Source organism: Miscanthus floridulus, chromosome 5, assembly GCF_019320115.1.
Source record: "Miscanthus floridulus cultivar M001 chromosome 5, ASM1932011v1, whole genome shotgun sequence".
NCBI lineage: Eukaryota > Viridiplantae > Streptophyta > Magnoliopsida > Poales > Poaceae > Miscanthus > Miscanthus floridulus.
The window spans coordinates 116562199-116634287 of NC_089584.1; the positions used below are offsets into that span (position 1 = coordinate 116562199).

At 48.6% G+C, this 72089-nt stretch overlaps 2 protein-coding genes across 4 annotated transcripts; one reads left to right on the top strand and one right to left on the bottom strand.

Annotated features, from left to right (window-relative positions):
• Positions 1–6499: 6499 nt before the first annotated feature.
• LOC136450547 (wall-associated receptor kinase-like 21) lies at positions 6500–21499 on the bottom strand. 3 transcript variants are annotated; one of them, XM_066451036.1, is made up of 3 exons: positions 20568–21499; positions 8535–8576; positions 6500–7977 (listed from the first exon to the last, which is right to left on the bottom strand). In XM_066451036.1, exons 1-3 carry the CDS (start codon positions 21412–21414, stop codon positions 6692–6694), a joined length of 2175 nt encoding a protein of 724 aa, XP_066307133.1. In that variant the 5' UTR covers positions 21415–21499; the 3' UTR covers positions 6500–6691. The 3 variants fall into 3 exon arrangements, with proteins under 3 accessions (XP_066307133.1, XP_066307131.1, XP_066307132.1); XM_066451034.1 differs by lacking the exon at positions 20568–21499 and adding an exon at positions 17072–17967 and having other exon boundaries at positions 6501–7977; XM_066451035.1 differs by lacking the exons at positions 8535–8576; positions 20568–21499 and adding an exon at positions 17072–17967 and having other exon boundaries at positions 6501–7977.
• Positions 21500–27606: 6107 nt separating this feature from the next.
• Positions 27607–28062, top strand: LOC136455181 (carboxylesterase 15-like). Its single transcript, XM_066455315.1, has 2 exons — positions 27607–27678; positions 27772–28062. Exons 1-2 carry the CDS (start codon positions 27607–27609, stop codon positions 28060–28062), a joined length of 363 nt encoding a protein of 120 aa, XP_066311412.1.
• Positions 28063–72089: the final 44027 nt, after the last annotated feature.

Here is a 72089-nt window from a genome sequence, read left to right on the forward strand (position 1 = left end):
GGAAGATGAAAATCTAGATGATGTGAAAGGAACTCAATTGGTCAAGGCAATGAGAAACATGGACATTGGTGAGTTAAGGCCTAGAGAGGTGATTGATGTTGAAGATAACAAGAATCAAGTGCTCTCTAACTCAAATATGCAAGCTAGTGGTTCTCATAATCAAATCCAAGTAAGCACCATTGATGGTAATGTGCAAGATCAACAAGTGGCTAGTTCATCATCTCAATCAAGTGATAAATCAAATGCTAGCAATCAAGTGCAAGTGCTTCAACCAATCAATGTTGTAAGAGATCATCCATTGGACACTATCATTGGTGATATTTCAAGAGGTGTGCAAACTAGATCAAGATTGGCTTCATTTTATGAGCATTTCTCATTTATGTCATCCATAGAACCTAATAAGATAGATGAAGCTTTGAAGGATGTTGATTAGGTCAATGCTATGCATGAAGAGCTAAACAACTTCACAAGAAACCAAGTATGGGATTTAGTAGAGAGGCCTAAGAATCATAATGTGATTAGAACCAAGTGGGTCTTTCGGAACAAGCAAGATCAAGATGGGATAGTAATAAGGAACAAAGCAAGATTAGTGGCTCAAGGTTACACTCAAGTTGAAGGTCTTGACTTTAGAGAAACATATGCCCCAGTTGCAAGATTAGAAGCAATTAGGATCTTGTTGGCCTATGCTTGTGCCCACAACATCAAGTTGTATCAAATGGATGTGAAGAGTATATTTCTCAATGGGTACATCAATGAGCTTGTGTATATTGAGCAACCTCCCAGTTTTGAAGATGAAAAGAAACCCAACCATGTTTATAAGTTAAGAAAGGCTTTGTATGGATTGAAACAAGCACCAAGAGCATGGTATGAGAGATTGAGGGATTTCCTACTCTCTAAGGGATTCAAGATGGAAAAGGTTGACACCACTCTATTCACAAAGAAGCTTGGAAATGACTTGTTTGTAATGCAAATCTATGTTTATGATATCATATTTGGATCAACAAATCAAGATTTTTGTGAGTTTGGCAAGATGATGGCAAGTGAGTTTGAGATATCCATGATTGGATAACTTAGCTACTTCCTTTGTCTTCAAATCAAGCAAATGAAGAATGGCACATTTGTGAGTCAAGGCAAGTATATCAAGGACATGCTCAAGAAGTTTGGAATGGATGATAGTAAAGCTATTAGTACACCAATGGGGACAAGTGGAAGCTTGGATAGTGATGCAAGTGGCAATATGGTGGATCAAAAGATGTATCGGTCTATGATTGAAAGCCTACTCTATGTGACCGCATCAAGACCGGATGTGATGTTTAGTGTATGCATGTGTGCTAGATTTCAAGCCTCACCAAGAGAGAGTCATTTGAAAGCAACAAAGAGAATATTGGGGTACTTGAAGCATACACAAAATGTTAGATTGTGGTATCCCAAAGGAGCAAAATTTGAGTTGATTGGATATTCGGACTCTGATTATGCGGGATGTAAAGTTGAGAGAAAGAGCACATCGGGCATATGTCAACTATTGGGAAGATCACTTGTATCTTGGTCATCAAAAAAGCAAAATAGTGTAGCACTTTCAACCGCCGAAGCGGAGTACATTTTGACCGGTAGTTGTTGTGCTCAATTACTTTGGATGAATGCTACTTTGAGTGATTTTGGAATTAGGATCAAGCAAGTGCCATTGCTATATGACAATGAGAGTGCCGTCAAACTCACAAACAACCCGGTTCAACACTCAAGAACAAAGCATATAGATGTCCGTCATTACTTCATAAGAGATCACCAATAAAAAGGGGACATTTGCATAGAGAGTGTGGGCACCGAAGATCAACTTGCCAACATATTCACCAAGCCACTTGATGAGAAGAGGTTTTGCAAGCTAAGGAATGAATTGAACATACTTGACTTCACCAATATATGTTGATGCACCCCCGTTATATGATATGCATCTCCTTCGAGCAATACAAGGTATAAATTGATTGGCATGACATTCATCCTTGCCAAGGACATGATTAGTGCATCTAGACATATTTCACATTTGAATAGGCTCATTCATGAAAATCAAATGAATTTGATGCTTGTATGGTACCACTATTACTTGTATGATTGAAATGATCTAGTGGTAGCATATGACATGTTTGTGGGCTTGTAAACCTAGTGTTTGATCTATAAAATGAGTTATAAGTGTTTAACTCAACATGGTACAAGATAACCCTTATTTGGAGGTGTGAAGAAGCTTGTCCTTGGATCAAACCGAGTTAAATATCTTTTGCAAGTAATCTAGATTGAACCAAAATAAAAAATGATCCTCATTTCACATGGTTTCACCCAAACCTATCTATAATTTGAACCTATCTATAATTTAAGCCTTTGTGGTCATTGATGACAAAGGGGGAGAGAAATAAAGATAAGTGATAGGGGGAGTGTAGTGTAGAGAGATAAGAAATGATAAAGGAAGGGGGTCAATTATAAAATCTTGAGCACACAAGTAGGGGGGCAAGCTCATGAACTTATATGGTGCATTTGAATGAGCATCTCATATGTTTGCTTGCATGGCACTAGTTTTCAATTTCAATATCCATGCTTGTGTGGTGTATGCTAGTGTAAGTTTGAATGATGAAATGAAAAACTAGCATGCATAGGATATCTAATGATTTCATTTCCAAGTATATACAAGTGGTATCTAGCTATCAAGTGGTATCTAGCTAAAGTAACTAGACTTATGTTCATCATATGGAAACTAAACCCTTACTTGTAATATTGATCTCATGAGGTGTTCTAGTTTTTATGTATGTCTAGTTACAAATGGTGCTAAGGATGGTATAATAGTGCACTCCGATTGGTATCACGCTTTAAAGGTCTATCTCTTATACCTTAGCATCATTTGGTAGAAATTGTCTCCTATATTTCCTATCTAAGCATATGTGCAAAGCTACAATCCAAACTCTTAGCACATATGTAGGGGGGGCAATTGCTACCATATGGAGTTCATGAAACTTGTCCATATCCTTTACACATGGTAAATATGCTTGGGCAAGCAACCTGAACTCAATTGAATCTTATTTCATATCTTTGTATAAGGGTTATCATCAATTACCAAAAAGGGAGAGATTGAAAGCTCTAGTTTGGTTTTGGTTAATTGATGAAACCCTAAGTGCTAACCTAGTTTATCAAAGTGATCATGAGATAGGTAGCACTACTCCAAGTGATGAAGCAATGACGAAGATCATGACAAATGGTGATGGCATGGTTATGATCAAAGGCTTGAACTTGGAAAAGAAGAAAGAGAAAAACAAAAGGCTCAAGGCAAAGGTATAAAATATAGGAGCCATTTTGTTTTAGTGATCAAGACACTTAATGAGTGTGATCACATTTAGGATAGATAGCCGTACTATTAAGAGGAGTGAAACTCGTATCGAAATGCGGTTATCAAAGTGCTACTAGATGCTCTAATTTATTGCATATGCATTTAGGATCTAGTGGAGTGCTAACACCCTTGGAAATATTTGTGAAAATATGCTAACACATGTACACAAGGTGATACACTTGGTGGTTGGCACATTTGAGCAAGGGTGAAGAAGATAGAGATGATAGAGGGTCAGTCTTGTTGTTTTACAACTGACCAGACGCTGGTCTCAGGGAGACCGGCACGTCCGGTCAGGCATGGCAGTGATACCCTGCGTCGGTCATGTGACCGGACGCTGGGCCTCTGACTGACCAGACGTTGGAAGGCAGTGTCCGGTCAGAGATGACGGAGCTGCACAGTAATTAGGATGACTGACCGGACGCTGGTTGTGTCCAGTCAAGTGCCACCGGACGTGTCCGGTCGAAGAAAACTGGTTTTGGAACCTTACTATAAACGACCAGACGCTGGGGGTTCAGCGTCCGGTCACTTGTGCTGGAGCGTCCGGTCAACTGTCGACCGTTGAGATCAGACGACTCCTATTGAACGTAGGATGACACGTGACCGCCATCGGGTGACCGGAGCGTCCGGTCACCCCGATCAGTGCCCAGTGAAGGGGTACAATGGCTCTATTTCATGGGGGCTTCTATTTAAGCCCCATGGCCGGCTCAAGCTCACTCTCTTGCACATTTTCATTAACATAACAACCTTGTGAGCTTAGCCAAAGCACTCCCACTCATCTTCATCATTGATCCATCATCTTTGTGAGATTGGAAGAGAATCCAAGTGCATTGCTTGAGTGATTGCATCTAGAGGCACTTGGTATTCGTGTTGCGCTGCGGTTTTTGCTTGTTACTCTTGGTGGTTGTCACCACCTAGACGGTTTGGTGCAGCGGTGGAGGATCGGCACGAGTTGGTGATTGTTTGTGGCCGCCTTCGGTGATTGTGAGGAGAGTTGTACCTTTCCCGGTGGAGTGCCGAAAGGTAACTCTAATAAATTGCTCATGTCATTGAGTTACCTCACTTGTGGGTAGGTTCTTGTGGTGTCCAATCGTGTGGACGAGGTTTGTGAAACACCTCTTAGCCGCCGAACCACCAAGTGTGGGTCGACACAATGGGGACGTAGCGTGTTGGCAAGCACGTGAACCTCGGGAGAAAAACGGTTGTCTCTTGTCATTTGTATTCTCCCGGTGATTAGCATAATCTTCATCTTGTGATTGGTTCATTCCTCTACACGGCGGTATAATCACCCTACTCACTCATTTACATTCTTGTAAACTAGTTGTGGCAAGCTCTTTAGTGTAATTAGAATTGAGAGCTTGCTTTGTTTTATTAAGTTTATCTAGTGGAGCTCTTTAGAGTAGGAAGATTGAGAGCTCTTAGTGAGTAGTAACTTTGCAAGTTGTGTGCCTAATAATCATTACAACTAGAATTGTTGGATAGGTGGCTTGCAACCTTTGTAGAGCTAGAGCAAGTTTGCATTTCGCTATTTGTCATACTAATCAAATTGCTCTAGTTGATTTGTAGATTTTTAAATAGGCTATTCACCCCCCCCCCTCTAGCCATATTATGACCTTTCACCAAAGTCGCGCTCCATCTGATAGTACCACTCGGCTGCGATGCCATCCAGATGCAATGACGCCATCCACACCTTCTCGTCCTCTGGCACGCGATGCCCACGAAAATAGTTGTCACACTTATTGAGCCAATTCAACTGATCTGCCTCGCCATTGAAGCTGAGAAACGGAATTTTGGGTGGGCGGTGAGGCTCCCGGCGGCCTTCGATGTTGCCTTGATGACGGTCGCCGCGGTCGAAGAGACGGTAGTCGTGGCCTCCACGATCGAACTCCCGGCCGCCCCTGTCCCAGTCGAAGTCACGCTCGAACTCCCGACCGCCCCTGTCTTGGTCGGAGCCACAGAAATCACGGACGAAATCTCGACCGCAGTCACGGTCGTAGCCGCCGCAGTCACGCGCATAGGGGCCACGCTCGAAGTCCCTATCGTGCCCGTAATCGCGTCCGTCGCGCCCATAGTCGTGTCCGTAGCTAGCCACAGAGTCGCGATCGATGCGACCCGGCTCGCGACGACCGAAACGATCGCGTGGGTCCAGGAACCGCTCGTGGTCACACAGAGTCCGCGCACGAAACTCGTCCTAGGCGCGGTCCTGATCCAAGTCGTCGTCGTGAGCAGCACCGTCGTCGCGGGTGTTGTCTCTGTCGGCGCGGATGTCATCCCCACCACCCGCAGCATCATCCGTGATAGCGCCCTTGCCGGCCAAATAGCATCATCCGTGACAGCGCCCTTGCCGACATCGGTCTTGCCTGACTCGATGCGCGCCAGCCGCTGGTCATGGGAGTTGAGGCGATTGGTGATGGTGGAGCTGACCCAAGATGCGATCCAATTTGGCATCCATGGCCACAGGATCGTAGGTGCCGGACATGGTGATCGATGCACCCGTGAAGGGCTCCGATACCAAATTGTTATGGTGTGGACGAGTACGATGGGGAGGTCGCAGGGGAGAGTGGAGTAGAAGGCTGGAATGAGAATTGGAGCGCAAGGGATAGCGAGGAAGTGGTGCAACGGGAGGTTCGCCGGCGGCAGCGGCAGAAGCGCTAGCAGCCAAAGGTAACCCGCCCACCTTGGGAGGGTTTATTCCTTCTTCGATAAGTCCTATTACAATCTCTAAGTGCCCTTTATATAATAGGTGCACTCCTAACAACCCAAAATAGATTTCCTAAATTTCCTCCCTTTCCTCTTCTAACTTAATCAACCGAGCCCCTTAGCCACGGCTGGGCCGGCGCCTATACTGACGCCCTACAAAGATGTATATAACAAGTACATATATATGGCCTGCTGGTTCCTTGTGAAAATCAGTCTATTCCCCAATGATTTCATGTGGCCTAGTGCAATTGGTGAAGGAAACAAAGTGTGGATATTGTTCTTGTGTAAGTAGTTTGTGTTCTGATAAAACTATGGAGTTCAGTTTTGAGGTATCTTGTGGCCAAACTAATGTTTTCTTGCTTGCGTGGTAAAGTACGACGAAGGAAACCAAAGATGTCTTTCTCCTGACACTGTTAGCAATACCATGGGCAGTTTTTGTACTAACTAATGCCAGTGAGATTTTAAGATAATGCTGCACAGTACATTATGTTTTTTTTTAAAAAAAATCGTAGCTATACAACAATGGATGGCATCTTGGACACTGAATTTTACTAGAGAAAATCAGGGACAAAATTTTTGTTAAATCACATTGGTTTCCTCATCAGTGTACAAGAGCTATAGCTTACGCTATGCAGCAAAGCGCGGCATGGAGCCGTTGGTCGACGGCGAGCTCTTGTCGCTGACCCACACCTCCTGCATGGACACCGGCGAAGCCGCTGCCTTCTTCGCCATTGCGTCCGGGCCGTCTAAGCTCACGTCGATCTGGATGTCCATCATAGTCATAGGCCGGAGCCTTGACCCGGGTTCCTCCGAGTCGCCGTCGTCCGGGTCCGGGGCGGCGAACCTGATCCGGTACAGCTCGGCGGCCACCTCGCTCATGGACGGCCGGACGTCCTTCTGGAACGCGAGGCACCGGAACGCCAGCTCGCTGACGTGGCGGACCGAGCCCATGACCCACTCCTCGCCGCCGCCGCCGCCGAGGAGCGCCGGGTCGACGATCTCGCCCACCCTGCCCTTGCCGATGCGGTCGAGCGCGAGGGAGGCGAGGTTGACCTCGGCGGGCGGGCGGTCGAAGTCGACGACCTTCATGGCGGTGATGAGCTCCAGCAGCACGACGCCGAAGCTGTACACGTCGCTTTTGTCGGAGAGGTAGAAGTTCTGGTGGTACTCCGGGTCCACGTACCCGGGCGTGCCCTGCGGCGCCGTGGAGACGTGCGAGCGCGCCGCCTCCAGGTGGTCCACGGCGCGGGACAGGCCGAAGTCGGCCAGCTTGGGGCGGAGCGCCCCGTCGAGGAGGATGTTGCTGGACTTGACGTCGCGGTGGAAGATGGGCGGCCGCATGCCGTGCAGGTAGGCGATGGCGGCCGCCGTCTCCGCCGCCACGCCCAGCCGCGCGCGCCACGTCAGCCGGCTGCGTCCGCCGCTGCTGGCGGAGAGGAGGTGCTGGGAGAGCGTGCCGTTGGGCACGTACTCGTAGACGAGCACCTGCTCGCCGCGGTCGAGGGAGCAGCCGAGGAGGCGGACCAGGTTGGGGTGGCTCACGGAGGAGATGAGCTTGATCTCGTTCAGCAGCAGCGCCGCCTCCGCCGCCGCGTCGTCGTCATCGTGGTGGAGGCGGCAGCGCAGGCGCTTGATGGCCACCAGCGCCGCCGGCGCGCTGCTGCTGCTGCTGCCCGGGAGCTTGCCGACGTACACGGTGCCGTACGCGCCCGTGCCCAGGCGGTGCGTGTGCGAGAAGGAGTTGGTCGCGCGCGCGATCTCGGCGTACGAGTACACCGGCACGCCGCTCGACGTCGCCGCCTCCGACAGCAGCCGCATCGCCGCCAGCCGCTCCGACGCGGACCGCCCGGCCTTGTAACGCCGGCATTGCAGCCGAAGCGCGCCGGCGGCCGCCGCCACGCCCGCCAGAACACCTGACGTTGGAATTGATAAAATAAAATCATTTTCTTGGTCAAAAAATGCAACAAAAATCTGACTTTCACTGGGGCCTTGTTTAGATACCATCCAAATTCAAAGTTTTTTCACTCTCTCTTCATCACATCAATTTTTAACCGCTTGCATAGAGTATTAAATGTAGATAAAAAAATAACTAATTACACAGTTTAGTTGAAAATCACGAGATGAATCTTTTGAGCCTAGTTGGTCCACGATTGGACAATATTTACCAAATAAGACGAAAGTGGTACTATTTATTGGGTTCACTTTTTTTCACGATCTAAACGAGGCCTAGATAAAAGACTTTATTTTTCCATTTTTTTTCCATTTGTGTTTGCAGAATTTTATTCCAGGTCGACGCGGTCAGCAATCAACGTGCTTGAAACTGCACGTAACCGGCAGCGAAAGAGTAGACGAGACAAGCTGACTTGACTAGACTCATCTCGTTGTTCTCACCATGACGTACACAGCAGGATTACTGCCGTGTGGTACTGACAAACAGTAATAAAAGTCAGAAGAGTCTGTTTTTTTTTACCTGCAACTATGACTATGAGGAAAACCTTGTTCTTGGAACTCCCTGCAAATAAAAAAGTACAGAAAAAAAGTGAGCATTGACTTGGTAAGATCATAAATTGGGACAGATTCTGGTGGCAGTTGGTAGGTTTTCTGTTGAGGAATGAGTAGTATTAAGCGCGTGTTTAGTTTCTCAATTTGGGAATTTGGGCTACTATAGCACTTTCGTTTTTATTTGACAAATAGTGTTCAATCATGGACTAATTAGGCTCAAAACGTTCGTCTCGCAATTTCCAACCAAACTGTGTAATTAGTTTTTTTTCGTCTATATTTAATGCTTCATGCACGTATCGCAAGATTCGATGTGATGGCTACTGTAGCACTTTTTTGAATTTTGGGTGGAAACTAAACACGCGCTAAAAAGTGCTTCATTTATATGACCTGTGTGTGTGTGACTCAATGATTCTGACAGATTCATACTACTCAGATCATAATTTGAATTCATTAGGGTTTTGTTCAGATACTGTAGATGGGATCTTGCACACCATAATTATTCCCTTCATCATATACTCATATCATATCCCCCTAGTAGCATATGATAATATTTTATATTTGGACATTTGGTGTCCATACAAAAACATTTATTTTTTTCAAACAGTAACTAGAAAAAAATTTACTAGTGCCGCAGAGTTTTCCAGGCTATGGAATTACACTCCCGGTCTCTGTTGACAGCTCGATTCTGGCTAAGATACGGTTGCCACTTGAGAAAATTCAACCGGAAAATCTTCCAGACACAATTTGTTGGACCCGGAAGAGTCACCGTGGAAACATATATAGAAAATACAAATCCCGTTTCGTAGCTTATGTCGGCGGGTTGAATTCAAGAAAGAATATGAAATTACAAAATGTGGTGTATTTTTAACTGTGAAAAGGTCAAGCAAGGCCTCAAGGGTTCCATGCGGCCATTTATCAGCTGGCTGCCTTAAGGATCAAGGTGTGGCAGTTTCAAACACGTGGCAGACACTGCTATCCTATTTGTCAAACCCAGTCTCCATCTTTGGCACCTGCCTTATTTAAAGCACGGCAAAGTCTAAATGATGTGAAATTAGTAGTATCACTACTGGAGACGGCTTCTTTGTCGAATGTCCCAGACTTTGCCGAGTGCTTTTTATCGGGCACTCGGTAAAGAGGCTGTTTGCCGAGTGCCAGAGAAAAAACACTCGGCAAACAACTGGCACTCGACAAAAAGGTGGTTTGCCGAGTGCCGAACACTCGGCAAAGACCAGGTTTGCCGAGTGTCAAACAATAACACTCGGCAAAGGGCCGCCGTCGTTAATGGCCGGTAGCCGCCGTTAATCCTTTGCCGAGTGTCTTCTCCTGACACTCGGCAAAGAGGCTCCTTTGCCGAGTGTCTTCTCCTAACACTCGACAAAGTGGCTCCTTTGTCGAGTGTCATTTTTTGACACTCGACAAATCATTTTTTTTTCACTTTTGACCTCCAAACTTTTTCTGTAGTCCTCAGACAATACCTGGTACTCCATGTTCCAATGTGGCACATTTCTCAAACTTTTTCTATATTTCTTTAATTTATTTCATTTAATTGAATTTTCTTGGATAATTCAAATTATAACTGCTAGTCATTCGAATAATGGAAAAAAAATGAATGGAAAAATGATATTCATGTTATTTAGTATAATGTGAGGCCGTATCCAGGAACAGACCACAAATTTCGAACATCTTGTTCACGAAACATGACCACGAACTTGCGGTCGAGTTGTTTTTAAATTCTATAAAAAGCAAACGAAGTCCAAAATTCATAAAACTTGTCAAGATGTCAAGATATCATATGTGGAGGCTGTGATAAAAAATTGAGGAGGTTTTGCACAAGTTGCCAGCGCCGGCCGCTCCCGCGCCGCCCCCGCCCCCGCCCCCGCCCACGCCCGCGTCGTCCCTGGCGCTTCCCCAACCGTCGCCTTGTCCATCGGCGCCCTGACCCCTTCACCACCGCCGCCCTACGACGCCCACTAGGTATGCCCTACGTCGTCGTCGTCGTAGTATTACTAGTAGTTGCGGTAGTAGTAGTGGTAGAGTAGCAGTGGTCGTAGTCGTAGGAGTGGTTGTGACATTGTTATATATATGTGGTTGGATATAATCTTGTGCATGACGGCCATCGTGCCGTTCATATATATGTGCATGTCGGCCATCATGCCGTTGATTTTCTTACAGGTTTTGGAAACCTCACCATGCAGGGGAGGTGCTGCCGAAATTTTGTATTGACAGTTTTATGTTTCTTTTTTTTGTAGAGAAGAGCCCGTCGGAGCGGAGCCGGAGTACCTCGGCGACCCCGATCGCCTTCCTCGCCGCCGCGGGTCTGCCTGCACCGCGTCGCCTCGCCACTGCACCGACCCGCCATGGCCCCGCTAGCCTGACTCCACCGCCACCCTAGGTATAACCCCTCTTTCCGTATCATGGTCGTAGATCACGTAACCCAGTTAGGCGTCTCCCGTTCGAAAGAGATGCGGTTGGAAATATGCAGATATTTCTATATCTAAAACCGTATCTGTTTCGAATTGTCCATGTTTTTTGGACAGCCCGCGGATGCGTAGGTGGGGTTAGTTTCCATGGTCTGCTCCGATCCGAGACAGAGTTTCGGCATCATCTCCCTGTTGTTCTCTGGATACACACTCTCCCTGGCAGGACGTGTATTTGGAGAACAGCGGGGAGGTGCTGCCGAAATTCTGTCTTGGATAGGAGTAGAGCATGGAAACTAACCCCACCTACTCATCCTCATGTGGGATTAGGACCTATCCTCACCTATTAGATAGTAGGAACATCATGTAGATGCAATTGATGTTTATATTACTCGCTGCTATATATGTTAGAGGATGGAGGACCGTGAGTGGATGTACACGGACCGCGCAAGTCAGGGTCAGGTCAACAATGAATGGATCGACAAGACCGATGCTTTCTTGGAATGGGCATTTGGTGTGGCTGCTAAAGGAGCGAGTAAAATTTGTTGTCCCTGCAGTAAATGTGTAAACAGGAAAAGACAAACGAAAAAGGTCATGGGAGAACATCTTTGGAAGAATGAATTTACGGTAGACTATACTAGGTGGGTCTACCATGATGAAGCCGATCGTATGAGAGAGGAGGTGGTGAGACCACGCGTCGAGGATTATGATGCTGATACGAGGGTAGCAGACATGTTAAATGACTATCACAAGGCACAGTTCGCTGAAGGACATACGGAGGAGGAGCCAGAGGCAACCACAAAGGCGTTCTATGACATGTTTGTCGTGGCATAGAAACCCCTTCACGGCCAGACAAAGGTTTTCTCAACTGGATGCCATTGGACGCATAATGGCGTTAAAGTCCTAGTATAGCCTGAGTCGAGACGCCTTCGATGGTATGTTGACAGTTATTGGCAGCCTGCTTCCGGAGGGTCACCTTCTGCCAAAGAGCATGTACGAGTCACAGAAACTCCTTCGTGCACTTAAGATGCCGTATAAGCAGATATATGCTTGCCCGAAGGGGTGCATCCTATTTAGGAAAGAATACGTGGAAGCAAAGTACCGTCCAAAGTGTAAATCCTCTAGGTTCCTGGAGGTAGATTCTGGTGATGGCCAGAAGAGGCAGCTTGACATTCCCGTGACAATCCTACGGCACCTTCTGTTCATACCGAGGATCCAACGGCTATACATGACCAAGGAATCCGCAAAACAGATGATATGGCACAAAAATGGCAAATGATACAATCCTGACAGGATGGTACATGCATCCGATGGTGAAGCATGGACCCACTTTGATGGCATTCATCATGAGAAAGCTAAAGAGGCTCGTAATGTACGTGTTGCGCTGGCAATAGATGAGTTCAATCCTTATGGAATGATGGCTGCCCCATACACATGTTGGCCCATGTTCGTTATCCCCCTCAATCTCCCCCCCGACGTATGCTTTCAACGATAGAACGTATTCTTGTCGTTGATAATTCCTGGACACTCGGGGAATAATATGGGTGTGTTCATGGAGCCTGTGATTGATGAATTGGTCCATGCTTGGGAGGAAGGGGTATGGACATACGACCGAGGTACAAAGAAAAACTTCAAAATGCATGTTTGGTACCACTACTCCCTGCATGACTTCCTAGCGTATGGGATATTCTGCGCCTGGTGTGTTCACGGGAAGTTTCCATGTCCAGTATGCAAGGAAGGTCTGAGGTTCATTTGGTTGCAGACGGGTGGTAAGTATTCATCGTTCGACAAACATCGGCAATTCCTCCCTCTTCACCATGCATTCAGACGAGACATCAAGAACTTTACGAAATGTGTCGTAGTGACAGACCCTACACCACCGATAATTACGTTGTGTTTATTTTGCATCTATTTCTAAGTACTTCTTATTTATCTATGCTTATTGGTTTACTCTTTTTAATTGCAGGTGATTGAACAAAGATTGTGGGCGGTGGGATGAGGAAGCTAACGTCCTTGTACCGAAGGACAAGGACCGCTGCACCGGGGGAGAGTAGGAGGAGGAGCAGCCGCAGGAGGGAGTCATCACCTACCGCCCCATCACGTGAGGAGGAGGAGGAGCAGGTGCCCCAAGAGGACACTGAGGAGGCGCGGAGGATGATGAGGAGGCGTAGGAGGACGCGTAGGAGGACGACGAGGACGAGGCGACAGCGGGGGGTTCCGCTTCCTCTAGTTCGTCGAGCGTCTACTTGCGAGGTCCCACGAGCCTCCCTCAGTGACCGATACCTCGTGAGAGACGCCCGCTGATTCAAGCTGAGGGGGAAAAGTAAGTAACTTTAGATGTTATCACTACTTTATATGATATGTTGAAAATCAAAATAGAAATTAATAATTTTTCTTAATCACTTGGGTAGGAACTGGACAATTGTGGCGAGTGGAGGTGGTCACACACGCCAAGTCAATGGCATCCTCGGTCTTCTATGCAAGGAGCACTTCCCTGGCCTGGTTGAGTACGCCAGAGTGACGGGACCGACCTACTCGTTTGACCACTATGCCGCCGCCCCCGATGCTGCAGATCGAGCTCGTAGGGTATTCAATAATAAGGCGGAGCAGGTGAAGCAAGAGCTGTGGGTAAGTCTTCCTCGCACTACATTGCTCAATACATTCTTGAAATAATGAATAGATACATCGTGTTTGTATGCAGGATTTCTTTAGATGCTAGGACAGACATGAGGCCAGGGCGGATGCGGTGGCTGCCAAATGCTGCAAAAAACTCGTCGTGGACATGCATTATGAGGCGCGCATCTAGGCCGTCGTAACTTACCACGAGACCGTCCTTGGAACGAAGGTCACCAAAAGGGACGCAAGATCCATGACGCTGACCTAGGACCAGTACCTGCAGGTAAATACAGAACATTAATACTGATTCCTTTTGAGATTAAGTAGGCTTAATTTCATCTTCTGATATGTCATGTACTTGATGGCCTGTAGATAATTCCTTATTGGTGCGCCGCGCATCCCCAGTGCTAGGAACAGATGGTGGACAGGTGGTGCTCACGCGAGTGGGAGGAGACGCACAACTTGTGCCGGGAGCGGCGTTTGATGATGCTAGGTGTAGCACACCATCAAGGCAGTCGTAGCCTTAGCGGATACGCAGAAACATGGGTACGCAAATTCATTTATTTATTCTAACGCTCAATTCTGCATGATTTCTAATCATCTTGCATTTTTTCTTGTAGTCGGTGTCACATGGTGGCCAGCCTTGCACCATCTTCAAGGCATTTGCTATGGCCCACAAGGGCAAGGCGACGTCCGACATCGACTACAACCCGGAGGATGGGCCCGAGGCGTACAGCAATGCGACCGTCCACAACCGCCTTAGTGAGTACACATCGATGGCAAGGGAGGTCCATGGGTTAGAGTACGATCCGAGCACCGAGGACCTTGATGGAGAAGTTGTCATGAGGGTGGGAGGAGGCAAAAAGCATGGGCGGTACTGGATTGGCGATGGCGCAATCAACTCGTCCGCTACTCCCAGTCTCTCTTAGATTCGAGCAAGCAGCACGAGCAGGAGCCTAGCCATATGACCTCGGCAGGACACTTCACACCACTGGGTGGAGGCACTCGAGGTTATTCCTGGTTTATTCGTCGTTCATTGATTTTTTCATACCTTTCCTTTGCATTATTGTAACATTGGGGTGAATATATTGTAGGCCCAGTTGGAACAAGAGAGGAGGATACGGGAGCAGATGCAGGCGAAGATAGAGAGGGTGGAGGCCGAGCGGGAGGCCGAGCAGCGGAGGATGGCGGAGATTCTTCAGTACATGCAAAGTCTTGGCGCCGCTACAGGTGTAGCTTCGCCACCTTTGCTATTCGCTCCACCTCCACCTCCACCTCCTCACTATTCTACTCCTGTGAGTATAAATGTTTTAGTTTGTATGTTCATGTTTACGATCAAACCTAGTAGAGTATTAAAGTTTTATTCATGTATGGTATATATTTATCTTGTTTCACACATGTAATCTCTTCTCCTTTGTGCAGAATCAATCGGCGACATCGAACGATCCTCATGCTTCAGCGAATCCTTCACCAAATCAGTGATGATACTTGTGGTTGTTAATGATACTTCTATTTGCAATTGTGGTTGAAGATGATGGAGCACTTGGATTACTTGTGAACTTATTTGTGATATGGGGCCTGTTTGGTAGGGCTCTGGCTCCTCTGAAAATGGCTCCGGCTCTGGCTCCTCTGTAGAAGTGGCTTCTCTGTAGGAGCCGAAGCTTTTTGAAAAAACGTTTGGCAAAACGGCTCCTCCTGTTCTTCTAGAATTGATGAAAAGTAAAAATATCCAAAGTGCCCCTACTTATTATTTGACTGTACAAAATCTTGCATCAATTAATTATAATATCGGTTATAATTTAGGTAAATCATTTTTTGAGCAAAGGTAAATCATATTTAAAATAATTTCTAATGAAGAAATGAGGAAGGCACCCCTTTGGGCCTAGGCCCATACGACCTGCACCAACCCACTGCTGGTCTTCCCTTCCAAGGAACCAACCGCTCGCATCTTCTCGTAAAAAAAGATTGCAGTGCCGCCACCGCCACCGCTCTTGGCTCCGCTTGCTCAGGCCACCGCTGCCAGCAGCAGGATCGCACCCAGTGCCTGCGCCGCCGCTCTCCTACGCCGTGCTTGCTCTCTCCCATGCCGCCACCGCCGCCGCTCCCACACGGCACTTGCTCACGCCGCCGCTCACCGTACAGCGCCGCCGAAGCCTACTGCCATCCTGCGTAGCCGAGCGAGACAAGGAAGGGCGTCAACGTCTTTGCATTCTAGACAGCAGGAGGAGCCACACGGAGCTACGTTTCTTGGCTCCTCCTCGTGCTATACAAAACGGCTCCGACTCCCAAAGTGCTCCGCCGGAGGAGCTGTTCTATGAAGAGGTGTTTGGTGGAGCTCCTGCAAGAGCCGAAGCCGGAGCCCTTGCAGGAGCCCTGCCAAACAGGTTCATATTGTGAGACATGAGACGTTTGTGATATATATGTGGCGTTTGTGATATATATGTGGTGTTGGTGATATATATGTGGTGTTGATGATATATATGTGATGTTGGTGATATTTGTTATATATATCTTCTGTTTGTTTGGATGTGATGTAAAAAACAAATAAAAAGGCTATTTTCAGTCACTTTGCTGAGTGCAATGGCCATGACACTCGACAAAGTGACTACCTAGGAACTATCTGGGAACATGCTTTGTCGAGTGCAAAGGCCGTTGCACTCGGCAAACATCAGAGATTTGCCGAGTGCCATGGGACAGGCACTCGGCAGACATTACATACTTTGCCGAGTGTCTTTCCGGCGGCACTCGGCAAAGTGACCACCTTTGTCGAGTATCTAAGTCGACGACACTCGGCAAAGCGAGGACCTTTGCCGAGTGCTTGACCTTGGCACTCGGCAAAGCCGCCATCACGGTGGCGTTCGCCGTCACGGCCACTTTTCTTCGCCGAGTGTCGGATTGGCACTCGACAAAGTCTTTGCCGAGTGCCCGATAAAGTGCACTCGGCAAAGAGGTCTTTGCCGATAAACTGTTTACCGAGCGCCCTTTGCCGAGTATAACACTCGGCAAAGGATATGCCGAGTGTATATCGGCCTTTGCCGAGTGCCTGAGGCACTCAGCAAAGATGCTGTCTCCGGTAGTGTATCTATGGGGTTTTTTTGTTCGGTTGTTGTGAGAGAAAAATACTATACCGTGGCTGCGCAAAACACAAAATCAGATTTCTTGAAGTATGAAATTGCTTGGCAGTTGTAGCGTTGGAGATGGGCATGCAAAAACCTAGCAGTGCTCCTCTCCTTTAGAAAGTGATATGCCACTGTTGCCACATTAAGGCTACGTAACATAACTTGGTGGGTTAGTGATGAGTGTGAACTATGATTAGCTAGCTCGCGCGTGATTGACCGCAGGGAAGACTTCCGGGCCCCGCTCACCAACACCCCACCCACACGGGATCCTCTGTGGCACGCGTGGATCCGTCCGTCGGACTGCGAGACTCCGACTGGATCGGAGCAACAAATAATGATCAGGAAGAACTCACCCACGCCGAAGTGGCATCCATCGCCGGCGGCGAACCCGTCGCCGGACATCCCGTCCACGCACGCGCACCGGTGGCCCCACGCCCCGCTCGGTGTCTCGACGTCGTGGCACGTCGCGTTCTGCGCGCAGCGAACCACGGTAGCGTTGGCGTTGGCGGAGGTGCTATTGCACCTCCCGTCGAGCCACCATCCCAGCTCCGCGACGCCGAACTCCACCGAGGCCACCCCCTCCGGCGGCGTGTACGCATACACCGCAGACGTCACGTCCTCGCACCCAGCGTGGTCCACCTTCTTCCATTGCAGGAACAGGAACCGGCCCTCCTCCTCGGCCGTCGCCGCAGCTGTGCTGTTCGGCGGCGAGGCCACGCACGTCGAGGCGGAATCGTTGCCACGGCCGCCGCACTGCGCCGTGGGGAACAGGCTCGACAGAACGTCGTCCCTGACGCTGCAGCTGGAGTTCGCAGCCGGTAAGCGGCAGCGACCCCCGCGGAGGAACAGCCCGGTGTGGGAGGAGACGCCGTAGCAGGCGCCGGTGAGCGACCCCTGTGCCTCGCGGACGGTGCGGCTGCACGAGGGCGCGACGGAGACGACGAAGGTGGAGGCGCTGGAGTTGAACGAGGTGATCGGGTACGGCGCGTCCGCGGTGCTGTTCGTCAGGAGGAGCGGCGTGGACGAGGTGGCGTTGCAGTCCAGGAGGATGGGGCAATCGCCGGAGAAGCCGAAAGGGTACGGCACTGAGGTGTTGCCGCACCGCCGATAGCTACAACTGCCACCGCCGGCGGCGGCGGCGGAGGAGGTTTCATACAAGAGGGAGAGGAGGAAGAGCAGGCGGCGCATGTAGGCAGACAGTTCACGCTGCCGGTGGGTCGGTCTCCGCTGTGTGCTTGCGATGAGCATGTGTTTTGATTGCTTGCTTAGCTAGTCATATACGCCTGCGGCCTGCCTAATATTGCAGCCATGCCAATGGAGAAAGGGACGGCAGCCGTCACCGTGATTGCTTTGCTTGTTTAGTCAGTCAGTCAGAGAGCCGCGTGTTTTTTTTTTTTTTTTTTTGGTGCTGCAGCTGCGTCTGGGCCCTCTAAAGGACTCCTTTGAACAGCCCAATCCTCACCGGATCCCGACCCAATCCGTGGGTGGATTGAGGCCCGTGGGGGCGCTGCCCTTACCAGCCCAGCCTAGGTTTTGCTCAAAAAAGAAAAAAAAGCTCAGCCCAGGTTAGCATTTGGATGTTGCTCGAGCCGAAATAGGCACGCGTCTGTTTGCTCCCATCCCGCGGCCAGTCGCCCGCTCTCGCAAACACACAACCTTACACTACATCCGGTCAAACTCGGGTCGATTTCAGGTTCGATCGAAAAAGAAAAAGAAAATGATTGGATCAAAAGATCAATGCACTGGCAGATCGAGTCAGGCTATTTTTTGGATCGGGTCAAACCACGGGTCAAAAATCATTGCTCAAACTCGGTCCGACGCACTGGCCGGTCGTATCGGTTAAGTTTTTTTTTGGACGGATCAGGTCGGGTTGGTCATGTCAAGTGACCCATGAATAGGTCTACCCTACAACATTGGTCGTCAGTCGCTACATCTCCATCGGAGTTAGGGCTTGTTTCCTCCTTAATATGCTGAATATAAGTTAATTACGCTAACTCCTAGAATGAAATCGGAGTAGATACAGACGGATATTACAGATACCAAATACATGTAGTTGTTTGTTTTTGGTGTATTCAGAGTCAAATATAGCTAGTTTTGGATGCACCAGATATTGATATGTAGCTCGTATACTCCCTCTGTCCCAAACAGAAGGCACGCACATGCACATATATGAAAAATTCAAACTTCATAATCATTGACTAATAATAAGTCTAGTCGTATAAAAACTTTATGCTATAACAATATTTGCATTATATTTGTATATAGAAATACTCTCTAACGACCAAACTTTTGTTGCCTCATATGGCATTTTATAAGAGGAAACTTAGCGTTTAAATGTGGAGACCGAACTAAGTTAAATTACACTTTATATATTATATAGAAAGTAGGGAGTGCGTTTTATATATCCGACTTTGAGTGTTCAGATTGAGATATATTCCATCCATAGCTTTCTACATAGAACTATTCATGTTGCCCGTTTGGCTCGATAGATTGGACGAGCTATTTTTTTGTTGGATCGGATGAAAATAGTTGAATAATTATATCTTTGAACTAAAAATAATAACAAATAATTATACACTAATAAATATACACTGTCATTTAATATTTTCATGCTAATTACTACTTCAAAATAAAATATGTTACTGCTACCCTAATTGGCACACAAATCATGCACTAATCAACATAGTAGCACTAATCAAAAGTAATCTTGGCATTATAATTTCTAAGTACTAACATAACATACTAATCATCATGATTTTTTTTACTAATGACCAACATTAGAAAATGTGGATAAGTTCACACGATCATTTTTTATTGATAAACTTATTGAGCAAATAAAGATAATATTCTTTCCTGTTTGGAATGCGGTAAAATTTTCCTATTCCTGTGTTTTTCTCGTGAAATTAAACTGATTTCTATGAAACTCCTGTACAATTCCTGCATAAGTGATTGTCCAGTCTAGCTTGCCTATGAACCAAATGTTTATAAAACATGGACCGCCATCCTCTATGTTCCATCTATAGATATCTATCAAACTAAACATGTTGGAGGGTTATAGACTTATATAGATTATCCATGTTTTCTTCCCCCACTAAGACCCCCTTTGGAACAAAGGATTTATGAAGAAATTTTGGAGGGTTATAGACTTATATGGATTTTTTCCCCTATGTGTTCCGTTGGAACAAAGGTTGGCTATCCTCAAATCCTACAAAATTCTTATGGAATGGCTCAATTCATATGAATTTGAAAGGAGATCTAACATGTTGGAAACTTTCCTTTGTAACTAACTCTCTTCTAATCCCTATGTTATATCCAAATGCTTTATAGAAAATTTCTCACTTTTCCAATTTAAGTAGGATTACATGTGACATGTAATATTAATTCTATGTTTGACATGTAACTTTAATTCTATGTTTTAATTTCCTACTCCTATGTTTTGAATATCTTGTGTTTGCATGAGGTCCTAATAACTCCTTGTTCCGAGCTGTTCTTGTAGCCTGTTTGAAGCATGCACGCGGTGAGTGGTGACGTGGACGGTGGACATACGCGTTTGCAAGGCCCAATGGCCACGACTTCTCTATTATAACGAAAACGAAGGTAAACTCGAGAGCAATATTCTAGGGCTCTAGTCTTATCTATGTAAATTGTATGTACCCGTAGAATTTATTGAGCTAGGTCGCGTATGATTGAGCAGGGAAGACTTCCGGGCCGGGTTGACGTGTCAGTGTCACGCCTGGCCCCGCTCGAGACGAGAGAACCACGGCGGCACACGCAATGACGCGAGCACAGTTCACCGTGACGAGAGCAACGATAATGACTGACAACGAAGCACGAGCACTGTGCACTCACCGCTCGTCGCGCCGTCGTAGTGGCAGCCATCGCCGGCGGCGAACCCGTCGCCGGACATCCCGTCCGCGCACGCGCACCGGTGCCCCCACGCCCCGCTCGGCGTCTGCACGTCCTGGCACGTCGCGTTCATCGCGCACTGCCCGCCGGTGCCGTTGCCGCCGCCGCTGTTGCAACTCCCGTTGAGCCACCAGCCCATCTCCGCGATGCCGAACTCGATCGACGGCACGCCCTGCGCCGTGTACGCGTACACGGCCGAGGTGAGTGCGTCCTGGCACCCGGCGGCGTCCACCGTGTCCCAGCGCAAGAACTGGCCCTCGCCCGTCGTCGCGGCGGGGCTGCCGGGGGCCGTCGGTACGGAGAGCACGCACGTCCAGGACGTGTCGTTGCCGCCGCCGCCGCACTGCGCCGTGCGCAGGATGGCCGACATGACGCCCGACGGCACGTTGCAGCTGCTCGCGTTCGAATTCGAACTCGAACCGCAGCCGCCGCGGAGGAAGAGCCCCGTGCGCGAGGAGACGCCGTACCCGGCGCCGTCGAGCGCCGCCCTGGACTCGGCGACGCCGCGGCCGCACGACGGCGCGAGGGAGACCAGGAAGGTGGAGGCCGTGGCGTTGAACGAGAGCACCGGGTACGGCGCCGCCGCGGTGCTGCGCGGGAGCAGCGCCGTTGACGTGGTGGCGTTGCAGGACAGGAGGATCGGGCAGTCGCTGCCGCCACCGCCGCCGGAGAAGCCGAAAGGGTACGGCACCGTGGTGGTGCTGCACTGCCAGTTGCACGACCCGACGGGTGCGGAGAAGGTTGCATCGGGAAGGAAGAGGAAGAGGAGCAAGAAGACGAGCTGGTGCATGTAGGCAGCTGCCAGTTCACTGTGCTGGTCGTCGTCTCCGATAGCTCTTTACTTGCGACAGGCAGTAGTAGTGCTTTGATTGCTTGCTTAGCTAGTGATATACACCTGCAACCTGCCAATGGAGAGAGAGACGAGAGCGATGGCATCCGTGTGCACGATGTGACCAGAGAGGAGAGTGAGGAAGAAGAGACCGGGACAGGATGATTGGAATTGAAAGCAAAGCTTGTTTAGGCAGTCATGAGAGGACGTATAGTAAATAGTCAAGAAACTAATCCTGCAAAAAAACATATCTTTTGGAGCCATCATTCTGAATTCGGATTCCCCGAGTCGTTTTTGCTGCTATCTTTGACTTGAGGACGCGGAGCCGGGCACTGCATTGCAATGCACTGCATGTATGGCCGTGTGAATCACTGAATTGAGAGTGCACCTGCGTCTGACCGTGGGCACTCTACTACTCCTACCTTCTGTCTTTCTGGCGTGCAGTGTAATCCGGCTCCTGGTCCTGGCGGCTAGCAGCCTTTTTTAAAATGGTTATTTTAGGGTTCGTGGCACTGAACTATTCAACTTGTTGGTGCATGTCAACGGTGAAGAAGGCTGGCCGTTTCCAGCCATGCAGCGAGGAATATGTAGTCAGTTTTTTTTTAATGTCAACCCTCCTAATCACGTCGTATAGTTTTAAGCCAACCTCTTAGGTCTTGTTTGGCCAATAATCCACGTATATTAGGGTTGATTCGGGAAAAAATACGTTGGTTGAGGTAGATACGGACACTGGTACAGAGACGGCTTTTACTCCCGGTGGGGAACCCCCTCTAGTCCCGGTTCCCCACCCGGGAGCAAGCATCCGGGACTAAAGGGGGATCTTTGAGTCCCGGGTCAGGAACCGGGACTAAAGGGGACCTTTAGTTCCGGTGGGTAACACCAACTGGGACTAAAGGTGCCTCCTGACATGCCACGAGGCCGGCACCCTTTAGTCCCGGTTGGTAATACCAACCGAGACTAAAGGTTATTTTTTTTCTTTTTTCTTTTCTTTTTATTTTTTTGTTTTCTTTTCAAAATATGTTTTCGAAGTCGTATTAGTATGTTTCGGTTCAAGCACAATGAACGTATTAAATGACACAATTCAAGCATAGAACTATATATATATATATATATATATATATATATATATATATATATATATATATATATATATATATATATGCATGCATGCATCATATATATATTTACATGCATGCATGCATATGTGTATTTTACAGTTGTTGTGATATAACAATTTTCCTCTCATCCTCTAGCTTGGTTTCCATGGTAGTGTTGGGTCGAAGTAGAACTCGCCCTTGGAATCGATGACCTGGTCATTAAAAAATCCGGCTATAGACTCTTGAATTGCTTTGATCTAGTCTTGTCGTATGACCTTTTCCTCCAACCATCGAGCCTACAGGTTTGAATTAAAGGAAAATAAATTAATATATGTACATATATATATATATATATATATATATATATATATATATATATATATATATATATATATATATATAAAGACATAGTAACACAATCAATAATAATAATTAAATAAATATATAGTGTATTTTTAACGTACTTTGAGTCTCTCTGTAGGAGTTCTTTGGGAGAGCTCCTTGATAAACTTGCAAACATAGTAACCACAGTAGTTATTTCTCTGTTCCTGCCTCAGACACCACTTTACGAGAAAAAGATTTGTCATCCAATCTGGTGATCCGGTGAAAACTATATGTTTAATTAATAAAGATGATGCGATTTAGGGGACTTACTTTCAAAGGGATTACATTCAGTGGCACTTTGCATTTTCCCATGTGTTGCTTCTCAATAAAGGTTTTCCAAACACTGCCCAATAAAAATTTGCCATATCATCAGATATAGTTAATCATCATGTTTGTGTGTATATATAGTTGCTAGAGATACCGAAATTACCTCTGGATAATATCTATCATATCTTAGTAGTCTTGTTGTGGTTTTCTCATCGAGTCATAGATTATCAAGTGACTTTTCACCAGATCGATGTTCATCAATATCCAGTGATTGCTGCATGTGTTTATAGGATATAACGCATAACACTCATTAATTAACTAGAATCAACATATGAGCCATTAAGGATGATCGACATTATTAACACTCACTTGAAGTTGTAGGAAAAGAGTATATCCTTCTTGTGGCGTTGGTTCACTAAGAAGTTCATGAGGTTACTCTCTGACTCAGACTTCCAATTAGGCTTTGGAGTAACTGGGTCTTTGAATACTATATGGAGATCAATAAAACTAATTTCATTGCAGCCTTTCTTTCTACACTCTGTCATTGTAAATCTGCATATATATAGTACTTGTTAGTATAATTTATATGCATATACACACATATGATGAGTTTAATAATAGATCGAAAGAATTATTACTTATAGGCAATAGCAGCTAATGATAACTTTGTCCAGAGAGGTCAGGTGGCATAGTTGATGAAATTCTGCAAAGTCAACATACATAACATCATCGCCACGGAACCAATGTTCATCTCTAATTCTGACACCAACGCAGAAGTATCCACCGGTAGACGCCTGCATGTACCACTTATTTAGCAGGTACATTTGCGTCCCCAGATCACCTAAGGCTTGAGGGTTGTATAGACTCTGGCCTAGTACAAATTTTTTCTTCCAAATATCAACCTCCGCCGTACTCTCAATGTTTCCATCACCAAACATATGGTAAAGGTCGAGACCAGTCTCTTCAATAAATTTACCAAGGTGATCCAAATCGATATCCAGAGGTATGTTTGTCTGATGCATTAATCCTAAATTCGAACCATATTCATTACCAACAACTAGCGGGGGGATTGGTGCGATTGTTGTCCGAGTTGCGCAACTCCTTTCCCTGCCCGCTTCTTTTTCTGTGCCGCCTCAATTGACTTGGTGAGAGTGCAGTCATAGTCCGTTAACGTTGCTTTGGACGGCTTACGAGATTCCCGCTGTTGTTGCTGGTAAGAAGCCACCTTTTTTCTTATAATATCTGGAGCTATGAAGAAGTACGGTTTCTTTGGGTTACTCCTTGCTTCTTGATCCTTTTTAAGTTTGTCATAAAATCTAGACATATCTTTTTTATATGCATCAGTTACTTCTTTCTTCTCTTCAGATATTATTTTGGGAATAGCCCTTGATTCACGGTGGCTTTCTTTGCCGGCGGGGGCTGGTTCTTCATTTGCGGGGCTAGCCTCTTGCTAGTACTTGGCTTCTTGGTAGGTGGGGGCGGGGGAGGCGTTGGAGACCTCCTTGGAGGTGGTGGCAGCGGCGTTGGAGACCTCCTTGGAGGTGGCGGCTACGGCGTTGGAGACCTCCTTGGAGATGGTGTGGATGCAGCCTCGCCTTCCAACATATTATCATCGTACAGAGCACTATGATGATCTGGTAATTGAACAATTGGACTTAGGTTGGGGGAGGATCTGCTACAAAAAAGGAATGACATATTATTATGAGCAGATTGTTAATTATTTAAGCCAATATAAATTAATGATGTAGTGTTTTCATCCGCACCTATGGTGAGGTAGTTCAGGAGGAGGTGGAGGCGACATCCCGGGAATGATGATGTAGCGCTTGCGCCATAGAATGAATGTCTTCTCTGCTTCTCCGAGAGTCTTCTCACCATCACCTCCAGGAATGTCAAGAGGCAAATCACTAAAACCTTTTTCAGCTTTATCTACCGAGATGGTAGCATATCCTTCTTCGATTATATTCCCATGAATCCTTGGTGTCTTGGTTCGGTCGATAGGATTAACAAGACCGATAGCCACCTTGATTGTGGAATTCCCCTTCGGAATGTGTAGCTCACACGATGTACAAGGTTTAGTGATGTCATCCACAGGGAAGCGCAGTCCTGTGTCCCCTTGATTTGGTATCTCCGTGGAAGCGCAGCTGCTTTTCAAATAAATAGATTGGCTAATGTTGATTCCTAGCTCTGATGCCTGCTTGCTTGCACTCACTGCTATTTGCACTTGCCTTCTGATTTCCTCCTGCATTCTCGCTTCAAGGTTTTTTTCCCGCTCCTGTGCTTCACGCACCGCTTCCTCCAACCTCTAGAGCCGCTGTGCCTCTTCTTCCTTCTTTCTCTGGCGGCTTCTGTAGGAAGGTCTGTCCTGAGGGAATCCATGCTCCCACGAGACACTTCCTTTGCCTCTAGTTCGGCCACCGTGTTCAATAGTCCCGATGGCGTATGTCAGTTCATCCTTCTATCTGTTGGGCCTGAACGCACCACTAGCAGTAGCTCTCTGAGCATAAAATAATCTTTCTGCTGCTTCTTGTAGTCTTGCGCCATAAATGCACTTCCCTGTCTCCTGGTCCAGTGTTCCCCCATGAGCGAAAAACCAATTCTTTGCACGCTCTCTCCACTCGAGTGATTCTGGTGTGATACCCTTGGCAAGAAGGTCTGCTTCCATTTTGTTCCACTTCTTAATGGCAGTCGGGTAGCCACCTGATCCCAAGTTATGGTGGTATGTCTTCTGTTGGGCATTACGTTGGTTCTTTATCACCCGACTCACACCCTCTTCCGACGTCTTGTACTGTACAAACTTATCCCAATAGGGCCTCTACTTTGAGATTGGGCCTGGGACAGTGAAATCTAGTGCTATGTTCTTCTTGACATACGTCGTGTATAGGTGTTTCTTCCAAGTCTGAAACTGGGTGGCCATCTTCTTCATTGTCCAATCCCTAACTCGCTCCTTCAATTTATCACCATCTATTATATCATCGTAACCATCTGTTTGGAGCGTGAAATGTTCCAAGACATCATTCCAAATTAACGTCTTGTCACGATCGGAGACAAAACTGATATGAGGAGCATTGGTCTTCTTCTTCCATTCGCGGGTACTGATCGGGAGCCGGTCCCGTACAAGGTAACCACAGTGGTGCACGAATTTCATTTTATTTGGCCCCCCTAGTTCGCCTGTATCCACATTGAACTCCGAGATGATGAAGCGGCCCTCCAATGGCTTTTTGGGACCTCGAACATTTTCACTCTTCGTTGTAGTTGTTGATGTCGATCCAGAGGGCTACAAAACATAAACATTATTTTTAATGTCATGAGCACACATAAGACATATGATAATATAAATAGCTAATAATAAAAAATATATACTTGGCCAATATGTTGTTGCTCATTTTGTTCAAGAGCTAAGTACTGACTCCAGTCATCTGCATCCTCTTGCACGTTATTTTTAGCACCATCATCGCCGGCAACTTGAGTGCCAGTGTTGATCAAATTCATCATCAACTCCTCCTCATCCATGTTTCTTGGGTCGGCCATCTAGCTTTAAAAAACAAAACTAATATATAGTACGCCAAATCTTTGCTTATATGCGTAAAATCTACGAACAATATGCATTATTAAATCTTGCCCCTCGGTCACGGACGCAATTCGCCACACTAGGGCGAACTGCATCGGTACTAGGGCGAATTAGGGCTATACATAAACGGCCGAGGGCGAATTGCGTTGGTGACTAGGGCGAACCACGTCGGTGACATTAACAACGCGGTTCGCCCTAGTCACCGACGCAATTTGCCCTAGTGTGATTGTTTAGCGTTAACGATAACGATAATAGGAATGTTGATCGACTAGGCCGCGAGAGAGGGCGGTGTGATGAGAGTGGCGATGCTTCGCTCTGTCGTATATATGTTTGTACACATAGGTGAACGAGGGTGGCGGTGCTCTGCCATATAAACCCTAAACCCTAGGGCGAACGAGGGCGGCGGTGCTCCACCGTATAAACCCTAGGGCGAACGAGGGCGGCGGTGCTCCGCCGTATAAACCCTAACGAGGGTGGCGGTGCTCCATCGTATAAACCCTAAACCCTAGGGTGAACGAGGGCGGCGGTGCTCCGCCGTATAAACCCTAACGAGGCGTAGGGGTACGCGGCCGGCGTGAAGCGGGTCCGTCCCATCTGGACAGACGTCCTCAAGCTTATCATCCATTCATCCCTCTACACTACACTGAGGGGAGCTTGTCGCCTTGTCGTCGTCCTCGTTCTCGTCACTCGCACAGTCACTGGCCCCAGCCCTGTTATCTAAATAATAAATCACTAATTAAATTAAGGATCCGCAATTGCTTGAGAGAGCTACTGCTAGTGCGTTAGCTCTTGAGCTACTGCCTCTCTGACAAGTCCCCAACTAAGCCTGCTACTGCTATGTCGTCGTCCTCGCCCGTATCGGCGGTTTCAGCCACCGCGCCGCACGTCGTGGACGACTGCCTCGGCATCGTGCAGCTTCTTAGCGATGGCACCATGATGCGCTCCGTGGAGTACTCCACGCTCCCTCTCTAGGGCGAGGTGCCGTCCAACCTACCTGTCTAGTGGAAGGACGTCGTCTACGACGCCACGCACACGCTCCGCCTCCGCATGTACAGGCCCACCGACGGCAACACGACGACGGCCAATAATAAGCTGTCGGTGCTCGTCTACTTCCACGATGGTGGCTTCTGCCTGTGCAGCTTCGAGCTACCCCACTTCCACACCGGCGCGCTCAGGCTCGCCGCGGAGCTCTCGGCGCTCGTGCTCTCTGCTGACTACCGCCTGGCGCCCGAGCACCGCCTCCCCGCGATGCACTGTGATGCCGAGGCCGTCCTGTCGTGGCTCCGCGCCTAGGCCGAGGCCGACCCGTGGCTGGCCGATGACTCTGAGGTCACTGAGGGACTGCGGTCGCTGCTTGGGAACACGACGACGATGCAGGAGCGCGGGACAGTCACCAGCCGTAGCTGTACATGTAAACGAGGTGTGCAGAGAGTCATGGTGAATGTACGTCCGAGGACTCACCTGGCTGTTTGCCGTCCGCCGCGGAGATCGTTGGCGTGGCCAGGGATCGGCGTGGGACGAGCAGCGGCGCGCGCTGGAGGAGAGAGAAAGCCGAGAGAACTCACCTCATGAATGCGGAGGCGTGCGCGGTGGAGGGCCGCACGAGGTTGTCGGCGCGAGGTGGGGTGGCGACCGGCGGCGGCGCGAGGAATAAGAGGAGAAAGGGTGGCTGTTCGACAAGGAAGAAGAGGAGGGGATCGATCTGCGCCAGGCACTGGCGCTTATATACCAGGGAGATTTACTTTTGGTGCCAGCCACCAGCCGGGAGTAAAGGTCCTTTACTCCCGGTGCATGTTACCAACCGGAAGTAAAGGTCCTTTACTCCCGGTGCATGTTACCAACCGGGAGTAAAGGTACCTTTACTCCCGGTTGGTAACACGCACCGGGAGTAAAGGTTTTTTTTGGCGGGCCACGAAACGGCAGCCCACCTTTATTCCCGGGTGGGCTTCCCACCCGGGAGTAAAGGTGGACTGCAATTTCGTTTCCCGCATGTTTTGAGCAAATTTTTTTAATAAAATGCAATAGTCTTGTTAAATACATAGTAAATTAAATAAAAGGCATAAAATTATTTTGTTAAAAATATAGATTTTTTTCTTTATTGCACATAGGAAAAATATATAACCTAACTTTTTTATTTTTTGTTATAATTATAAAACATAATGTAACTAATATTTATTATTTCGTTAATGCAAAAATGTAGTGTTTAATTAAAATTATTAAAACTATTGGTTTTGGACAGGAAATTTGTTTTCACATCATTTTAACGTTAATATTTTAATTTTTCATCACTCAATATCCTAATTTAACTTTTCGAGAGAGAAATCCCACCAAATCAAACATTGATTTGATTTGAAACACGACATAATAAACATCTGAATTCACAATTATTACATAATATCTCAAACACACACTACATTAAATCACTATATCATCAAGTGGGCACAACAGTGAACTTCTTCTTTACGTATGTTCCTTGGTTATGATCGCGTCATAACCATGGAGTGTCCTCATCATTTACCAAGATGCTAGGGTCTTTGTTCACTTTGAAGGGCGGAATTCGGTCATCCTTTTCATAATCTTCTGACATGTCCGACTTGTCCTCAATTCGCACGATGACTCTTTTCCCTGAAAAAACTATGTGGCGCTTTGGCTCTTTGGTTGAGTCATTATCGTTTTCCCTCTTTTTGGTTTGGTAGACATATCATTGACATAGAACACTTGATTCACATCCTTGGCAAGGACGAATGGTTCGTCTTTGTACCCAATATTACTAAGGTCTACTGTTGTCATTCCATACTCGTTGTCTACTGTTACCCTGCCTCCGGTCACCTTGACCCATTGGCACTTGAACAATGGGATCTTCAAAGTAGGTGCATATTCTAGTTCCCATATTTCATCTATGCGGCCATAATATGTCTGCTTATTCCCATTCGGGTCTGTGGCATCTATGCGGACACCACTGTTTTGGTTGGTACTCCTTTTATCTTGGGCTACTATGTAGAATATGTTCCCATTTATCTCGTACCCTTTGTATGTGACGATATGCCATGATGGTTGCATAGCCAATAAATACAGTTGCTCATGGATGCTCTCATCACCTTGACATTTTTTTCACAACCAACTGCCGAAAGTTTCTATGTGCTTATGCGTAATCCAAACTTCAGTCTTCCCTGGAAACTCGGATCGTAAGAGATCCTTATGTCTCAATATACGAATCTACCAAAGAGGAGTTCTGTAGAACTGTGTAGTGCGCTTTATTGAAATAATCATCCTCCATACCAATATATGTTTTCCTCCCTAGTGTCCCCTTTCCACTTAGTCTCCCATCATGTCTCGATTCAGGAACACCAATCGAGTCAAGGTCGGGAATAAAGTCAACATAGAACTCAATGACCTCTTCTATTCCATAGCCCTTGGCGATGCTTCCTTCTGGGCGAGCATGGTTGTGAACATATTTCTTTAGGACTCCCATGAATCTCTCTAAGGGGAACATGTTGTGTAGGAACACAGGACCGAGAATGAAAATCTCCTTAACTAGGTGAACTAGGAGGTGTGTCATGATATCAAAGAAGGAAGGAGGGAACATGATGAGGACATGGCACCTTCGGATACGAACAATGATTATAAGGTGCGCTCGTTCCTACATTTGCATTGTGGCTTTGATTATAATTCACTTGGTTCCACATGTACATATCACTATTTGATTGTAGGTTCAAATGTGTTTCATAATGGAAGTTCATCAAAGTTAAACTTTCGGTTCGTCGGCAGCCCGACAGTGCCTCATTGGGAAGGCCATAACTCATCCATCCGGAGTGCGATCGAGGCCAATGAGCACTTGATGGAAAGCTTGTTTGATAAGCTTTCAAATAGATCTAGTTCCATCTCAATATCACGTTAGCAAGGCCTCTAAATCACCAATATATTCTGTCGCTATTTCTGGTGGGAGCTACACTGTTGTCATGGGTTTGTTAGACATCCTTGGGACCCAGGCCCAAGTTGGAGCACGCCCCAAGGAGATGAAGAACACCTAAGAGATGGCCTTGGATGTCCTCCTCCTTGGCCACCACCTTAGGAGGCCAGCAAGGACATCCAAGCCAAGCCAGAGGCCCAGTCCAATCCGAGTTCGAGTCTGCCTCGGCCGTCAGGACCAGTCTGCAATAAAATGGACACCTAGGACGCATCCGAACTCCGTTTTCGATGATCCACATATGGATGGAAAGCTGATTTGATAAGGAAGCCAATCCAAGTGATTTCACGTCAAAAGCTGTTAGGAATCAATGGGAATCGTCGAAACAAGTCAGCATCCAGAATCTACCAGGGTGCTGCGACACCGTATTTTGGTCCGTTGGACCATGTATCGAGTTTGGGCCCATTAGGGGTGCGTCCAAGGGTCTTGCATGACCCTAGAGTCTTCATAAACAGCCTCTTCCCCTCCTTTAGGGTTCAGGTTTTGTTTTAGATCAATCGGTCATTGAACAGTCGCCATTGTCGGTTTGCAAGACCCCAACTTCGAGTGCTTAATCATTTATCTTGTTCTTGCTTGTGTTCTTCGATTCGCAGCAGGGATTAGCCTTCTTGGCGAGATCAATTGGATTGTGACACGGTTGATAACCAGAGGAGATGTGGTGCTAAGGTTATAGGGTTTGGGTCTTTGTGATTTGAAGCTGGATCGGTGTGTCGCTCTCCGAACAAATCGTTGTTTATCTTGAACCTGACGGAAGATCGGGATCCTCGTCTACATTAAGTGGTAATCAGAGCTTCAGGTATACCATCAAGTTCGCATCTTACCCTTAGTTCGAGTGTTTTTGCTTTTATCCTATAGTCCAATGCCATATTTGTTTCCTATCCTATAACCATCCGCGCCATAGCCTTTGCATGATTCAGTTTCAGAGTCCGCTTTGTTGAGTTTGTGTCCTAGGTCAAAGTCTTGTTGCTGGTTTAGATTGTGTTCTTTTCTAGTTTGTGTTGATACCTCCACCCGCCGCTATTCCGTATCACCATCGGTTTGAATCTTGTGTCCACTAAATCCTTGATTCGAGCAGCTTCCTTAAAACAGTCATAACTTTTGCATCCGAACTCGAAATGGGAAAAATTTTATATCTACGAAGAATGCCAGAAAATTTTAGATCTATTTCATCCCAGCGATGCTGGGTTCACAAAAATTAGATTTGCGAAATTTGATTAGGAAAATTGAGTTTTTGGGCCCATAAGTTTTGGTATGCTTTTTAGAGCACAGTCCTAATTTTCTATAGGCCACATCTTTTATTCAATTGAGCTCAAATTTTTTATGGTTTATTCTTGTGTGCTCCTTGTTGAGAAAAAATATCAAAAGAGCAAAAGCAAGAAAAAAAGATTGGACAAAAAAATAAAAGAAAAAAATAGTAAAAGGGAATAGAAGATATCGAAAAGGAGCACATAAGGAACACTCAATAACTCTATTGTTTGTGGTATCTTTTGCCTTGTTTATATCCGTTGCTACCTTTAATACTTATTTCCTTTCATCCTTGTTTCCTCTCTTGTTTATCACAACTGGTGATAGGAACACGTATAGGCCAGCAACTAGGACAAGTGCTCTGGACATTTATTTAATATTGCTGTCTGTCACTGACTTGTGTGCCACATATATATATTTGTTCTTTTTCGTGCCTCCCAAGCTCCACATATACTTCAGATCGGTACAGAAAAAGATCCTTGCAATCTTAGTGTCACACCCTCATAGGTATCATGAACCAGCCACCGGTTGTACCATCCACTGCTTTGCGTTGGTAAAAACCGTGTAAAAACTTGGTAAGACGTGTGAGAGTGCGATTCCACTGACCAATAAATACTTGATAGGGCATTTATTTTGATTGCTAACAATGCCAAACAACGAGTTTCTTTTTAAGTGTGAAATGCAGGACATCATGGATCGACTGACTACAAGGATGGATGAAATAATTGCAAAAGCGGTCACTAGAGCGTGCACACAACCTTCCTCCTCCGCTGCTACAACAACGTCATCACCGTCACCTCCCGCATGTACTACAGAGTTTGCACAGCGCGTGCTCAGTTCTCAAATGGAGAAGGCAAAGCAAAACCAGTTCAACAACTTGTTCCAAACATACTTTGTTATGAAGGAACGACGTTGTCGTGTTATGATTGATGGTGAGACTTGCAACAACCTTGCAAGCTTAGAGATGGTTGAGAAGCTTGGTCTGACCACACAGCCACATCCACATCCATATTACATGCAATGGGTAAATTCTTGGGATAAGATAAAGGTAACTGAAATTGCTCGTATTGAGTTTTCAATTGGTCTTTATAAGGACAGCGCAGAATTTGACATAGTACCTATGCAAGCATGTCAATTATTGCTAGGCAAGCCATGGATATCTGAAAATAATGTTTTGCACAACACAACTACTAATAAATATTTGCTCAGATATAATGGTAGAAAAATTACTTTTATACCTATGACTACTACTAAAATTTTAAGAGAAGATCTCATGAGAGCAGAGAGAAGAAAAAATGAGCCTTTTAGAAAAGAATGGGCTATTTCAGATGTTACAATACTGTCATCTAAATCTGAATTTTTACAAAATGGAGATAGTGCTTTGCCTCTTGTTGGAACTAATATTTTGCAGCATGTATCCCAAAAAGAGGACAAGGTGACTGAGAAAGAATAGGTAAATGTATCAGGTAAGAGCTCTCTTGATGTGCTGATTTTTTCCACCAATGATGCTAATAATTCTATACTAAAATCTTCTATTGATTTACCTTTGACACATGGCAAATGTTCTACTGATCTTTGCAATAGAGAAGAGTTGTGTGATAGTGATATGATTATTAATGTGCCGCAACCAGTGAATGAGAATGATTCTTTTATTTTGGAACAAAAAACTTGTGCTAAAAATAAACAATTGCTTCCAGTTGCCACTGAACAAGATGAACTAAAATTGTTGTCTTCTCTAAATACTTTGGGGTATATTGAGTTTGAGACACTATGTGCTCTGAGTAGTTTGGAGGAGAAATTTAATTGTGCAGGATTGCCATGGTTATCTAGATGTACATGTCACTTTATTGGCAAATATAATTGTAAAGGAGAGTATATGGTGCATCGTGTCTATATTTGTTCAACTCTAAAATCTCCTTTCATTGAGCAAAAATATGATCAACTAGAGGGCACCAATAGCGATAATGTTGTCATGTCGAAATCCCCAAGTTTTGTAATGAGGCAACAGGTTAAATTTCAAGAAGGGGAGCAATGTTGGCTACTACCGACAACTTGTCCACCAGCTAAGCTCAAACCGAGGACGGTTTGTTGTCAAGAAGGGGAGGATGATGAGGACATGGCACCTTCGGATACGAACAATGATTATAAGGTGCGCTCGTTCCTACATTTGCATAGTGGCTTTGGTTATAATTCACTTGGTTCCACATGTACATGTCACTATTTGATTGTAGGTTCAAATGTGTTTCATAATGGAAGTTCATCAAAGTTGAACTTTTGGTTCGTCGGCAGCCCGACAGTGCCTCATTGGGAAGGCCATAACTCATCCATCCGAAGTGTGATCAAGGTTAATGAGCACTTGATGGAAAGCTTGTTTGATAAGCTTTCAAATAGATTTGGTTCCATCTCAATATCACGTCGGCAAGGCCTCAAAATCACCAATATATTCTGTCGCTATTTCTGGCGGGAGCTACACTGTCGTCATGGGCTTGTTAGACATCCTTGGGACCCAGGCCCAAGTTGGAGCACATCCCAAGAAGATGGAGAATGCCTAAGAGATGGCCTTGGACGTCCTCCTCCTTGGCCACCACCTTAGGAGGCTAGCAAGGACGTCCAAGCCAAGCCAGAGGCCCAGTCCAATCCGAGTTCGAGTCTGCCTCGTTCGTCAGGACCAGTTTGCAATAAAACGGACGCCCAGGACGTATCCGAACTCTGTTTTCGATGATCCATATATGGATGGAAAGATAATTTGATAAGGAAGCCAATCCAAGTGGTTTCACATCAAAAGCTATTCGGAATCAACGGGAATCATCGAAACAAGTCAGCATCCAGAATCTGCCAGGGTGCTGCGACACCGTCTTTTGGTCCGTTGGACCATGTATCGAGTTTGGGCCTATTAGGGGCGCGTCCAGGGGTCTTGTATGACCCTAAAGTCTTCATAAACAGCCTCCGCCCCTCCTTTAGGGTTCAGGTTTTGTTTTAGATCAATCTTTCATTGAACAGTCGCCGTTATCGGTTTGCAAGACCCCAACTTCGAGTGCTTAATCATTCATCTACAATTGTCACTTCAATTGAGTTGCTTTTTATCTTGTTCTTGCTTGTGTTCTTCGATTCGCAGCAGGGATTAGCCTTCTTGGTGAGGTCAACCGGATTGTGATATGGTTGATAACCAGAGGAGACGTGGTGCTAAGGTTGCAGGGTTTGGGTCTTTGTGATTTGAAGCCGGATCGGTGTGTCGCTCTCCGAACAAATCGTTGTTTATCTTGAACTTGACGGAAGATCAGGATCCTCGTCTACATTAGAACACCAACTCAAAGCTAACGAGACATTGAACTACATCATTCTATAGTTTAGCTAGATCAGTTGGATCAATTGCCTTCTGAGAAATTGCATTGAGGAATGCACATAGCTTCACGGTGGCTAGACGTACATTTGGAGGTAGAATTTCTCTTAATGCAACTGGAAGTAATTGCGTCATGAGAACGTGATAGTCATGGGACTTTAAGTTACAGAATTTCTTCTCTAGCACATTTATAATACCCTTTATATTCGAGGAGAATCCAGATGGTACCTTGATGTTGTTTAAGCATTCAAACATGATTTCCTTCTCCTCTTTGCTTAGAGTGTAGCTGGCAGGACGTAAGTAATGGCGTCCATCATCGTCTTCTCTGGATGCAGGTTGTCTCTTTCTCTCAAACAACATAGGTCCTGTCATGCTTCAAATGTGTCCTTAGGCTTTTCATACACACCCATGAAGCCTAGCAGGTTCATACAAAGATTCTTTGTTAGGTGCATCACGTTGATCGAGCTGCGGACCTCTAGGACTTGCCAATAGGGTAGGTCCCAAAATATGGACTTCTTCTTCCACATGGGTGTGTGACCGTCAGCGTCGTTTAGAACAGGTTGACTGCCATGTCCTTTTCCAAAGACGACTTTCACATCATTGACCATATCGAGTACATCCTCACCGGTTCGGTTGCGAGGCTTGGTCAGGTGGTCTGCCTTCCCTTTAAAATGCTTGCCTTTCTTTCTTACGGGGTGATTTGCAGGAAGAAATCGATGATGGCCAAGGTACACGACCTTTCGACATTTTTTCAAGAATACACCTCTAATATCACCGAAGCAGTGTGTGCATGCATTATATCCCTTGTTTGACTATACTAAAAGATTACTTAGAGCAGACCAATCATTGATTGTTACGAACAATAATGCTCGCAGATCAAAGTGTTCCTGTTTGTACTCATCCCACACACGTACACCTTCTTTATTCCACAAAATGAGAAGTTCATCAATAAGTGGTCTCAGGTACACATCGATGTCATTGCTAGGTTGCTTCGGGCCTTGGATGAGCACAGGCATCATAATAAACTTCCGCTTCATGCATAACCAAGGAGGAAGATTGTAGATACTTAGAGTAATAGGCCAAGTGCTATGACTACTGTTTTGCTCTCCAAAAGGATTGATACCATCTGTACTTAAAGCAAACCTTAAGTTTCTTGCGTCATTTGCAAACTCCAGGAATTCTCTGTCAATTGCTCTCCACTGGGAACCATCAGCAGGGTGTCTCAACATATTGTCTACCTTACGGTCTTCTTTGTGCCATCGCAACAATTTTGCATGTTCTTTGTGTCTGAACAGACGTTTCAAGCGTGGTATTATAGGAGCATACCACATAACCTTGGCAGGGATTTTCTTCCGCGGACGTTCGCCCTCAACATCACCAGGGTCATCTCGCCTGATCTTATACCGCGACGCATGGCATACTGGGCATGCATCCAATTTCTCGTACTCTTTGCCATGGTATAGGATGCAGTCATTAGGACATGCATGTATCTTCTCGATTTCTAGCCCCATAGGACAGACAACTTGTTTTGCTTCGTAGGTAGTGGCGGGTAATTCATTGTCCTTCAGAAGCATCTTCTTTTGGATTTTTAGTAACTCTCCAAATCCCTTGTCAGATACACCATTCTTTGCCTTCCATTGCAGCAATTCTAGTGTGGTTCCTAACTTTTTCTGCCCTGCATCACAAGTTGGGTACAACAATTTCTTGTGATCTTCTAGCATCCACTCGAACTTGATCTTCTCCTTTTCACTTTCACATTCTCTTTGTACGTCACGAATGACCTGACAAAGATCATCAGCAGGCTCATCTTCTGTGGCTACCTCTTCTTCAGCTTCTCCCATTGTAGTATCATTGAAGCATGCACCATCGGGAATAATATCATTGTCGTCCCATTGTTCTTCTTCACCTTCTTCCATTACAACGTCGGTTTCTCCATGCTTCGTCCAACAAATATAGTTTGGCATGAAACCTGACTTGAACAAGTGTGAATGAAGAGTCCTTGAGCAAGGATATTCCACCGTATTCTTACATATGGCACATGGGCAGCACATGAAACCGTCGCGTTTGTTTGCCTCGGCCGCACGTAACAAAGAATGTACGCCGTCAATAAACTCTTGGGAGCGGCAATCAGCATTGTACATCCAATGCTGGCTCATCTGCATTACATGATATAAATACCATATTAAAACCTAGATCATAATTAATTATTTATACAACATGCGTGCCACCACAAAAGGTACAAATTTATGAAAGCATCGCTACAATGTAGACAATCCCAACTACCACTAAAAGAACTAAAGCTAAAATACATTTTAGGAGCACAAGGATTTCGCGACCAATCTCAACTAAAACAGACAGATCCCCCGATTATGCAACATCTTTGGGCTTCTTCGGCTGGATCACTGCCTCATTAGCCGTCGTATCTGCCTGTTGTGAAAGATATTTTTGCATGAGTTCAACATACTCTTCCTCCTAGTAGAAGCCTGAACATCGTCCACTGCCATCCCACTGAAATTAAAACAAAAAATTAGAACTTTAATCACAACCATCATGAAAATAGGTATAAACTAACCATAATCATAAAATATGATAAAATAACTCACATTGCGATCCAGACACTTGTAGAAGATATGACCATTGTTGGGACCCTCCTTCTTCACTCGGTACTCCATCACAATCTTCGTCTCATCACGACACTTGCCGCATGGAATGAGAGGGAGGCCCAACCTAAGTCGCTTTGGAAACCCATGAGAGGCCGAGGACCCGGAAGCAGTTGCCATCTACTCTCTATACTCATTTTTTAATACACTATAAATTTCTCATTTTATAAACAAATAAAATTAAAAAACTATAAAATTATCTATATCTCTAAACAATGAAGTGTGCTATGCATGCTAGAAATAAAAAGTGAATACTAGTTTTAAATACCTACTTTAACCTTTCTTCATCCAAATATGCAAACTATAAGTTATTTTGAGCTCAAATTGTTTACAAATAAAAAAACACCATAAAAAGAATATATATATAGTGAACAATATGAGATAAGCCAATGATGAAAAATGAGAGTATGAGATTGGTAACCTTTACAACTGAAGAATCGATGGAGGAATCGAAGAAATCGACGGAGAAATCGAAGAATGGATGGAGGAACAATAGAGGGAGGAAGCAAGAATACTAGTGCAGTGAGCTTGAAAATGTGCTGAGCTCGGGCTCGGGGAGGAAGAAGGAGATGGCCAGGATATAAAGGGGGGACCTTTAGTCCCGGTTGGTGGCTCCAACTAGGACTAAAGGTAACTTTCCAACCCCCGACGCAGCCACGACCCGGGAGTAGACCTTTACTCCTGGTTGGAGGCACCAACCAGGAGTAAAAGTCTACCTTTAGTCCCGGTTGGTGGTTCCAACCGGGACTAAAGGTCCCTGCCACCTCTATCTGGCGCAGTAGCCGTTGGGCACGGACCTTTAGTCCCGGTTGGTGGCTCCAACCGAGACTAAAGGTCTCTCTAGTCCCAGGCGCAAAAAATGTCGGGACTAGAGCCCATTTTGGTCGAGGATCAAAGGTCTGTTCTCTACTAGTGGGATACAGCTAAACAAGCCTTTTAACGGAGGGATTTATTAAATTGTGAAATAAAATGTTTACTCGATCATACCATTATGCCCCACATGTAGGTTGGCCCGATGTTTTTATGACGAGGGGCGGAAAGGACGGTCGATGAACAATGAGAGTCATTTGTGTGCGGGGCAACGGTTCTTATTTACCTGTGTGGTCGGATTCAACATCAATTTGAATGAATCTAAAAAAATTTGGAGTCTTTGTTCAAATTCGGAAAGAGGCTTCGAGAACGTAAACGTGTATTTGGGGACAACATGGATGATGTGGAGTATAACCAAGGCCCCAACATCCACTCTATACATGCTATAGTACTGCAGGGGCTGACCCACTCTTTAGGTGAGGTGGGGTGGCCGCCCTAGCTACCTTTCAGCAAACCTCATAAACTCTATTTGACTGTAGCTGTGACCGCTATTGCTATAGTATTTTGTGAGTGCAGAAACAACAGCTGTCGATGTCGCTGTCACAACCATTTTGCTCTTCTCACATATTAGTGTAGAAAAAGCGGCTCTCTCTTCCCCTTGTCTCCATCACCATGTTTGGCAGAGCTCGGTCACTTGGCAGGAAGAGGTAGTTTTTTGTCCTCAAGAGCATGTGCCCCGGTACACATTACCATTGGATGTCCCATGCACATCACTAGTGTAGCATGCACTCGACCGCACTTCTCGATTTGTAAGCATGGAGTCTCCTGTGAGATATCAGATATGCATGACAGGTGAGTGGCAAACCATAGCCTCTAGGACGGGTGCTTGGTGTGCTAGGCAAAGGGACTGCACCACGCGGAGATGTTCTACGAAAACAGTCGTCTCATATACCACTCCAATGGGGCAGTTGTAGGTCGATGGCGGCGAAGAAGGCGGCAGCGGCCATGGCTCCCATAGTCCACAGTTCACCATTGCGGAGACATGCATGTCTCTCTTTTTTGTTGCTCATTAGTCCTCTATGCGACTAGGGATGGATCTAGATGTCGGGCGTTGGCGCTATGGAGCCAGCCCCCATCGTCCCTTCTAGAAATTGTAGCCATGGATGTGTTGTTTCGTGTGTATAGGAGGGGCTGGAGAAATTTTAGCCCCTCACGGTTCCCCCCGCCGACGCTTCTGACTCGCGACCCACCGCCATGCGTCTCGCGTCAAAATTACTACTAGTCAATACTGGGGGTGGGGTTATAATGCAATAGTCAAATTCAGAGGTACTACAACATAGGAGTAGAGGAGTAGCAGTAATATCATCAATCATCTGGAAGACCGTGTCGAATCCGCGAGTCCTAGGATGCTAGCTAGCGTCTAGCGAGCCGCCTCCTAGCTGTGAAATTTGAATTTGTCAGTTCAGCTGTGAGCCTGTGACGGTAGTGCTGGCCTTTTCCAGTCATTGAGCGAGGAATAATGTTGTATATGTCAAACATAATTTATATCTCAATGCTAACCAGCTAGCTGATGTCATCGCTTAATGAAGTTTTGTTATTTCACCTTGTGATAAAAGTCGATCTTGTATGGTAGGCATAGGCATGTTTGCTTGTCTCTTAGGCTGGCCTGGCGCGGGCAGAACCCTAAGGCCTAAGCATCCAATTTTGAGTGCCTAGTGCCTGGGACGGTACGTCTAAGTGAAACGCTAGCCTGCAGCTCTTGTTTGTTAGCTGCTACCTTGTGTAAACATGGGAGGACGGCGCCGAAAAAGGCTCCCTGCTATGATACTATAGCTGCTATAGGTGCGGGCACCGCACGGCTCACCTGTAGCACTGTAGACACATGCAGAGGCCGGTGTAGAGTCAGCCCTGTATGTTATCTAGTTCCTGCAGCAGTATGACAGCTGTACTAGGACTAGAAGGATAGAGTTGTATAAATCGGTTGCCATGACAACTCAGTAAAGAGAGTTTAAATTTGCCATCTCCTCATGTAGGGCTTCGGCCAACGCTGATGTCTTGTACTGTGTGTGTATGCTCTGTTCTCCCTTCTTCTTCTAGTTCTAGCTATAGTGTGTGGGGACGAACAACGCTTGTTTGTGGTCGGCATGGCTAGTGGGTGCTTGGCAATACTAGTGGGTGCTCGACAAGACTGATGAGTGGTTCACTCACCTGAGCCGGTGATCCTATGGGCGACAAGTGGTATCGGAGCCGTTCGAGTGACATCGCTGGACTAACCGCTGGCGACGACAAATGGTTCGGAGATGGGCGACAGCAGTGGCACTGCTGTGGCCGCCCAGCCACGACCGGAGATCATTGTTCGCACGGTGTGGGAGGTCAGTGGCACTAGTTGGCTAACACTGACTCGCACCAACTATGGGGAGTGGTCGGTGACCATGAAGGTCAAGCTCAGAGCCCGACGGCTCTGGAATGTTGTTGACAAGGGCACCGACAATGAGAAAGATGATATGTCAGTGTTGGAGGCTATCCTCACCGCTATACCGATGGAGTACAGGGAGCCGTTGGGGGAGAAAAGCTCTGCTAAGGAGACGTGGGAGGCTACTGCGATGATGCGCGTCGGTTTCGACCGCGCAAAGAAGGCGACGACCTAGCTTCTGAAGGAGGAGTACGCCAACCTCAAGTTCAAGGATGGTGAAATGGTGGAGGACTTCTCCCTCTGCCTGTAGACGCTCATCAGCAAGCTGAAGAGCCACGGCGTCACCATTGATGAAGAGGAGGCGGTCTCTAAGAACCTCCACTCCGTGCCGGCAAAGTACATCCAGATCGCTCTCTCCATAAAGACGATGTTGGACTTTTCCACCCTCACTATTGAGGATGTGACAGGCCATCTACAGGCAGTGGACGAGCGCCTAGAGTAGGCAACAACAATGAAGGACAGCGGCAAACTGCTGCTAACAGAGGAGGAGTGGGCTGCTCAGAGGAGCTTCGAGAAGGTAGCCTGCTCCAGCCATGGTAGCGATGGCTAGCGCCGCGATAGGGCTTCTTTGGAGAAGAAGAAGCAGGTCGACCCCAATGCCTGTCGATGCTGTGGGAAGATGGGCATTGGACACGGGAGTGCCCAAACTACAAGCAGGAGAAGAAGGTTGAGGCTCATCTGGCACAAGCCGATGATGAGGATGAGGCCACTATCCTGATGATGACATTCTGTGCACTGCACGACATCGAGGCAGAGGAGAAGGTGGAGGTGATGGTGGTGGAAGGGTCTGGGAAGGCCTTGAAGGCTGTCAACATCGACGAACCATGCTCCCAAGTTCACCTTGGACATGGGGGCCCCGACCTGGAGCAGCGGTGGTATCTGCACTCCGGTGCCAGCAACCACATGACGGGCTCCAAGGAAGCCTTCTCCGAGCTCGACGATGATGTTTCTGGTACAATGAAGTTTGGTGATGGCTCATAGGAGGTAATCCAAGAGCGCGACACCATCATCTTCAGGTGCTAGAATGAGGAGCACCATGTGCTAACGGATGTATATTACATCCCGTAGCTATGCTCGAGCATCATCAGCATTGGCCAGCTGGATGAGCGCGGTAGCGAGGTACTGATCAAGGATGGTATCCTGAGGATTAGGGACCAGGAGCAGAGACTTCTTGCCAAGGTGAAGAGGTCCTAGATCTAGTTGTACCTGCTCGACCTAAAGGTGGAGCAGCCGGTGTGCCTAGCGACAAGGCACACCGAGGAGCCGTGGCTGTGGCATGCCCGGTTCAGACATCTTAGCTTCAACATGCTTGGTCGGTTGGAGAAGATGGTCTGAGGGCTACCCCACATCGTGCATGGAGGTGAGCTATGTGATAGCTGCCTGGCCAAGAAGCAGAGAAGGTTGTCATGCCCAAAGGTGGCCAAGTATCGCGTGTTGGATGCTCTGGAGCTCGTCCATGGCGATCTCTGCGGGCCGATCACGTCTACTTTAGGCAGTGGTCGGTGGTACTTCCTCCCACTCATAGATGATTGCAATCGCTACATGTGGCTACAACTCCTGATGAGCAAGGACGAAGCGGCAGCGGTGATCAAGAAGTTCAAGACACGCGTGGAGGCCAAGAGCAGCAAGAAGTTCCGCACGCTGAGGACTGATCGCGGTGGTGAATTCACATCGGTGGAGTTCGCTGCATACTATGCAGAATAGGGTGTGGTGCAACACCACACCGCGCTGTATTCGCCACAACAGAATGGCATGGTGGAGCGACGGAACCAGACGGTGGTCGACATGGCTCGTTCCATGATGAAGGCCAAAGGAATATTGGCAAGGTTCTAGGGTGAGGTGGTGACCACTGTGGTGTTCATCCTCAACCGTGCTCCCACCATGGCCCTAGTGGGCAAGACGCTGTTCGAGGCTTGGTATGGGTAGAAGCCAAGCGTGTCTTTCCTCTAGACATTCGGCTGCATTGGCCCCGTCAGGAAGACAAAGCTGAACCTCACCAAGCTAGAGGACAAGAGCACACCCATGGTGTTCCTAGGCTACACGGAGGGTACCAAGGCATACCGGCTCTACTACCCATGAGGAGACAATGTGCTTGTCTCATGTGACGTCGTGTTCGACGAGAAGGCAGCTTAGGACTAGAGCAGTCCAAGCATGAGGGAAGCTGGCGGCTTCACCAACACTTTCATCGTCAAGCACTTGGTCATCCACGGTGGTGGAGATGCTAGGGAAGAGGTGTTGACCCCTCTAGGAGGAGCACCGAGCACTCCAGCGATAGAGCCAAGCACTCCTAGGGTAGTGCCGAGCACTTCGGGAGGGATGCCGAGCACTCCTGGAGGGATGTCGAGCACGCCAGGAGTGGTGCTAGGAGGTTCTACATTGGCGGTGACCACTATAGGATGGGTGCTGAGCACTCCCATGGTGGAGCCAAGATGTCTTGCAGTGGTGCCGACCACTCCAAGACTGAGGCTGGGCACTCCTACAGTGTTCCTGAACACTACAGGAGTTATGACAAGAAGTCTAGAAGTAGTGCCGAGCACTGTAACTAGGGTGCCGAGCACTCCAGGTGCTGCGCCGAGCACTCTAGTGGAACAGGGAACTCCATCAACACCGATCAAGTTCGCCTCACCTACAAGTGACATCACTAAGTTCGTGGATGCCTTCCACGAAGGTGAGGAGGTGTGGTTCCACAGGCTGGACGACATCGTCGGTGGCACAGGTCCCTCAGGCTTGGCGGGTAGGCTGCTCAATGACCTAGAGCTACTACTTGTCAGTGCTGAGGAACCACCCACATTCGCGCTAGCCGAGCGTGATGGAAACTGGCGACGGGCGATGCTGGAGGAGATGAAGACGATCGAGGAAAACAAGACTTGGAAACTCGTCGATCCACCTCCAGGATGCCATCTAATCAGCCTAAAGTGGGTGTATAAGGTAAAGCAAGACGAGCACGATGCCGTTGTCAAGTACAAGGCGTGCCTCGTGGCTCGAGGCTTTATACAACATGAGTGCATCAACTTCAAGGAAGTCTTTGCATTGGTAGCGTGCATGGAGCCGGTCCATTTGCTACTTGCTTTGGCAGCAGCAAAGGACTGGCACGTCCATCACTTGGATGTTAAATCAACCTTCCTCAATGACGAGCTAGCAAAAATGGTCTTCGTTAGGCAACCTCCAGGCTTCGCCATCAAGGGAGAGAAGCACAGGGTGCTCCGACTACGCAAGGCGCTCTATGGGCTGCGGCAGGCCCCTCGAGCATGGAACGCCAAGCTTGACACCACACTAGGCGAGCTTGGGTTTTAGCGGTGCGCAACCGAGCACGTGCTCTACACATGGCGATGGGGGAAGGAGGAGCTCATCGTCGGCGTGTATGTGGATGACTTGATTGTCACCGGCGTGCATGCAGAGGAAATCGATAGCTTCAAGCATGAGATGGCAGCTCATTTTTGAATGAGTGATCTCGGGGTGCTCACCTACTACCTTGGCATCGAGGTGAGATTGGGGAGGGAGGCATTCACGCTCGGTCAGAGCACATACGCCTCGAAGCTATTGCAGCGGAGTTGCATGGCTGAGTGCAAGCCATGTGTGACTCCAATGGAGGAGCGGCTGAAGCTGACGATGGCCAGTACCGTGGCGAAGGTGGATGCAACACTCTACTAGAGCATCATTGGTGGTCTACGCTACCTAGTCTACACGAGGCCGAACATTACGTTTGCCGTGGGCTACGTCAGTCGCTTCACGGAGGATGCTTGAAAGGATCACTGGGCTGTAGTAAAGCGGCTACTACGCTACATTAAGGGGACGATGGATCATGGGGTCATCTTCCCCAAGACCAATGGGAGTAGGCTGTAGCTCACTATGTTCAGTGATGTAGACATGGCGGGGGACATCGATGGAGGATGGAGCACCTTTGGCGTGCTCGTCTTCCTCAGGTCGGCTCTAATATCATGGCTGTCGCTAAAATGGAAGGTGGTGGCGCTTTCTATGTGCGAGGCAGAGTACGTAGCGGCGGCCACAACGACGTGCCAAGTTGTGTGGCTGTGCTGGCTACTGGGCGAGCTGACCGGCATGGAAGCTCACCTACCAGCACTGATAGTGGACAACCAGCCCACCATCGCCCTAGCGAAGAATCTAGTTCTGCATGATCGGAGCAACCACATCGACGTGAAGTTCCACTTCCTCAGGGACTGTGTCGATGGAGGGCAGATTGTCATCGAGTTCGTCGAAACTGGTTGGCAACTCGTGGACGTCCTCACCAAGTCGCTCGGACGTCTTCGACTCACAGAGCTAAAGGAGATGATCGGCATGGAGGCGGTACAAGGGTTATGTCGGTGCAGAAAGTGACCAACTAGTGAATATTTGTAGTTTTGTCGTACGTTGTGATCGGAGGTGGCCTAGCACTCAATGACACAGGATTTATACTGGTTCAGGTAACGTGCCCTACGTCTAGTTTGGGCCGGTTAATGACTTTGTTCTTGAGCCTAGGTGCTCGAAGCTTGTAGTGGGGTTACAAATGAGAAGGAGGAAGAAGGGGTGTACAAGAGGTCCGGTCGGCTCCGGTCGGAAGGGCCGAGAGCGATGGGAGCTGCACTATGAGTAAGTGTTCAAGCATGTGCTTGGAGTCTAAACCTGATGGTTCTATGGTTGTGAGCTAGTGAACTTGATCGGTGCTTGTTATCTTCAAGAAGGGCTCTCCTTTTGTTGGAAGGGGCGCGTCCCCTTTTATAGATAAAGGGGATGGCTTTACAAGTGAGAGGGTGAGGGTACGTATGATACCGAGCCTTGTTGCCCATGCCTACTAAGCCTTGTTGCCCAAGCCGACGGGTACAAGATAATGGTAGGTGCCTACAACACTATTGATGTCACTATAGAATGTCAGATGCATGCGGGAGGTCGTGTTGCCTTTTTCAGGGATGGTAGATGTCGGTACCTGCAAATACTGTTTGATGCCTAAAGGCATGTGAGGAGTCTCACTATGTTCACCCGGGGCCTTACCGTATGGGAGTTTTTAGCGGTGCCTACAATATTGTTTGTGTTAGGGTGGCTGCAGAGTACTATTCTGTGCAGGGTATGGTCCTTGGTACAGTGGTGTTGACTTGTGAGCCTTGTCTTGCTTTTCTCCGCACGTCTCCTGGTTCCTACCGAGCGGGCATCCTCGGTCAGATGGCTCTAGTCGGCTCTGAGTGCGCCGGTCAGAGAAGAGCGGTGAGCAGGGTTCCTACGAACCCGGGTTGGAGACGCGGGGTTAGAGTCAGAAGTAGTGTTTTGGGCCAGGCCTTCCGATAGGAGAGGCCGTTCGAAGGCGGCTGGAGTCGAAGTGAACGCTCTGGTCAGAGAGGTGGGCCGAAGTAGTCGACGAGCGGGCGTTGTTCCTCTTTGGCCAGACCTTCCGGTCAGTGACTAGGCCACCCTTCCGGCCTATCGTTTTAGACTCTTGGGCCAACCCTTAGTGTGGAAGCCAGTCCTCGAGGGACCCCGGGTCTTATGAACCCGACAGGAGCCCCCGAGCCCCCGGGTGATTCGGGTAGAATCATCCGGGGGATTTTTGTCTTATCGGCGAGTGCACACGAGCACACCTACGGGTGTAGCCCTCGAGCCCTCGGGCGGTATGGGCAGAACCGTCTAGGGTTTCCTATGTTGTCAGTGGGGGAGTTTTTTTCATTTGAGACAGAGTTTTGTCGACCAAGGCGTCGTTGTGCAGCCAAGGCGGTTTTTAGTCATTTTGAGAGATTGGGTGAGAGGGAGATCGTGGATCCTAGCATCGGTGCACGTCGTGGATCGAGCGAGGGAGTTAGTCAAGGGTTTTGGATGAGATAGAGCTCACTGATCCTGGCGTTGATGCGCACCGTGGGATTGGGTGAGGCAGTTAGATTTTGACGAGACAAAGCTCACTGATCCTCGCGTCGATGCGCACTGTGGGATTGGGTGAGGCAGTTAGTTTTGGACGAGACAGAGCTCACTGATCCTAGCGTCGATGCGCGCTGTGGGATCGGGTGAGTTTTGTCGCTTGTCCTGATCACTCAAGCTCGAGTGACGCACTCGATGAGTTCGCTAACGGGTGTGATCGAGTGGAATCCAGGTCCATCGTTCATGATAGGGTCGGCATAGCCCCCTTGTGACATTCCACTACTCCTTTACCTGCAACCCGACAGATGCCTAGGTCATTCTAGAGACCGACCTGGGTGGCCTAACGGCCTCCCCTCGATGGAGATTCTGTGGATTTGGCGAGAGGTTTAGGATCGAACGAGAAGGTTGAGATGACTCGATCTACCAGACCGAGCGAGGGTTGCACGGGGCTCATCTATGTTTTTCTCCCCTAGCTCTGTTGGTTGCTCATGTCGAATGAGGCAACCGCCGCTTCGTGACGCAACACAGAACATTGTGATGCATTTCGCTGCACGTGTGATGCTTAGTTCCCAAGCCCCCGGGCGGTTTAGGGCTCGAATCATCTAGGAGGTTTGGGCGTATGGAATGAGTGCGCGCATGGATGTATGAAATGATTGTAAGGAAATAGAGGGGGTTGGTAGTGCTCACCTTGATAGCTTGAGTGATGGGGTTCAGAGAGCTTCAGTCAGAAATGTCCGATAGGACCCGTGCTCGTCGTTCATGATGGAGTCGGCGTGGCCTATATGGGGTGTCCCTTTGCTCCTTACCTATCTCTTGGTGTCTATCCTGAGTGATTCGATCGACTCAGGGGGCCCGATGGTTTTTCCCGGCGGAGATCTCGCTTTGGGTCTTTCCACGTCTAGCCTAGGGAAGCCAGGGGTTGCCCGCGTGCGGTGGTGCTTTGGTTCCTGCGCCTGGCGTGCGGTAGTGGTTGGTCATGTGGTAGTGGTGGGCCATGCCTAGGCCATGTCCCGTCTGATCAAGAGCCATTCCATCGGGCAGGGCACGTCTCATCGGTCAAGATGCATCTCATCTACATTAAATGGGAAAGAGAGAGAGTTCCTCGCTCCGCCATTCTGCCTTCTCCTGATCGGCGTGCCCTTCCCTAACTACCGTTCCCTTTTCCTTAAGTAGGAGAGGGGAAAGGGTTTTCGACACATTCTTTTGCCTCTTCCTCATCTGTCGCCGTCTTTTCTCTTCCTTCTTGTTGTGAGCGTTCCTAAGAGCCATGGTGGTTTCTAGGAAAGAAAGGGGAGAGAGCGAGGGAGAAGAAGAAGAACTCACCAATCCTTCTACGATCCTTTAGCAAAATGTCAGACTAGAAGTCGTCCACCATGAGGGAGTCGGTGTTGAAGGCCTTTGTTGGGAAGGGGCTTCTGCCGCCGAAGGAGGTGGTGCACTAGAGGGTTCCCGGGAGGGAGGAGTTCCTACAACCCTGGCCCGATGAGGTGGTTTTGTTTCTCACCTTCCATGAGCAGGGGTTAGGGTACCCCATGCACTAGTTCCTGCGCGGGCTCCTCAATGAGTTGGGTCTAGAGCTGCAGCACCTTAATCCAATGGGGGTGCTACACATTGCCGGTTTTGTTACCGTCTATGAGGCTTTCCTTAGGATGGAGCCGCACACGGATTTCTTCCGACGTCTCTTCTCTAGGAGAGCCCTGACGGTGGGGAACCCGGTCGAGATCACGCCAGTGGGGGGTTTTGCCCTACAGAGGAAGCCGAGCGCGGGAGGCTCGTATCCTACGTACCTCCCCTGTGACTCCAACCGGGGGTGGCATGGGGTGTGGTTTTATATCAGGAATCTGGTGACGGCACCATTCCCGGCGTTCACCGATGGGAGGCCGGAGAAGCGGGACAGCTGGTCATGGGGTTGCGCCCATAAGGAGAAGCATAAGGTGGGGGTCATCGAGGAGGAGCTCTGGAAGCATGTGAAGCACGGCCTTGATGGGGTGCGGGTGTTCCACACCCTGTACCATCGCCGGGTCATGCCATTGGCGGAGAGGACGTGGCCGATGTGGTTGTATAGCGGCCCGTCGAACCTAGACCGTGCATCACCAGAGGATCTACCGGACGACGAGGTCTTGAGTCGCCTTGGCTAGGTGCTGTAGCTAAATCCCAAAGAGAGGGTTGAAGAGAAGCCCATGCCTTTCAACTCCTCGATCGTGTCCAGCCTGGTATGCTCCCTTCTCTTTAGTCCGCACTTCTTCCTCTGCTTTTCCTATTTTTTGATTAGGAGCCACGCGTTCCGCAGGGGCTTGGAAACTACAAGTCTCGGCCACACCTCCCCAAGGGTCCAGAGGGCATGGCCTGGCAGGCCACTTAGAAGGAGGCGGTAGACGCGAGGAAGAAGAAGAAGGCCGAGGTGGCCCACCGAAAGTACACGAAGGAGAAGGAGGTTACCCGACGTGTGAAGGCCGGCGAGAGAAAGAGAGACGTCGAGTCCGAGCTCGAGTTGGAGGATCCCATGGATGTGGACGACATGGTTTTCTCCGAGGAGGAGGAAAGTTGGGAGGTTGTTGTGACCTCGGCGGAGCGTCACGGCCCCACGGCGATGTCCGTTGAGGATGAGCGGGAGGCCACACGGCGGCTTCCGCGCCGAGGAAGCACACGGCGAGTGCGGACGCTATTGGTGAACGGGCGGTAAAGCGAACGCAGTCACCGCGCCCTTTGGTGGTGTCGTCGGTCCCATCGCCGCCTATGGCGGACGCGACCGAGCTAGCCGGGTGATCCGTGGGGTGGACTGGCACTTGTGCGTCGCTGGGACCGGCAACGACGCGTGACTCACAGCCAAGGGTGGGCCCGCCTATCGTGGATGCGGTCAAGCAAGCTAGGCAGTCTGAGGAGTAGACTAGCGCTTGCCCATCACGCGACTCACGGCCGGAGGATGCCCCACCCCCTGCTCCGGTCGGGGAGTCTCGTGCCGAGGGCCAGGGCAACCGACAGGTTGGGAAGGAGCCGGTTGGGATGACTCTGCCCTCGGCCGAAGCAAGGGGGCGTGGGTCATAGCCTAGGAGCGGCCCATGCCCTACATGCCTGTTGACGCTGGGTCTTACCTTCAGAGTCATACCACTCACCACCCGGTATGTTCTCTTTTGTTTCTTTTCAATCTTTTGATGTTGAGTTTTTTTGGAGTATGACTTACATGCGCCCTCTGTTAGTGGCCGGACGATGACGGGGTTGAGCATCGCCCCAACTCTCATGTAGGAGGCATGGAGGCCCACCTTGCGGCGTGTCGCGATGAGCGATGGGGGGAACAAGGTGGCGGCGGTGAGCCCTTTCCTTCTAGGGGTAGTTGCTGCTCTAGTAACAGCGGTGACCTCGATATTGGTGGCAATTCTGGTGGAGGTTGTGCTGGAAGTAACCCTCATGGCCCCTCCTCCACCGGCCACGACAGAAGAGGAGAGGGAGACTGAGCTCCCCGCCTCACCGGGCGGAGGGATACACGGTTTGCCCATGCGGTCGGAGCTAAAGGCACTAGGGGAAAGCGTAGCCAGGATGGAGTCGGAATGCTCGGTGGCAGTCCACACAACCGAGGTGGTGGACATTCCGTCTGATGATGAGGCGGATGATATGGCGGAGCTGCCGGTGTCGTCGTAGGAGCTGGCGGTGGTCTAGTCAGAGGCTGGGCCCTCCGGCGGGCCGCCGGAGGGTGACCTAGAGTGGCCCTGCCCCAAGGACCCAGCGAAGGTGCGGTTCGTCCTTTGGGATTCCTAGGAGTGTCAGCTCTGGGACATTCTTGGGGAGCAAGGGCATGCCACGGTGTTCAAACTCACCAACCTATACACGAAGCTCAGTGACGTCTAGGAGCGGGTTAAGTCCGCTTAGCAGTTAGTTGAGGTCGACCTGTAGCTTGCCACGAAGGTGAGTTTTGCGTGCTTGTCCTTGACCTCTGAATCTTTTGTGGGTTGCCTTAGCATGCTTGTTTTTCATAGAGTTTAAAGGGGATGTCATCCCACAAGTCCTGCTTTCTCCGAACGGAGCACGCCCGGACAGCTGAGCTCGAGCGTCAGCTAGCGTCCGCTCATCATGAGTCCTAGGATCGGGTGGCCAAGGCGACCACAGCATGGGTGGAGGGACAGCGTGTAGCCGAGCGGGCGACTACCGCTGAGCAAGGGCTTGAGGAGGCGAAGGCCTGCTAGGCGGAGACCGAGGTAGAGTTACGGACGTCCCTGGCGGAGACCGAGGTGGCGCTCTAGAAATCCCTAGAGACCCTTGAGTTGGAGCGGAGCGTCTTGGCATTGGAGCAAACCATCCTAGAGGTGAAGCGGAAGGCCTGGTCGGAGGTGGACCAGGAGGTGCTCGCGCTCTGAGGCCGGGTGATGGGTACGGAGGACGCGAGCGCCCGGCTACGTGAGCAGGTGGCCCGATAGGCGGAGGATCTCTCCACCCTTGAGAACTTTCACTTTGGTACATACCTTTTTCTATTTTTTGTTGTGTTGTTTCTCCCTTCAGCCTGTTCTGAGCTTGTCGCTCTTCTTTCAGAGCTAGGTGGAAGGGTGAAGGCGCTAGAGCGGGACCTGGAGACGATCAAGGCGACCTTCTGCCAGAATGCAGAGGAGCTAGCCAAGTCCCATGAAGAGAGTCATGCTGTCGAGGGGGATTTTGACCAGATCTGCAACATTGCCCAGCTTGTTGTCTCAGAAGTCTTTGGGTTGGTGCCGAGCACTAGCGTGCCTGCCGTCTAGCTAGCGAAGGTCCCGGATGCGGTCCGGGATCTTATCAGGAGCGGGCTATTCTATGGAGCATCGGGGGTGCTGACTTCGGTGGTGACGCACCATCCAAATCTAGACTTTGCTGCCATCTATAGTGGGTGATGGATGTTCGGGGAGAGCTTGCTGCCGCACACAAGGTCGGTGGCGGAGCAAGTCTCTGCCCAGTGGGTGATGGACGTCCATCATGAAGATATGGCCAGAAGCATGCGTTGGGAGGACGCTGCCCAGTCTATAGACGGCGCGAAGCCTGGGTCGGAGGTGAACATCGTCCTGGCCCCAACCAAGCCGAATGTCGTGCCGTCGGGGAGTGAGCAGCCCGCGACCTCATCAGTCGCTCCGACAGCGGATGCCGCCGGGCCAGTCCAATAGCTTGCAAAATATAAGTAATTCAGTGAAGGTAGAAGTTTAAGTTTGTGGGGGAGCCCCCATGTAAACATTACTGTGTGCTTAATGACTACCGTCAGTTTTGTTTTCTGTGATGGAATTGCTCCGTTCAAGGGAGCATGTTCCCTTTCGTTCCTTAGTTTTCCCTTAGCATAATTTTGTTTTTTATTCTTTCTTTCTCATACCTGCCCCTTTGTCCCATAGGCCGTGATCTTGGGAGCCTAGGGCATGGCCCGCGAGGCTCGGCTGCTCGTAACCGTAGGGAAAGGTGGGGTGCGATTGGTTGGAATGTTTTTAAAGCAAAGCTACGTAAAGCAAAACTAAGGAACAAACTATCCCGTTGGTTGGGTAGGAAGGAATTTCACCATATGATAGTAAATAAAACAGGGAGGTAGTCATTAAGCATAATGATAGTAGTGTACCCTAGTGGAGCCCCTGAGCGCCCCGGGCCGAAAAGTGTTCGGGTCGGGGTGCTTTTACAGGAGCATATACTAAGTAAACAATGGTAAGATTGAAGCTTAGGAAAAATTGACATAGCTGTTTCAGTCGTTTGGACAGATGGGCGTCGTTGTCGTCCTTCGATCGGTACATGTCTGGTCGGATCACTTCGTCCTTCTATCATCCGGATCCTAGCCCGCTACGCCCCCTTTCTTGGTTTCTGCTTCCTTGCCTTTTTCTTCCTTCAGCCTGCCGGACTGCCGTAGAAGGTGCTTGAGGAGCTGACAGTCCTTGTAGAGGTGTTTTATGGGATAGTCATGGTTGGTGCATGGGCTCTCCATGAGCTCATGGAAGTGGCCGGAAGGGCCCTACTGGGGCTGCGTGCCCGTATGATCAGCCGTGGCGACCAACGCGGAGTTGGTCGGTCGGCGGCGATTCTTTCTATTCTTTTTCCCCCTCTACGTGGAGGGGCCTTCATCCTGATCCCGGTGCTTGGCCTTGCCCTTGTCCCAGCCTCCGTTGGAGCGCGACGGGAGCGGCGTTTGTTGGGGGTTTTGGACAAAGGTCTGTGATCCTAGGCCATTAGGGCTAGGACTCCGGTTGCTGCTACATGTGTCTCAGTTCGGTCCGAGCCACGTGAATATAGGTGGTCGATGCGGAGCGGTCGTCGAGTCAAGACGAGGTGCTAGTGTGGCCTCCTATGCCGCACTCGGTGATTATAGTGGCGATCAGGTGGAGCGACCCATCTGCCATGTCCTCGTTCCCCTGGCGGAGAGCGAGGACGTGAGTCGGCGTCATGATATGGAACACTCCACTTGTTGAATGGTGGTGGTCTCCACTAGTGCCCGGAGGTTCTGGTGGATCGCCTATTCACGAGGGTCATTTGGCTCGGACAGGCCACGCAGAAGCATTGCCACGGCGGTGATGTTCTGACCGGCCCAAGCGAACTGCAGGGGATCGGTCCCCTGTCCATGGTGTTGTGCTAGACCTAATGGGTGCGCCACGGGCACCGCTCTCCGGTCTATGCACGTGGGGCACAGTGTGGTGCACCAGGCGTGCCAGCGCAGTTGGTGGCTGGTGTAGCCACTATTGTCGTAGTGCCTCGCCGTGCTCCCGTATGAGCTCAGGGGTCTCCATACGAGAGCGCGGTGAGCTGCAAGTCTGTGAGGACTCTGCTTCTGCCGGCAGGTGTCCCGGAGCGTCTGCCATGGCGCACTCCCAGGACAAATAGTGGCTAGTCGCCATGTCGCCGATGCTGGAGCCATCACTCTCACCATCGTCATCCATGAGGTCGAGGAAACAGGTGGGAGCATAGCTCACCATTCCCACGAATTCGGATGCGAGAGGGGGTGGCGCTGGCATCCTTCGGAGCCCCCTAGGCGTATGTGTCTGTGGAAGACATGATGCCATAGGGGTACTGGTCGTACGGCGGTCGCATCGGGGACAACGGGGTTCCTTCGAGTAATCGGTGGAAGATAGAGAATAGTAAGTAAATAACATCGTGTACATTACTCAGCGGGATTTGAGCAGAGAGTTTGCTTGGAAAGAAGCGCAGATGCCGCATCATTGAAGCCATGCATCCCGGAGTTGATGGAGGGCGCTCCTCCGACAGGTACTGGGACGTGAGCCTCCTCACAGAGGTCTAGCACGTCGTGCTGGTCGGCGATGAAGTCTAGGCTTTCGAAGAGGAAGGCCTAGGATGCCTCAAAGACGGGTGTAGCCCGTACCCCAGCTAGTGAGAGTGCGAGAAACTCCAGCGAGCCAAAGCGAATCGTATCGCCCGAGTCTGCCACGATGAGGGCAGCCAAAAAGTGGGCCATCCGATGACCAAAAAGTGTTGAACGTACAACGTCTTCCCCACGGACGGCGCCAACTATCGGTGCAGAAAGTGACCAACTAGTGAATATTTGTAGTTTTGCTGTACATTGTGATCGGAGGTGACCTAGCACTCAATGACACATGATTTATACTGGTTCAGGCAACGTGCCCTATGTCCAGTTTAGGCCGGTTAGTGACTTTATTCCTGAGCCCAGGTGCTCGAAGTTTGCAGTGGGGTTACAAACGAGAAGGAGGAAGAAGGGGTGTACAAGAGGTCCAGTAGGCTCTGATCGGAAGGGCCAAGATCGATGGGAGCTACGCTATGAGTAAGTGTTCAAGCGTGTGCTTGGAGTCCGAACCCGGCGGTTCTATGGTTGTGAGCTAGTGAACTTGATCGGTGCTTGTTATCTTCAAGAAGGGCTCTCCTTTTGTTGGAAGGGGCACGTCCCCTTTTATAGATAAAGGGGATGGCTTTACAAGTGAGAGGGTGAGGGTACGAATGCTACCGAGCCTTGTTGCCCACGCCTACTGAGCCTTGTTGCCCACGCCTATGGGTACAAGATAATGGTAGGCGCCTACAATACTGTTGATGTCACTGTAGAATGTGAGATACATGCGAGAGGTCATGCTGCCTTTTTTTAGGGATGGTAGAGTCGGTACCTACAAATATTGTTTGATGCCTAGAGGCATGTGAGGAGTCTCACTATGTTCACCCGGTACGGTAAATCCTGGCGCCCATAACGCTATTGATGCCCAGAGGCACGTGGGGGGCCTTACTGTATGGGAGTTTTTAGCGGTGCCTACAATACTGTTTGTGTCAGGGTGGCTACAGAGTACTGTTCTATGCAGGGTATGGTCCCTGGTATAGTGGTTTTGACTTGTGAGCCTTGCCTTGCTTTTCTCCACACGTCTCCTGGTTCCTACCGAGCGGGCGTCCCCGGTCGGATGGCTCTAGTCGGCTCTGAGTGCGCCAGTTGGAGAAGAGCGATGAGCAGGGTTCCTACGAACCCAGGTCGGGGATGCGGGGTTAGAGTCAGAAGTAGTGTTTTGGGCCAGGCCTTTTGATCGGAGAGGCCTTCCGAAGGCGGCTGGAGTCGAAGCGAACGCTCCGGTCAGAGAGGTGGGCCGAAGTAGCCGACGAGCGGGCGTTGTTCCTCTTCGGCCAGAACTTCTGATCGGTGACTAGACCACCCTTTCGGCATGTCATTTTAGACTCTTGGGCTGAGGCTTGGCATGGAAGCCAGTCCTCGAGGGACCCCGGGTTTATGAACCCGACAGGAGCCCCCGAGCCCCCGGGTGATTCGGGTAGAATCATCCGGGGGATTTTTGTCTTGCCGGCGGGTGCGCACGAGCGCACCCACGGGTGTAGCCCCTGAGCCCCCGGGTGTAGCCCTGCCCTAAGGACCCCCAAAAGACGGTGACAGATGAGGAATAGGCAAAAGAACGGGCCGACAACAAAGGAAAACCCCCAGACGGTTCTGCCCGAACCGCCTGGGGGCTCGTGGTAGGCTCGAGCGATACGATTCGCTTCAGCTCGCTAGAGGTTCCCGCACTCTCACCAGCTAGGGTGTGGGCTACACCCATCTTCGAGCCATCTCAGGCCTTCCTCTTTGGAAGCCTAGACTTCATCGCCGACCGACTCGGCGTGCTACACCTCCGCGAGGAGGCTCATGTCCGGTACCCATCGGAGGAGCACCCTCCATCAACTCCGGGATGCATGGCTTCAACGACGCGACATCTGCGCTTCTTTCTGAGCAAACTCTCTACTCAAACCCCGCTATAAGCAATATGCGTACCGTTATTTACTCTTTGCTTACTGTCTCCCACTGATCACCCGGAGGGACTATATCACCCACACCACAAACACCGTACGATCGATTTTCCTATGGCCTCGCGTCCTCCGTGGATGCGTACGCTCGGTTGCTCCGAAGGATGCTGGCGTCATCCCCCTTACATCCGAATTCATGGGAATGGCAAGCTACGCTCCTGCCGAACTCCCGGATGGCGAGGGCGAGAGCGACGGTTCTAGCATCGGCGACATGGCACCCTGCCACCATCCGTCTAGAGAGGGCACTATAGCGGACGCTCTGGGATAGCTATCGGTGGTTGTGGAGTCTACGCAGACTCACACCCCTCTAGACCCACATGCGGGGGCCCTCATGTCTGCTCAAGCGCACGCCAAGGAATTATGACAACGGCGGCAGAACCAGTCGCCGCCTACGCCGACGCAGTCGGTACAGCACGTTGTGCCCCATGCGCATGGACCGGCGGGTGGCATTCATGGTCACGCCCGTTAGGTCCAACATGACATCATGAACGAGGGGAACGATCTCCCCCAATTCGCCCGGGCGGGCCAGAACATCGCTGCTGCGGTAATGCTTCTGCGCGGTGTTCCTGAGCCTATCGACCCCTGGGAGCGGGTAGTCTACCGAAACCTCCGGGTTCTAGTAGAAGTCACCACCGTCCAACAGGTTGAAAGCTCCGCATCATGACTCTGACCCGCACCCTCTCTCCCCACCGGGGGAATAGGGACGCGCTAGACGGATCGCTCCATTCGCTCACCGCTACAGCCGTCAGGCGTGGCTCGGGGGGCGGCAGCCCCGCCATGGTCTGGCCTGGCGCCTGCCCCACACCAATTACCAGTACCCAAGCAGCCCGATCCGCACCAGGACACTCATAGCATCGTCAGCAACCAGCATCGGGTCCGACACAATCATGACGTCCACCGTACGACGGCAGGCGACACAGATCCTGGCCGAACCATCGAGGAGAGCGGTGAAGCGCGCCCCAGGCACGGTCACCGGCCAGACGACCGGAGCCCCAACCTTGAGGGCCCGGGACCATGAGCCTTCAGCCGGCGTATCCAGAGAGCACCGTTCCCGTAGCGATTCTGGCCACCCACCTACATCGCCAAATACACCGGGGAGACGAACCCAGGCATTTGGCTCGAAGACTTCTAGCTCGCCTATCGGGTCGGAGGAGTGGATGATGACTATTTCATCATTCAGTATCTTCCCATTTGCGTGGGGGAACATGTTCGGGCATGGCTTGATTTCCTCCCGCACGACAGCGTCCACGACTGGGCAGATCTCAAGAGGGTCCTCGTTGAGAATTTCTAGGGGAGGTATGTCCATCCTAGAAACTCCTGGGACCTCAAGAGCTATCAGCAGGAGCCCAGCGAGTCCCTGTAGGACTACATCCGCAGGTTCTCCCAACGATGCAACTCCCTCCCTGATGTCGTCGACGCAGATGCCATCCGTGCATTCCTCTCCGGGATGAACTATGAGTCCCTGATCCACAAGCTTGGCTGCCTGAAACCCTGTACCACCCGCGACCTACTTGATGTCGCCACTAACCATGCCTCTGGTGAGGAGGCGGTTAGAGCAGTCTTCGGCGGAGGGTGGGACAAAGGCAAGGCCAAGCACGCGGACCCAGACGAGGGCCCCTCCACATAGAGGGGCAAGAAGAACAAAAAGGATCGGCGCCGATCGAACAACACCACGATGGTAGCCGCGGCTGATCGCACGGGCAAGCAGCCCCAACAAGGGTCGCCTGACCACTTCAACAAACTCATGGACAGTCTGTGCACCAACCCCGCCTACCCCGTCAAACACCTCTGCAAGGACTGCGAGCTCCTCAAACGTTTCCTCCGACAGGCCGGTGGGCCAAAGGAGGGAGACGGCGGCCAAGAAAGGAGGCACGACAGGCAAGGACGTGGATGTTTTCCAAGACACTGATGAATGCATCATGATCTTTGGTGGGTCCGACGCTATCTGGTCCAAGCGACAGCACAAGGTTCGCTATAGAGAGGCATGCGCCACCAAGACGGCCATCCCCTCCTTCCTCATCTAGTCAGAATCTTCGACCACCTTCGATCAGAGGGATCATCCCTCCCACGTCGTGAGACCGGGATGCTACTGTAACACCCTAAAATTAGCTACTTTCTAAAAAGAGTAAAATGATTTCTGTTAATTGTTTTGTGCTCATAAAAACATACTTAAAAGAAAACTTTCTTTAAATTAAATCCAACATAAGGGTAGCAACAAGTTTGCGCATACATGCAGTTGCATTGGTACTTTTATGATGAGTGGTTTGGATGCCGTTGCATTGGTACTTTTGTGATGAGTGGTTTGGAAAATAAATTCAAATCTCAATCTTTAAAATATTGCTTTCAAATAGTGGTTTAAAAAGAATTTAGAAACTTGCAAAAATAAAAGTTAGATAAGATGCCTTGTTTTCAAAATCCAAAGGCTTGGAAAAGGTTTTAAGACGCGTTAGAACGATGTCTCTCTTTCTGGGAATCTTTTCGACCTTTTTTCGGGATTAAATTCCTATTTCTTGAAGCTTTGTCTTTTTCCTCGATCAATCCAAAAGTCTTTTCCAGGAGCTAAAACCACTTTGGTTGTATTCCTTATCCTTCCATCTATCCCTAGGAATTTTTATGGAATTTTTTGGAGCTCAGAGATATTTTTCGGAGCCTAAATAGTAATTTCTAATTTTCTATAATTATTTTAATTCCAAAAATCAATAATTAATAAATATCTTCACTTTCCAAAATCTCCAAACCCTGTATATATATATATATATATATATATATATATATATATATATATATATATATGCCGGCGTAGCCCTCGACGCGAGGATTCCAGAAGTACAGCCCGTTTTTTGAGCCGCGGCTCGTAGCCCCGCAGATCGGACGCCGAAGTTTGGAACAGCTAGGTTTCCGGCGAACTCTTCGGGGAGCTTTCCGGCCAAACCGTCGCGTTTCGGCATCAACGACCACCACCACAACGAAGATCTCGTCGTCCTCTACACCGTCTTGTCATTATTTTCATGAATCCATCGCCGTTTAATCCCGTCCCTAACCTCTCTTTTTCTTTCCCGGCGAGCTCATCCATGGCCGGCCATGTTGTTCTTCGAGTTCTTCGGCCATGCGCCGCCGCCCTTGGCCCCACAGCGCTGGCGCCAGCGCCCTATGCCCCATCCCACACCCCTTCACGTGCGCCTGCTCGCGAGGGAGCTAGACGGCCGCCGCCGCTGTCTGTGGCCGCTCCGGCCGGCCAGCAGCAGCCATCGCCGCTGCCGCTTGGGTGAGGAGCGCGTGCGCCGCTGCCAGCCTCCACGGACGGCCACAGCCCCAGCCCGGCCACCTTCTCTGGCTGGCAGAAGCCCTAGCCGAGGCCCCTCCTCTCCGGCGTGCACGTTGCAGCAGCCTCCCATGGCTGTCTATACGATCGGCCACAAGGATGAAGATGACCATATTTATAGGTATGTCATTGGTTCGTTATTTTAATTCCGTTTTAGTTCGTTCCAGTTGCGTTAGTTTCGTGTTGTCGAGATCTATGCAGTAGAGTTACTAGTTTATATGTCACATGTTTATGAATTTATTTTATTAAAATATTAATTGTGTCTATAATTAATTAATCGTTGATTAATTAAAGTCGATTTAGATTTTTTATTTCGATTCGATGGCACGAGTTTCATCACAGTGTGTGTTACGTGTTAGCAGCGATGTTTAACATGTCTCATACCTTGGAAATTTATAAGTTAAATATTAATTTGATTAAGGATTATTCAATAACTTTTTAATTAAAAGCAATTTAAGTTCTAATTTTGTTTTACACCGTTCAAGTTGCGTTTGGTTCGTGCTGACGTGAACTATATGTTAGAGGCAATGCTTTTCATGTCACATGTTTTTCCATATATAGCTAAATATTAAATTGATTAGTATATTTGCACACTAGTATGGAATTAAAAGCAATATAGGTGCTTAACTTTGATGATTTATACCTAAAAGTTAATATGATTAATTGTTAACTTAAAAGTGTTTCTAGAATATAATTTGATTAGCTGAACAAGATACATATGTGATAAGTACGAGTAGATGCAGTCACTTGCTTAATTCCTTCGCGAAGGTAAAATTTAATTGTTATGTGATAATATTTATAAATAATACATGATTAGCTTTAACTCGACTTTTAAAACTAAATATGTTGTGATTAATCTAAATCAATATTGCTCATATAGTTTTCTTAGCTAACCTAAAACAAGCTCATAGTTGTTTCTTTTATAATATAATATAAATCTTTTGATAGTGGTTTTCTTTTAACCGTAGCTCCTTTCTTAGTGTCTCTTGCGTTCTCATAACCGTAGCATCAAGCCATTCTTGTCGCGTTACTTTTGTTTCGGCATGCTCTACGCAGTGGCGTTAGTGGTTCTCATGTTACTCAAATGTGTTTTGGAAGTTAAAAAGTTAATTGTATTAATACTATCACTTGCATCGTTTTCAGAATATAAAGTCAATATAGGTTTTATATTACGCTCTTTCTTAAGCAATGAATCAAGTTGATTAATGAGAATATTTACATGTGTTTCTATAGTTAAAATAAGTTAAATGGATAGGTTTTATGTTCCGTTGCTTCGTTAGTCGCTTTTTCGTTGAATCGCGTATAGCGTGTCTTTTGCATTTGTGTTCGTAGCGATACGCCGTTTTGCTTATTTTATTGGTTGGTGTACTGTTCTCATATATTCTTATTTGTATTCCATGTATGGATGTTGTGTGGTGATATATAGTTCAGTCAATCGGTGAGGTTTACATAGTGATTAAGAAGCTGTTCTCTGAAGACTAGAAGCTGAGAATTGGAAGCAGAGGATTGGAAGTTGGATACTAAAGGCTTTTGAGCGTATTGCTTTGGGGGAAAAGCAAGTTAAGGCAAGTATAGCATGGGACTATCCTTGTTACCTATTCATATTTAATCACTAAATTCATATTGCATGTGTCTACCTTGGTTGCCATTAAGGATATCCTAGATATTTGATATCTTGTACCTTGAAACCTTTGGGACATTGCATTGGGTAGTTTTTGCTAGTGCTTAACCAAAACCATGATCTTGTAACTTGATTAATGGTATATGCAATAAACACTAAAACATGACTTTTTAGCAACATGGAAACAGGGGGCTGGAGTGTTTAGCTACTTTCTAAATGCTTCAGATTCCTCTCCCTAAGGACTTATCTGTAAGCGATCATCCGGGACTTACAGTACAGCTGTGAGGGCTATATGGCTCTGGCTTTAGCTCAGTATGAGGACATTTTCTAGCTTGTTAGTGGTTACCTTTAAGGCGTACGAGGGTATGTTTCCTTTTCTGCTAGGTTGTGTGTACCGTGCTGCGATGCCCACGCGGGCCACTCCTAGAGATGGGCCATGATGAGGATATGACACCATCGGATACGACCATTGTTTATAAGGTGAGCTCGTTCCTACATTTGTATAGTGATTTTTGGTACAATTCACTTGGTTCTACATGTACATGTCGTTATTTGAATGTAGGTACAAATATGTCTCAACTTTGATGAACTTGCACGTTGAGACATATTTGTACCTACATTCAAATAACGACATGTACATGTGGAACCAAGTGAATTGTACCAAAAATCACTATGCAAATGTAGGAATGAGCTCACCTTATAAACAATGGTCGTATCCGATGGTGTCATGTCCTCATCATCATTTGAGTGTTTCGCATTCATCCCATAGTCCAGTGCCATACTCGTTTTTCCTGTCCTAGAACCTTCCGCGCCATAGCCTTTGCATATTTCAGTTTCAGAGTCCGCTTTGTTGAGTTTGTGTCCTAGGTCAAAGTCTTGTTGCTGGTTTAGATTGTGTTCTTTTCTAGTTTGTGTTGATCCCTTCACCCGCCGCTATTCCGTATCACCATCGGTTTGCATCTTGTGTCCACTAAAACCCTGATTCGAGCAGCTTCCTTAAAACAGTCATAACTTTTGCATCCGAACTCGAAACGGGGAAAATTTTATATCTACGGAGAATGCCAGAAAATTTTAGATCTATTTCATCCCAGTGTTGCTGGGTTTGCAAAAATTAGATTTGTGAAATTCGATTAGGAAAATTGAGTTTCTGAGCCCACAAGTTTTGGTATGCTTTTTAGAGCACAGTCCTAATTTTCTATAGGCCACATCTTTTATTCAATTGAGCTCAAATTTTTTGTGGTTTATTCTTGTGTGCTCCTTGCTGAGAAAAAAATATCAAAAGAGCAAAAGCAAGAAAAAAAATTAGACAAAAAAATAAAAGAAAAAAATAGTAAAAGAGAATAGAAGATATCGAAAAGGAGCACATAAGGAACACTCAATAGCTCTATTGTTTGTGAAACCTTTTGCCTTGTTCACATCCGTTGCTACCTTTGATACTTGTTTCCTTTCATCCTTGTTTCCCCTCTTGTTTATCACAATTGGTGATAGAAACACGTATAGGCCAGCAACTAGGACAAGTGCTCTAGACATTTATTCAATATTGCTGTTTGTTACTGACTTGTGTGCCAGATATATATATTACTCATTGTTTGCCTTCCAAGCTCCACAAATTCTTCAGATCAGTATAGAAAAAGGGCTTTACAATCTCGGTACCACTGCCTCACAGGTATCACGAACCAGCCGCCGGTTGTACCGCTATTGCTTGCGTTGGTAAGAACTTTGTAAGAGCTTGGTAAGACGTTTCCACTTGCTGTGAAAAGTGACACCACTGCAACCACGTAGTTATTTGGTAGGGATAACTTTCACCGTTTGTTCCTTGTTTTTGTGTTTACAATGACAGGTTGTTCGTATCCACCGACTTATGATGGTATAGGTGCTAATGAGTACATGGAGTGGGAAATTGCTATTGATAACATATTTGCTACTCGCTTTATGTGTCCAAGGAGGAAGGTAAAAAATGCAGCTAGTGTTTTACGACATTCTGCTTTATCTTGGTGGGAGTCTTTAGATCCTTCTGATAAACCTCAAACTTGGAATGATATGAAACTTCTTATGCGAGAAACCTTTGTTAATCCACCTCCTGTTTTGACTTCGTATGCTGAGGTGCACCATTTAGAGGAAGAGTCTGTTGTTATTCCTCTTGCTATGACTAACCTTCTGCAGAATAATGTACATAAGCGAGAGGATGATGTTGAAGAAAATGAGGAGCTCACAACCTCATGCAAATTTAGAACCATCACTTCACCATGCACCTATTACTTCTGCTAAGAACACAGGTAATGTCCATGGTCCTACACTCACAAAAGGTGAAAATTGTCTTAATGTACTAAATTTTTCCACAAACCATGCTGTCATAGAGCAATTGTTAGTGGAACCCTCTCTTGATTTATCTTTGTCCCATGATAATTTGCTTGATGTTCCTTGTGACAAAGATGAATTAGTTGAAGATGCTTCAGTTTTACATGTTTTGGAACTAGTGACTTGTGCTGAAAATAAACATATTATTCATATTGCTACTAAAATTGATGAGTTCAAACTGTTGTCTTCTTTACATACTTTGGGTTACATTGAATTTAATGTTTTGTGTAACCTAGATTGTTTGGAAGAGAGCCTTTTTAAATATGCTGATTTGCCTTGGTTTTCTAAACACACATATCATGTTATTGGCAGATATAACAACAAGGGACAATATGCATCACAATATATGATACATCGAGTATACATTCATAATAATATGAATTCTCCTTTTGTTGTACAAGACTATGATCATTTAGAGGGCAGCCATAATAATACAAACATTTTCTCATGTTCCTCAAAGAAATAAGTTCACTTCCAAGAAGGGGAGCATTGTTGATTGCTACCTATGTCTGCTCGATCATCTATTCCTGTATTGTCTTTGGTTAGTTCTAATCTTTTGCAGGATAGTGTTGACATACATCATGTGCATTCAGATCATGGAGTCTACATGCTTGCTGAAATTTTTATGTGAGATGACATGCTAGAAACTTGGAAACATGGTCATGTTCCTTCTCATAATTATTTCAGTTTTATTTGTCCTCGCAACCCCATTCTCCTTTATGTTGTGTAGGATCAGTTTCAAGCACAATCGACGCCGAGGACGGCTTTTCATCAAGAAGGGGAGGATGATGAGGACATGACACCCATGCATATGACCATGTTTGGTGCATGGGATGGAGGAGAAGGAGGCCAGCAAGGGTGTCCAAGTCAAGAAGGAGGCCCAAGGCTAATTCGGTTCGAGTCCCCGAGGTGGAGGCCCAAAGCAACTTACCCGTTCCCATCAGGCCACATATGCCTAGTGGCCCTAACTTGTTAGACGAACCTTTGAAAGGTTTCATAGTGAACCCTGCCGACCTTCCTTGGTAGTGGGTCAAGAGGCTGATCACCTTGGGCGAAAGGGTAAATCACGACTCACAGTGAAAGTGTACAAACTCTGCAGAGTATAAAACTGATATATCAGCCATGCTCACGGTCACGAGCGGCCTTGGACCCTTATGGAATAGAGATGATCACTAATGGATAATGGTACTAATGATTAATTATTTATGCTATACATTATTCATGTTTATCCGATCATGTGTTTATGGGAATGATAAATTCTTTGCCACTCAATTGCTTAAAAAGATGACCTATTAAAGCTAATCGCAGTTAAACCAGTGTTAGCCTTTTGAGCCTCATGAACCCCATCATATAATTGTTAAGTACAACATGTACTTACGCTTGCTTTACTTTTCTATACTTTGGATAAAAATCCTGGATGGGTACCATATTGCTGGTTTGGAGGAGTTAGGCTTGTGGTCAACCAGTTAGTCGTCCCTGTGGATTTAGAGTCTTCGCCTGAAGATCGGAGTCGACTTTCCGCTGTCTATACTCTGAGGTTATATTCTTTTTACTAATATGTTATGTAATAAGTATTGTCTCTTGATATTACCTTTAATTGTGGCTATATGTGAGATTTGACTTCCTAGGCTCACATATAGTGTGTATCTGGTTTTGTCTTTAAAACCGGGTGCTACAGCTACCCGCTCATCATCGACCCCATCGTCCACAAGAAGTGCCTTACCAAGGTGCTGATGGACGGAGGCAGCGGCCTCAACATCCTATACGTTGACACCCTCGATGCCATGCGCATCCCCTGATTTGAGCTCCGCCTGGTGAGCTCCCCCTTTCACGGGGTAATCCTAGGAGCACAGGCATACCCGCTCGGATAGATCGATCTGCCGGTCACGTTCGGCAGCTGGGCCCACTTCCACTCAGAGATCCTCACCTTCGAGGTGGTGGACTTTCTAGGGTCCTACCACGCCATCTTGGGGCGGCCATGCTACACGAGATTCATGGCGATCCCCAACTACACCTACTTCAAGTTAAAGATGCTGGGACCAAACAGCGTCATCACCGTGAGTAGTTCCTTTTCGCACGCCCTCACATGCGACCGCGAGCACTACGAGCTCGCCATCGCGGTCGTCAACTCGTCTGAGCTCCCGTAGCTCGGGGAGTCATCGGCTCTGACAGTCCTAGACTGTAACAAACCAACTTCCTCGACAGCCTTCCATCTGCTCGAAGAAGCCAAGGCAGTGGGAATCAACCCCGCCAACCCAACCAAGATGGTTTGGATCAGGACCCAGCTCCTGACCAAATAGGAATGCGAGCTCATCGACTTCCTACGCGACAATCATGATGTCTTCGCATGGTAGCCCTCTGACATGCCAGGGATACCACGGGAGGTCGCCGAGCACGCATTGCGCCTTATCCCAGGCTCAAAGCCCACCAAGCAGTGTCTACGTCGCTTCGACGATAAGAGGCGTAGGGCCATAGGTGAAGAGATCGCCAAGCTCCTGGCAGTAGGATTCATTAGAGAGGTATTCCACTCCGACTGGCTCACCAATCCCGTTCTTGTCAAAAAGAAGACCGGGAAGTGGAGAATGTGTGTTGATTATACTAGGCTCAACAAGGCATGCCCAAAGGATCACTTTCCTTTGTCGTGCATAGACCAGATAGTTGACTCCACCTCGGGTTGTGAGATCCTCTCCATTCTGGATGCCTACTCAGGCTATCACCAGCTCGCGATGAAAGAATCCGATTGGCTCGTGATCTCGTTCATTACCCCGTATGGTTCGTACTGCTACATAACCATGCCTTTTGGCCTAAAGAACGCTAGTGCCACCTACCAAAGGTGCATGTAGCAATGCTTCACCGACCAAATCGACCTGCTCGATCAGCCTGATCAAGTCAAGTGGCCAAAACCAACAATTGCTATCTATGTTGATGACATAGTTGTCAAAATAGCCAAAGCTTGCGACCTGATCACAAACCTGGCCGCGACATTCGCGAACCTCTGAAGGTTCAACATCAAGCTGAACCCCGAGAAATGTGTTTTTGGGGTTCTGAAGGGGAAGCTGCTCGGATACATCATGTCCGAACACGGCATCGAGGCCAACCCTAAAAAGATCATGGCCATCTCCAACATGGGCCCCATACGCAACATCAAGGGAGTACAAAGGCTCACCGGCTGTCTAGCTGCCCTAAGCCACTTCATCTCCTGGCTTGGCGAATGGGGGATGCCACTCTATAAGCTCCTCAAAAAGATGGATGCCTTTGTTTGGATTGAGGAGGCCCAGCAGGCTCTGGAAAGCCTCAAAGCGTCCCTGATGTCGGCCCCAATCCTCGTCGCTCCCAAACAGGGAGAACCCCTCCTCTTTTACGTCGTGGCAAGCAACCACGTGGTTAGTGCCGCCCTGGTCATCAAAAGGGAGGAGCCGGGACACCAGCTCAAGGTACAGCAACCCATATACTTCGTCGGGGAGGTACTCACCGACCCCGAGGTCCGGTACCCCTAGGTGCAAAAACTCCTATATGCCGTTCTAATGGCGACCAGGAAGCTCCTACACTACTTCACCGACCATGAAGTTGCGGTGATCACTTCATACCCACTTGGAGACATCATCTGCAACCGCGATGCCGCGGGGTGGATCTCCAAGTGGGCACTTGAACTCATGGGCCATGACATTAGGTATACCCCTCGTACCGCTATTAAGTCTCAGGCTCTCACGGATTTTGTCGCCGAATGGACAGAGGTCCAGCTATCGACCTCGGACGTCACCCACGAGTACTGGACAATGTACTTCGACGGGTCCATAATGGCGCCCGGCTCGAGGGCCAAAGTGGTTCTGATCTCCCTGGATGGAAGTAGGCTCCGCTACGCCATCCGCCTCCATTTTTCAGCTTCAAACAACGTCGCGGAATATGAGGCCCTTATCAACGGACTACGCATCGCCATCGAACTCGGAGCTACATGACTCTACGTTCACGATGACTTGGAAGTGGTCATCGATCAGGTCATGAAGGAGTCTTCCTACAAAAGCCCCCTCATGGTAGCGTACTGCCAAGAGGTGCGCAAACTTGAGGACAAATTCTAGGGGATCGAACTGCATCATGTCCCTTGAAGGGACAATGATGCCGCTGATTTCCTTGAAAAATTGGCCACCAAGCGGGATCCATCCCCAAGTGGGGTCTTCATCAACGACGCCCACGAGCCATCCGCCCGCATCCTAGAATGTCTGATCCAAAAACACCCTGATGCCCAGCCGGCGCTTGGGGGCTCCGACCTCGACGCCAAGCCAGCACTCGAGGGCTCCGATCCCAGTACCTCTATGATGACGTCACCCACGAACATCGCTGTATTGGCACTCGATCAAACTGACTGGCATGTACCACTACTCGGCTACCTCCTCAAGGAGGTTCTCCCACCCAAAAGGACTGAAGCCCGATAGATCGCTCGACGCGCCAAGACCTTCGTCGCGCTCGGTGACAAACTCTATAAACAGAGTCTGTCAGGGGTACTCATGAAGTGTATCCCCACCAACCAGGGGAAGTAGCTCCTCCTCAAGGTCCACACCGGAATTTGTGGACATCACGTGGCCCTAAGGTCGCTGGTCAGAAAAGCCTTTCGTCAAGGTTTTTACTGGCCCACCGTGCTATGAGATGTAGAGGAGGTCATCCGCAGATGCGAAGGATGCCAGTACTATGCTCGGCAAACACATCTGCCGGCATAGGAACTCTAAACCACCCCATCACCTAGCCATTCATGGTCTGGGGCCTCGACATGGTGGGACCCCTCAAAAAGGGCCCAAGCGGTTTCACTCACCTACTCATAGCAGTCGACAAATTCACCAAGTGGATAGAGGCCAAGCCCATCACAAACATCCGCTCAGAAGAGGCGGTCAAATTCTTCCTCGACATTATCTACTGGTTCAGCGTTCCTAACGGTATCATCACTGACCACGGAACCAACTTCACTGGAAAGAAGTTCCTAGACTTCAGTGATGGATACGACATTAGGATCAACTAGGCCTCGGTCGGACATCCACGAACCAATGGTCAGGTCGAGCGCACTAATGGCATGGTCCTCCAAGGACTCAAGTCACGTATCTTCGACAAACTCAACAAATACATCGGACGATGGGTGGCAGAGGTCCCAGCAATCCTTTGGAGCCTAAGAACGACCCCGAACCGATCCACAGGGTTCATGCCTTTCTTCCTGGCTTATGGACCCGAGGCAGTGCTGCCCTCTGACCTCGACCACGGCACCCCAAGAGTGAAGGCTTTCGACCACGACCGAGCCGTGGAGGCTCAGCAAGACACAGTTGACCTGCTCGAGGAAGCCCACGAGACGACCGTCATCCGCTCCGCTCGCTATCAGCAAACTCTCCGTAGGTACCACAAAAGAAAGATCATGGGGAGAATCCTCGAAGTCGGTGACCTCATACTTCGAAGGACCCAATCAACAAAGGAAAAACACAAACTCTCTTCGCCATAGGAAGGACCCTATACGGTGACTGAAGTAATCCAATCGGGCACCTACCGACTAGAGGACGACAACGGCAACGCTCTCACCAACACTTGGAGCATTGAACAGCTATGTTGTTTTCCCCTAAAATTTGGTATTACTGCTTTTTAGTCAACACTTACTCCTAAAAAGCACCCCGGCCCAAACAATTTTAGCCCAGGTCGCTCGAGGGCTACATAAGGGTCTAATATCGAATATTACCTCTATTTTTATTGTCACGTGGTAAACAAATTTATCCCTGAATGGAAGCACATTTCTTTTCCTTTAACTGTCCTACGTAACTTTGTTCTCACTCCTAACCGAATGCACCCCGCCACGACCAATGGCTACGAGCAGCCGAGCCCCACGGGCCATGCCCAGGTTCTTAAAAAAGCTATAGCCTACGGAACTAACGGGCAGGTGCGAAAAAGAAAGGACAAAAACAATAGCTACGCAAGGACAAAAACAATAGCTACACCAGGATAAAAACAAGGAACAAATAGTGATTCTATCACAGAGAACAGGACTAATGTGTTCATTAATACAAAAACTGTTCACACAGGGGCTCACCCACGAACAACGAGCACGGGTCCTGGTCGGACATTTTCGACTGAAGCTCTCCGAACCCCGTCACTCAAGCCATCAAGGTGAGCACTACCAACCCCCTCTATTTCCTTACAATCATTTCATACATCCATACACTTATTCATTCCATACGCCCGAACCTCCTGGACGATTCGGGCCCTGAACTGCCTGGGGGCTCAGGAACTAAGCATCGCACGTGCAGCGAAATGCATCGCAATGTTCCATGTTGCGTCACGAGGCGGCGATTGCCTCATTCGACATGAGCGACCAACAGAGCTTGGGGAGAAAAACATAGATGAGCCCCGTGCGGCCCTCGCCCAGTCTGGCAGACCAGGTCATCTCAACCTTCTCGTTCGATCCTGAACCTCTTGCCAAACCCACATAATCTCCATCGAGGGGAGGCCGTTAGGCCACCCGGGTCGGTCTTCGGAATGACCCAGGCATCTGTCGAGTTGTAGGTAAAGGAGTAGTGGAATGTCACAAGAGGGCTATGCCGACCCCATCACGAACGACGGACCCAGATTCCACTTGATCACACCCATTAGCGAACTCACCGAGAGCGTCACTTGAGCCTAAACGATCGGGACAAACGACAAAACTCAGCCCCTCTAGTTGTGAGGAATCGAGGATGGGGTAACGCACACAACTCACACCGACCCCTACTAAGGCCCAACGGGGCTCGGGGGCTCAAGACAAAAAGACTGGGACTGCGACCCCGAACTCGCCCCTTCCGACTGCACTCCAAAAACCTAGGTCTGTGACCCCGATCTCGCCCCATCCGGCTATGCTTCCGACTGCGCTCCAAAAACCTAGGTCTACGACCCCGATCTCGCCCCATCCGGATACGCTTCTGACTGCGCTCCAAAAACCTAGGTCTACGACCGCCGATCTCGCCCCATCCAGCTACGCTTCCAACTGTGCTCCAAAAACCTAGGTCTGTGACCCTGATCTCGCCCCATCTGGCTATGCTTCTGACTACACTCCAAACACCCGGGTCTGCGACCCCGATCTCGCCCCATCCGGCTACACTTCCGACTGTGCTCCAAACATCCAGGTCTGCAACCCCGATCTCGCCCCATGACTCCGACTCACCCGATCCCATGGAGCGCATCGACGCCAGGATCAGTGAGCTCTGTCTCATCCAAATCCCTTGACTGACTCCCTCGCTTGATCCCACGGTGCGCATCAATGCTAGGATCAGTGAGCTCTGTCTTGTCCAAAACTAACTGCCTCGCTCGATCCCACGACGCGCATTGATGCTAGGATCAGTGAGCTCTGTCTTGTCACAAACTAACTGCCTCACCCAATCCCACGATGCGCATCGATGCCAGGATCAGTGAGCTCTGTCTCGTCCAAATCTAACTGCCTCACCTAATCCCACGGTGCACATCGATACCAGGATCAGTGAGCTCTGTCTCATCCAAAACCCATGACTAACACCCTCGCTCGATCCATGGCGCGCACCGACGCTAGGATCCACAAGCTCCCTCTCACCCAATCTCTCAAAACAACTAAAAACTGCCTCGGCTGCACAACGATGCCTTGGTCAACAAAACTCCGTCTCAAACAAAAAAACTCCCCCACTGACAACATAGGAAACCCCCTAGACGGTTCTACCTGAACCACCCGAGGGCTACACCCGTGGGTGTGCTCACGCGCACCCACCGGCAAGACAAAAATCCCCCGGACGATTCTACCCAAATCACCCGGGGGCTTGGGGGCTCCTGTCGGGTTCATAAAACCCGAGGTCCCTCGGGGACTGGCTTCCACACCAAGGCTTAGCCCAAGAGTCTAAAATGACAGGCTGAAAGGGCGGCCCAGTCACCGACCAGAAGGTCTGGCCGAAGAGGAACAACGCCCGCTCGTTGGCTACTTTTGCCCACCTCTCCGACCGGAGCGTTCACTTCGACTCCAGCCACCTCCGGACGGCCTCTCTGATCGGAAGGCCTGGCCCAAAACACTACTTCTGACTCCGACCCCACGTCTCTGACCCAGGTTCACAGGAACCCTGCTCACCGCTCTTCTCTGACCGGCGCACTCAGAGCCGACTAGAGCCATCTGATCGGGGACGCCCGCTCGGTAGGAACCAGGAGACATGCGGAGAAAAGCAAGGCAAGGCTCACAAGTCAAAATCATTGTACCAGGGACCATACCCTATACGGAATAGTACTCTACAGCCACCTGGACACAAACAGTATTATAGGCGCCACTAAAACTCCCATACGGTAAGGCCCCCCACGTGCCTCTAGGCATCAATAGCGTTATGGGTGCTGGAATTTACCATACCGGGTGAACATTGTGAGACTCCTCATATGCCTCTAGGCATCAAACAGTATTTGCAGGTACCGACGTCTACCATCCCTGAAAAAGGCAGCACGACCTCCCGCATGCATCTGA

What these genes read in the sequence shown, in the direction of transcription:
- LOC136450547 (XM_066451034.1), bottom strand. Translation starts at nt 17,966, where the DNA reads ATGCTCATCGCAAGCACACAGCGGAGACCGACCCACCGGCAGCGTGAA. An exon ending in TGGATGCCACTTCGGCGTGG is followed by an intron (nt 8,577 to 17,071) that starts GTGAGTTCTTCC and finishes TTTTATTTGCAG; the next exon opens with GGAGTTCCAAGAACAAGGTT. An exon ending in CCTCATAGTCATAGTTGCAG is followed by an intron (nt 7,978 to 8,534) that starts GTAAAAAAAAAC and finishes TTCCAACGTCAG; the next exon opens with GTGTTCTGGCGGGCGTGGCG.
- LOC136455181 (XM_066455315.1), top strand. Translation starts at nt 27,607, where the DNA reads ATGTCGTCGTCCTCGCCCGTATCGGCGGTTTCAGCCACCGCGCCGCAC. An exon ending in TGGACGACTGCCTCGGCATC is followed by an intron (nt 27,679 to 27,771) that starts GTGCAGCTTCTT and finishes CTACCTGTCTAG; the next exon opens with TGGAAGGACGTCGTCTACGA.